Source organism: Beta vulgaris, chromosome 8 (genome assembly GCF_026745355.1).
Source record: "Beta vulgaris subsp. vulgaris cultivar EL10 chromosome 8, EL10.2, whole genome shotgun sequence".
Classification (NCBI taxonomy): domain Eukaryota; kingdom Viridiplantae; phylum Streptophyta; class Magnoliopsida; order Caryophyllales; family Amaranthaceae; genus Beta; species Beta vulgaris.
This window is the reverse complement of record NC_079209.1, coordinates 9,537,403-9,609,491: the sequence shown is the minus strand read 5'-3', so window position 1 is coordinate 9,609,491 and position 72,089 is coordinate 9,537,403. Positions and strand designations below refer to the sequence as shown.

The 72,089-nt window shown below is 37.2% G+C and overlaps 4 protein-coding genes across 5 annotated transcripts; 2 read left to right on the top strand and 2 right to left on the bottom strand.

The window, feature by feature from the left end:
- Nucleotides 1-6,348: 6,348 nt before the first annotated feature.
- On the bottom strand, nucleotides 6,349-6,777 carry LOC130589824 (uncharacterized). The gene has a single exon (XM_057391418.1). The coding sequence runs from the start codon at nucleotides 6,775-6,777 to the stop codon at nucleotides 6,349-6,351; it is 429 nt and encodes a 142-aa protein (XP_057247401.1).
- A 26,164-nt stretch (nucleotides 6,778-32,941) lies between these two features.
- Nucleotides 32,942-35,041, top strand: LOC104885162 (glycine-rich cell wall structural protein 1.8). Its single transcript, XM_048635651.1, has one exon. It carries the CDS (start codon nucleotides 32,942-32,944, stop codon nucleotides 35,039-35,041), a length of 2,100 nt encoding a protein of 699 aa, XP_048491608.1.
- A 343-nt stretch (nucleotides 35,042-35,384) lies between these two features.
- LOC104885161 (hypothetical protein) lies at nucleotides 35,385-41,401 on the bottom strand. 2 transcript variants are annotated; one of them, XM_010669866.4, is made up of 7 exons: nucleotides 41,125-41,399; nucleotides 38,647-38,908; nucleotides 38,435-38,554; nucleotides 38,163-38,321; nucleotides 36,749-36,921; nucleotides 36,329-36,434; nucleotides 35,385-36,092 (listed from the first exon to the last, which is right to left on the bottom strand). In XM_010669866.4, the coding sequence occupies exons 2-7, from the start codon at nucleotides 38,884-38,886 to the stop codon at nucleotides 36,063-36,065; spliced, it is 828 nt and encodes a 275-aa protein (XP_010668168.1). In that variant the 5' UTR covers nucleotides 38,887-38,908; nucleotides 41,125-41,399; the 3' UTR covers nucleotides 35,385-36,062. The 2 variants fall into 2 exon arrangements, with proteins under 2 accessions (XP_010668168.1, XP_057247180.1); XM_057391197.1 differs by lacking the exon at nucleotides 35,385-36,092 and having other exon boundaries at nucleotides 36,329-36,457; nucleotides 41,125-41,401.
- A 9,337-nt stretch (nucleotides 41,402-50,738) lies between these two features.
- On the top strand, nucleotides 50,739-51,606 carry LOC104901032 (uncharacterized). Its single transcript, XM_010688576.1, has 3 exons — nucleotides 50,739-51,084; nucleotides 51,167-51,317; nucleotides 51,411-51,606. The coding sequence occupies exons 1-3, from the start codon at nucleotides 50,739-50,741 to the stop codon at nucleotides 51,604-51,606; spliced, it is 693 nt and encodes a 230-aa protein (XP_010686878.1).
- Nucleotides 51,607-72,089: the final 20,483 nt, after the last annotated feature.

Below are 72,089 nucleotides of genomic sequence, written 5' to 3'. Positions count from 1 at the left end.
TCTTCAAACCTCCATTTCTCCACTTCTGATGCATTTTTGACACTAGTCCAAGTAAAACAAGTGAGAATTTTTTTTTTTTTTTTGCTAAATAAGTAAGTGTTTCATTGATTCATTCAACATAACATCCTAAACAAGCTCAAAGCCAAACAAACCAACTAGGTTGGACTCTTTGGCATAAGAGCATGTAAACATTTCTGCTACTACAATAATTTCCCACTATTACAACAGCTTACAACCTATTAACCACCTAAGATCAGTTCTAGACACCTTCTGTGGGATTACAGTTGAAACTCTAATCTTAATCTCATTTTTAATACAATTCACACTACTAGCAATAGTATTAAGTCCAGTAACAACCATTTCTACACTTCCAAACATAGGAAATAACAATTGCAATACCTGCTCAAAGAACCTGTTTCTGAAACATGGATTTTGCACTTCTTCTTATCCATCTACAAATCAGTTGCAAATCCAAATTGCTTATGTGTATTCCCAGGCAGCTCCTAATCTACTTCTAACATTTTGTACTAAACATACAGTTGAAGAAAAGATGAGAATGATTTTCAGCTCCATTCCCACATATTAAACATAGATTAGAGTTACTGACTCCTATTTGCTATAATTTCTCAGAATTTTGCTACTTCCTTTGTATTGCAAGCCACAGGATAAATATATGCTTAGGTGTACTCAACCTATTCCATACAAGCTTGTCCCATGTAACCCTTTCCTGAGAACCAACTATCCTGTCATAGACAACTTTAATTGACTAATGAGTCATGTTACTTATTTCCTCTCTAGTAACGTACAACTTCAATTTCTCTTTAACTTCACAAACTTTCCTCCAGTACCAGCTAACATCTGCACAAGGTTTATAACTCTGCCACTCTAATCCTTTGATGTATAATGAGTGAATCCATTTAATCCAAACATTATCTTATTTTTGGAAGAAATGGCCCACACATAATTCCCCATACTAGCTATATTCCACTTGATGACATCTCTAAATCCTAAGCCTCCAACTTTCTTCTCTTGACAAGCATGTTCCCATGAGATATACCCAGGTTTGGAAATAAAGTGTTCCTACTCCGTAACATTGCTCTACAGATGCTAGTCACTACCTTCAGGACCTTCTTTGGTAAGATATAAACTTTTGCCCAGTATATATACAGACTAATAAGTACAGAGTTTATTAGTTGCACTCTTACCATGTAAGAGATTTTGGGAACTCCAAATCCTAATTCTGCTTGTCATCTTATCTATCAATATCTGACATCATGCAGCTGATATTTTAATTTATTGGAGCAAATTGGTAGCCCAAGGTATCTGAATGGTAAAAAATTTCACTGGTGGAATAAAACGTAAAGGATGTAGTCAAAACAGCCCTAAGGGTTGTGTTTTTGGCCAGCAGCCCTTCAGCAACAACGAAGGGCTGCGATTTTAGACCGTAGCCCTTCCCAACGAAGGGTTGCGGTTTGAATACAAAATTGCAACCCTTCGTTCTGAAAAGGGTTGCGGTTTGGGCATAGACCGCAACCCTTCAAATATGAAAAGATTGCAGTCTATGCCAAAAACCGCGACCCTTTTCACAACGAAATCTTTAAAAAAAAAACTGCCATCAGCCCGGCACCTCCCACACCCTTGCTGGCAGCAGCACCCCCTGCAAGCCCCAAGCACCCCAGCTCAACCCATGCCACCCCTACCCCACCCCCCAGCCAACCCCCTACCAGCCCCCGCACCACTTGCTGGCAGCTACACCCCCTGCCAGCCTTGCACCCACCGTGGCAGCCCCCTCCAGCCTAGCACCCACCGTGGCAACCAGCCCAACCCAACACCTCCCTTCCAAAAAATGAAATGTAATATATATATCACAAGGGATTCAATATAATAAACTTTAAATATAAAAGTGTAAATAGAATTGATATAGACTGTTTGCAGGCCTTAAGGTGTGTAGACTTCATGTCATCTACACAAATTGGCACGATTGTTTTCCTCTAGTCTCATACCCAGATAAGTTTCCATAAGCTGGATAATCGTTCATAGTATACAAAAGCATGGCACGCAGAGTGAACATCTCATTAGCATGCGCATCAAATACTAACACTACTTTATTCCACATCTTCTGTAAATCTTCAACAAGCAGTTGAAGGTATACATCTATGTCATTTTCAGGTTGTTTCAGCCCCGATATAAGAAACAACATGATGTACTTGCGTCTCATGCACAACCAAGGAGGCAAGTCATAAACCACTAAAACTACTGACCGTGTACCATGCTGAGAACTAAGATTGCCAAAAGGGTTCATGCCATTCGTACATAATCCAAGCCTCAGATTCTTATCCTCATTACCAAATGCCTTATGCCCCCTGTTGATATTTTTCCAATCAGGCGAATAAGCCAGATGCTTCAGTAGACCGTCTTTCTTCCTACGATCTGCATGCCACCTCAAATTCTTCGTATCTCCTTTAATTCAGAACATGCGCTTAAATCTAGGTATTATGGGTAGATAACACAACACCTTAGCTGATGGTCCTTTACTACCCACAACTCCTTCATGCTTGTACCTCGACAATCCACAACATGGACACTCACGTAAATGCTCATACTCATTACGATAAAGCACACAATCATTAGGACAAGCATGTATTCGCTCGTACTCTAAACCCTAAAGATACATGAGTTTCTTAGCATAATAGTACGACTTTGATAATTCATTTCCATCATGAAGCATATCAACTAAAACTTCCAACAACGATGCGAAACTAGATTCTGTCTAACAAGCTTTTAACTTAATGTGGAAGAGTGTTATCACGGCGGAAAGTTTGGTGTACTTTGTACAACCTGGATACAACGTCTTTTCAGCAGCCTCAGATATAGACTAAAAATACGAGGTCATTTACACGACTGATATTTAACCTCGTGTATCATCTCGTATACCCGATTCCTATAATCATTCACATAATCATTATACCAATTCTCATCCCCGACCTCATCAACGAGCTCTAAATCCTTCTTTTCTTCACATACATATCATTACTCTAGAGCTTGCTATATACTTCCCCTCCTCACCATGCCAAACATGGTATTGAGGCCTAAACCCACGGCGAAAGCCATGCTCCCTAAGCAAATGTATAATACTAACCTTGCTCACATTTCCACAATTGACACAAGGACAATAAAAGTCGACTGCTCCAGAGGATGCTTGATATTGTAATGCAAATTTACAGAATTTCGTGACCCCATTCACAAACTCAATCTATTCACAACTACCATACATCCAAGTATGATCCATCTCATTCGAGAAGACTTCTAATAAACAAACACAACCAATAATTATAATGTATCAATCATTATTTAATTACATACATATGCAAGAAAGTCACATATTCAAATCGCACAAAGACACGTGCAAGCTAAGATAGTAACATGTTCAAATGTATGCATGCATGCAGCAAAAGGTCCTTATCACTCCAACCTAACCCATCCTTGGACGTCTAATCTTGTTAGTGAATATATGCCAACTTTTCAATTCTAAGGAAAATCCGGCAGCATTTCCCTAAGTTCTTCAAGTAGACAATGTAGATAATTGTCTATTTACATATGTAGAGAAACGATAAGCCAAGACTTTCCGCAGAATTGAAAAGAAGACATACATTCACTACCTAAGTGAGATCAAAAGTCCAAGAAAAGTCCCAAATGGGGGACTATTCGAGACTTACTCCTAATGAGTAAGTCTTGAACGGGTATCTAGGCATATGATGATGTGTCAAACAACTTGTAGATTTCGTAGCTAAGTTACATTGTTTTCATACAATCTCATATCAAGAAATATACACACATCATCATATCTTACTCAAATTGGAACACATATCAATTTTTCCTCATCAAGATCCAACAAATTAAAAAAAAAATTAGGCTAATTACCTCTCAACACCAAAGATGAGCAATTAATTATGAGAAGACAGATAGTTTATTTGCCTTCTTAGCTTCTTTTTCCTATAATTAACAAATCACACATGGTACATTAATCACATAATTCAATTAAGAAAAGCATCAATCAATAGAATTACAAATGATAAATACAGGATCACACAACCTTAGCCTCCCTCATCCCCTGTAAGCCCTTCCCAGCCATACCCACCCCCTGCCTAGCCTCCCAGCTCCCCCCCACCCACCCACACCCTCCCCCAACCTCTGCCCAGCCACACACCCTCCCCAGCCCTCCCCCACCTTTCGCCTACTCTTCCCCCACCCTTTGCCTAGCCATCCCCCAGCCCTTGCCCACCCACACACGCACACCCTCCTCAGCCCTCCCCCACCCCTGCCCAGCCTCCCCATACCTCCTCCAACCCTCCCCACCCCGTGCCAGCCCTCCTCCACCCCTACCCACCCTCCCTCAGCCCTTCCCCACCCTCTATAATCATTATTTCAGCACATTTTACAGTAAAAAATAGAAGTTGATTTCAATATGCAATGAAATTAAACATTTTAACTAGAAGAAGTGAAAAAAATTATGCTTCGGAAAGTTACAAAAAATTGAAAAAGAGGAGAGAGGATGAGAGAATGACATGGTAGTGGTGGTGCGTCAATGTCGTGGTGATGGTGGCATGCAACCTAATACTGAAATCAACCCACTTAAATCAGCACACAAAGAGAAGAGAAGAGAAGAGAAGAGAAGATAAGAGAAGAAAAGAGAAAAGAAGAGAAGAGAGGAGAAGACAACGTACACGCGATTTTCTGGCATTAGGGCTCCGGTGATGTTGAGCGCGGTGCTCCGACGTTAGTTAGGACTGTGCGAGTGAGTGACAGGGAGGGAAATTCTAGGGAGTGAGTGACAGGGATATTGTGCGCGCAATTTTAGTAAAGTGAAAGGTTGCGGTTAACCCTTCACCGCAACCCTTCCAAAATGAAAGGTTGTAGTTTTTGGGATAATCGCAACCCTTCATTCTTAAGGGCTACATTTTCTGAAAAACGCAGCCCTTACAGCGTAGCCCTTCCATTGTTTTCCACTAGTGCTTCTTACAAACCCTAAAGCTTGTATTAGTCTTTGCATATCCTGCTCTTTCATTCCACAAGTATACATGGCAAATTTATGTGTATTGCTTTAAGTCCAGATGTATTGGAGAAAAGCATGAATGCCTAACAACAAATAAGTAGATGCATATTCTCCTTTACAACAGAGAATTAAATCATTTGTAAAACACATATGAGTCAGTTTCAGCTCCTTGCGCCTTTGATGGAAATTGAATTGATCTAGAGAACTCAGTTTATGCATCACTCTAGAAAGGTATTCCATGCATATAACAAAGAGAAGGGGAGACATGGAATCACCCTGTCTTAACCCTGTCTTATCTTGGAAGAAACCTTTCATAGCTCCATTGATAACCAATGAAAACTTGGAAGAAATCACATATTCCATCACCAACTGCCTGAACTTGAGAGGAAATCCCGGATGTTCCAACATTTCACCCAAAAATTCCCAGTTGACATAAGCATAAGCTTTTTGAAGGTCTATCTTCAAAATATAACTAGCAGAGCCTGATTTCCTCCCATAGTGTCTAACCATGTCTTGAATCACCATTATATTGTGAACAATATATCTCCCATGTACAAAGCCTTCCTGATTCTCTAAAATCAAATCAGGTAAAACTTGTCTCAACATATTACATAATACCTTAGTAAGGCATTTGTATATTATGTTGCATCATGAAATTGGCTTGTATTCTGACACATTTTGAGGGCATTTCACTTTTGGAATAAGTGTGATTGTTGTAGTGTTAACTTCCTTTAATAATCTCCAACTCTGCAAGATATCTTTGATAGCATCAATGACATCCATACCAACTCCCATGCATCTTTGTAAGAGTGCCAAATCCATATGGTCCTAGGGATTCATTCCCAGGAATGGGAAATAAGGCATGCTTGATTTCTTAAAATGTGTATGGAGCTTCCAATATGACTCTGTGTATCATTCACTACTAGACTACATTGTATTATGTAAGGCAGAACATGTGATCTACTAATTGTACTACCTAGTTATTTGTTGTAATAATCCAAAAATGCCCCTGAGACTTTCTCTGAATTATTCATCCACCTTCCCTCTTCATCATATATGTTGTAAATATGATTATGTAGCCTCCTTGCTTTAATACTATGATGAAAAAGAGCAGTATTTTCATCACCATGTTTCACGCAATCTATTTTAGCTTTTTGTCGCAGGAAAGCAACAAAAGCTTTATGTTTCTTTGTATAATTCTGAACTGTAACCTTCTCTTCATTAATATGTTGTTCACTATGAGGGTGTTGATGCATTCATTTCTGAGCTTCTATCATTACATGATAAACCTTCAGTTATGCTGAATGGATTTCTGAAAAACCTTGCTTGTTCAACTCTTTCAAAGCCACTTTCACCAGTTTGAATTTCGTCATAATGACATATATTTTTGTACCATGTATGTCCTGATTCCAAGCCAGAGATACCATACTTGTGAACTGTGGTGCAACCTTCCACATTCTATAGTATCTAAAAGGTTTCTCTCCTGAATCTTCCTTTGGATACACATTTATCAATGCAGGAGAATGATCATACTCTCCCTTATTTTGAAAACACACCTCAGCTGATGAAAAAATTGTTTGCCAACTACTATTGGCCATGACTCTGTCTAACTTTGAAATTACTCTTTGCCTACCAAACTGTTTGTTGTTCCATGTATAAAAGTTCCCATAACTCTTTATATCACTCAAAGCACAATATCCCATACGATTCCTAATATCCTCCATTTCAGATTCTCTCACTCAAGAGCCAATTCTTTCATCACTATTTATTACACAATTCAAATATGCACATATCAACTAAGGTTCATGAGGTTTTGATTGCCCTCAAATCATTCCATAATTCAACCCTCCCATTTCTATCATAATTATATGCATATAGAAAAGTGCAATAAAAGGAAGTACAACACTACTAAGTTGAACTAAGCAGTGAATTAACTGACTGGATGCACTTACAATGGATAGATTGAAGCTTGATGCTTTCCAAGAAATTATTATTTAGCCACCATCATGAAAACTGGAGTTACTTGTAAAAGCCTGTATAAGTTGCAGTATTATGTGAAGCTCTAACTCTAATGGGCTTGAGAGTCTTTCAAATCCTTCCTAATCAACTTCAATCTCCATCTGTTCCTTCTATTTATTCTCCTCTATATGAGCAACCTTATCCTGTCTTACATCATCATCATTCTAAGCTCTTGGAACAACCTGAATTGGTTGCTTTTGCTTTGGCACCCATTTCTCCTTAACAGGCTTTATTCTACAATCTTTAGTTGTATGACCCATGCCCTTGCAATTTTTGCAATGGTTTGGTTTCCATTCATAAGTCACTGGCATGTCAGTCAATACACCTGATAGGTTGTCGTACACATGTCAAAAATAATTCTTGCAAAACCTTCTAACAATATAGTAGGGTAAGTATGATCGCATCCACAGAGAGATGGTCGTTTTAATCTAGTTTCTAAGGTATAGATAAACTAAACAAGATTAGGAATATGAATATTAAAGTTTTAAACTAATCAAACTACGAAAATCAAACTAAAAAGGATATAGGGCAATGGTTCACCATGTTCATATATATAATCTATCAAAATATCATCAATTGTTCAACTAATCAGGTATCTAGAGCACAGGTTAATCCTACGATCGGGTCTTAACGCTCTCAAATTTACATATGCAGTATAGTCGCTAGCATAATCATATTTGCTAATCGTACGCAAGCCTCTAAAAGTAACATATGCAGTGTGGTCAATACAAACAATTATTAGCAATATTTAATCAGACAAGTGATCAGATCGCAATAGAAACAATAAAAACACTAATCAATTAGAGATATCAATAACTAATCAAACCATCAACAAATATCAACCAAATCATAGCATATAAATATGGATTCTCAAATTCTAGAAATAAAAACTACTCAATCATGAAATAAATAACAAAATCTAAATCTACAAAGAAAAACATAATCAAAGAAATCATTGAAAAAAAAAAGATGAAAATAATAAACTCATGAATTAATTATGAAAAAAAAACAACTAGAGTTTACTTAAAAACTAGAGAGGAAAATGAAGAAAGAAAACTAAACTACAAGTCTACAATTCAACTAAGACTTAAGAAAATAACGTGATAGAGAGGAGGAGAGGAAAGAGTGAAAACCTAATATAATTTATACTAGGTAACCTATTAATAGAAAAGTAAGTTAGAAAGATAAGGAAAGTCGAAATATCATTAAATGGGCAGAATTATTGATCCGTGCGTACATAAACAGATTCCAGCAGAAATAGTCCCAACTTCGAAAAGGCATAACTCTTTGACTAGAAGTCTCTTCAGGCGTGCCACCTATCGTTGGAAATATCTTCAAGTATTGTTTTCAAATATTCTGGAATTACTTGATTATAATAATCACATTAAAAGTTATGATCAGAAGAGTAGACATAACTCTTTTTCACATTTCTTCTAATGATTTTCCGCTTCGTTTTCGTTCAAATTAAACTCGTACTATAAAGTATCCATGACGATTCTTATACATTGTAGCTTCCTTCCAAGTGTTCCTAATCCTCAAGTTTAGCTAATCATACTCCAAATACATTCTCATTACCTGAAATTAATCAAAAATAACAAAATATATCGAATAGGAGTAGAATAACATAACTTAAGAATATATATGATGTAATAATGAACCTAAATATGAAACTGAATGCTCTAAACTACTGCAACCAAAATGTAACTAAAAACTATATCTAAATACTTCCTCTGTTTCTAAATAAGTGCAACATTTCTTGTTTTCACGTTTGCCAATGCATCATTTTAACCATTAATATCTTCAATTATCAATAAGTAAAAATTATAAAAAGTTGATATTAAAAAAATTCACATTCGGACGAATCTAACAAGATCCCACATGACTATGTTTTTCCTAAAATGTAAATCACCGAAGCTAATTAAAGTTTAAAGTGTGAATAGTAAACACTATGCAAATGTTGCACTTATTTAGAAACGGAGGAAGTATGACTTATCAACACCATATTCATTCACAAAGTTAATTGAATCAGGGAAAGATTGATTCACTTTAACTTCCACAAGAATTCATGCAAATTGCACTAGGGGGAAAAAAAGGAAGGGCTGCGGAGGAAGGGCTGCGCTTTTGATAAAAGCGCAGCCCTACATAACAGAAGGGCTGCGCTTTTGTTGAAAAGCGCAGCCCTTCTTACTTCAGAAGGGTTGCGCTTTTCCTAAAAGTGCAGCCCTACTAAGTGAAGGGCTGCGCTTTTATAAAAATGTCAAAAAGTGAAGGGCTGCGTTATTTTTTTTGTTTTGGGTTTATTTTCGTTTCGTTTCTCTTCTCTTCTGTATAATTTCAGAAAATGTGAGATTATGAGTAAAAAATGTCAAAAAAAAAAAATTTTTTTTTTTTGGTAGGAAGGGTTGCGCTTTTTAGGTAAAAGCGCAGCCCTTCTAGCTATGAAGGACTGCACTTTTACCTAAAAAGCGCAGCCCTACTAAAAATGTGAAGGGCTGCTATTGAAAGGGCTGCTGTCAAAAAGCGCAGCCCTACAGGCCTTTTTCAGCGCAGCCCTTCTTCGTTTTTCCACTAGTGTTGCAATTTCTCCTTCTTCCCTGTTGCTTCATCTCTTCTAATTGGATCTCCAAGTTTAGCAACAATCATATGTAAGGTTTTCTCTCCCCAATATTAGAGTCCTAACTTCAATTGAACCCAAATTGGAAGAGTTTGCAATGATTCTTTATCAAGCTAGATTAGGATGCCATGTTTTCATGATAACAGGTTTGTTATCAAAGAATTAGTGTCCTTGTAAAACTGGATCCCTAGAATCCATAGCATTAAATCGAACAAGATACACACCTGTACTAATCAAAACTACTTTATCCACATTAAATTTCCTTCAAACTCTCCTCACAAATCCTTCCATAACTTGTATGGGTGGATTAGCACCTACCACATAGTAAATCAATGAAGAATTTTGGTAATTCACCTCTTCTTCGATATCCTCCATTTCAATTCTTATTGGTTCTACAAGATTAGATTAATGAACATTCATCGATTTAACTACATCATCAATGACATTATCAATCCTAGCAACTGCATTTTGTTCAATTTCAACATCATGCTCGTCATCCAATGCAACATTCTCCAATTGTTGTAAAATAGGAGTTCGGTGCATACCTCCATTAACATATGGGTTGATACCTCGAGGTTCCTTATGCAATGATTGTAACCATTCATTGAAAGTTTGCCTAACCTCATTGTGTTGTTGCAATTGTTGAATCGATTATTTTGACGTCATCACATATCCATTCCCTAAACCAAAATCAATCGCTTCACTTCCTAAAACCTCATCATTGATCGAATTTCGAGTGCCACTGAATCCGAATTTGATCCATGAAGCTTTTCCTTCTCTTTGCCATGATTAGAGCTATGTGATTTACCACCATATTTCCTTGCCATGGCAACGAAGCATGAAAAATCACTAGTAGAAAAAGGACGATTTGCGTCACCTCAATTGCATCGCACAGAAACGGAAACGACGCACTGTTGGGATTTGCGTCGCATGTGGGAAGCTGTGCGACGCAAATCACAAAAATCTCTCCAGCAGGTGCGCGGTATATGCATCGCACCCTCCTCACATGCGACGCAAATTAACAATGTGCGTCGCATGTGAGGAGAGTGCGACGCATATACCGGCCTCCTGCTGGGATATTTTTTGACCAATGTGCGTCGCACCTACGGAGCATGCGACGCGCATCAATTCTAAATATTTTCAGCATACAACTAACGCCTCTCCTTTAAAATCTCTCAAACCCTAAAATTTCTAAAACGCGTCCCTCACTTTCGTCCGTCTCTTTCTCTCTCATTTTCATCCCTCTCAACCAGCGTCTCCCTCAAACCCTAAAATTTCTCTCTCTGTTTCATCACCCCCCTCTCTCTCTCACCCTCACCCTCTCTCTCTCCTTCTCCCACTCTTAACCGTCGCTCCGTGCGCCTCAGCCGAACAACGAAGAACCGTAACGTGCGTCTCCGGCGAACAACGAAGAACCGCAACGTGCGTCTCCGGCGAACAACGAAGAACCGCAACATGCGTCTCAGGCAAACAACGAACAACCGCAACGAACAAAATTTTGTTCGTCTCCGGCGACTTCGTCGCAATGAACACTCTTTCTCTCTGACTTTGACTGGTTCGCTTTTTTTTTTCTTTTAATTTTTTAGATCTAATTTTATGTTTTAATTATCAGATGTGAAAATTCTTATTTTCGTTTGAAGAACGAGATTTGAAGTCTTCTTTTAATTTTTTTTTTCTTTTCATTTTTTACATTACGTTATTTGCGTCGCACATGGCGTATGGTGCGACACAGATGCCTGATTTGCGTCGCACTCCGTGCTATGTGTGACGCGAATTCCCTCTATATCCCGCCTGTAGTGTGTAGGTTGTTGGGCTTGAAAGACCAATTTACGTCGCACCGTATACAACGTGCGACGCAAATAGCTAAAGCATCTGCGTCGTTTCCGCATACGACGCAGATCAGTTATACGTCATTTTCGTCGAGACCTGTGCCGTCGGACTCAAGTTTGACGCAAATAGGGGTCCCAAGTCCGGCGCAAATCGACCTTTTTCTACTAGTGAATCCTCATGCAACGAGAGAAAACTTGGGGAGAAAGTTAGCGCTCCTCCTAAGTGAGAAACACTTATTTAGAAGCCAACAAGTTGAAGCCCATATTAATCAACACCAACATAATTGGTTCTTCTTGCACAAATGCCTTTGAATCCACATCACAAACCGAGTAAAATGAAAGCTGCTTTATTGAAAAATCTACACATAATATGTTCCTTAAAAGTCATTTTATTACTTTAAAAAAAAGGTGGTTGAGTAAATTACCATATAGAGGTCTCTAATTACTTGTCGACTGTCGTCATTGCATGATCATTAGCTTTTTATGTCTCTAAATAGACTTCCTATTTCTCTTTTCTACGTTTGTCAATGCACATATTGTATCATTAATATCTTTAATTACATAATAGTAAAAATTATAAAAATTTGATTTTCGTAATCTAAATAATGAGACGAATCAAACAAGGCCCCCACATGATTGGTGTCTCTTATCTTTCTAATAATAGCGAACTTAAATTGAAAACACATCATTCATGAAATATATACAGGACTCAAATGTGCACTTCCAACCACTACGAAAAAAAATGAAGGTAGATACAAATGGATTAAATAAATTTAGAGAGGTGGCTATTTGTAACTTGTAAGTCTATTGTTCATGTGACTCTTCAAATTTTAAAGCTGACGCCTTGACGCCTGCTAGTTGCGGAATTTTGGGGCATAGGAGCGAGGCTGGATGCTGCATGCTGCATGACAATAGTTTTATTTGAAATTATTACATATTGGAGTAGTTATATTGTGCATGTCCTTTTATTGCTTCATAATTGCAAAGTACACTATGCATACGATATGGAACATGTTTTCTAACGATTCGGTTTAGATTTTTCATGCATGTGTTTGAAAAAAACTTCAGTGTTTAGTTAAATATCATAGGATAATTTGACTAACGGGTCATAAATTGGTGGATTAGTCATGAATGAGATATATAATATTACTTTCAACTTGCATCATAAATCATATTAGTCACGCTAGATTTGGCAATCTTCAAAATAAACATATGTTTGATTATAGGTTCCAGTTTCAATAAAAACAAGAATTATATCATGTATCCAAATATTTTAAGCACAACATATGAGCATCATCCACTATGTATTCGCAATACGTGGTCCTATATATTTTATAAATACACAATAAATTCCGATAAATTTAGACAAATTTAAATAAATTTGAATAAGTCAAGTTTAGGTGGAGTTAACTTTTCTTTAGACTGCTTTTAGATATATTTTTGCAAATTTGGGCTCCTCAAGGAACATGATGCACCCTATGGCTTTATGTATTGGTATTATGCTGTCCGATGCCATTGCAAAAATTAATAATATAAATAAATAATAAATAATGATCATATTGTTTGTTGATTGTGTGGAGTGGCTAATATTACAGAATATCAACTTATTAAGGGCATGTGGCTTTGTCAAAATAACCAATCATTAATGACTACTAACATTATATCTTGGTTGTATTTTAATGTATTCAAGCGTTGATCAACTATATCGTCAAGTTAGTAATATGTTGTCCTATTACAAATGGTAGAGGATACACATATTGTATATTTATATGTTGAGGATAACTTATTATAACATATGATTGTTATTACTGTATCTTTACGACTTATTGTATTAAGATATTTGTTTTTTTTTTTTTTTGGTACTGTATGGTAATTTCAAGTATATTGGGCAAGGTTACTCTATGCGATTTTGTTATGAAATCTTTTTTTTCATAACTCTCACGTATTGTATGACGAAAAAAAAAAAAGAATAAATTGCCTTGAATCACATCAAACTCAAGATTTTTGGTACTTGCACAAATCTTTTGGTACATACTAAACTGAGAAAATTGGTCATTGAATTGGTGTGTTACAAACAGTTTTCTTGCTCTTTTGAGAAGCTTTGGTTATCCTGTAGCTAAGCTAGCTTCAAAGTCAATGAACATTAGTTGGATTATTGGAGGTATGGGTAGCGCAAAGGTGGTGGACCTGCATGTGTGGAAGCATCTATAATACTAGCTCAGATATAGATTAGCTTAGATTGGTCAATACCCTAAAATATGATCTTGATAATCACATCACATGACTATAAAGTGTTCTGATTAGACTTTAGAATGTGGATTGAGGCCTAAAAAGGTGACAAATGGGGCTTGTTTTTGTTCAAGTTCTTCCAAAGTGTTGTACCAACTCCCACCAGGCCAATTGCAGAGGAAATTAATTATAGAAGAAAATATAGGAGAAAATGTTTGCATTACAAGAAAACTGTTACATTACACTCTCCACTCATATAAAGATCTCTTGTTTTCATATTGACGATGACCTTTAACCAGAAAATTAATTCCTCCATTTTATATTAATCGTTATACTTTTCAATCAGGCATTTTTTGGAGAAGAAAGTGGTAGAGAATAAAAAGAAAAGGGACTCATGTGAGAGGAGAGAGGTAGAGAGAGTTTATTGCCGCCCAAAAAAAAAGTGTAGCAAGTAATGTGAAACTTCCCACAGTAAAAAAGTGTAGCGGATATTATGAAACGGCGGAAGTAATAACTAATGAATTATCCTCTAACACAACTACTGATTGATAGAATATTATTAATATTATGTAATATTCTTTGCTGTAAATAATATCTTGTAAATATGTTAGTTAGGCAAGTCCTTAATTGTTTCCTGATTTGTAGTATTAGATTGTATATGATTGTTACGTTTGAGATTAATGAGATTAAGGAAAACTTTCATGGTATCAGATTCCTTCTTCCTAGGGCCGATTCTCTCTCTTCTTCCTTTCTATCTTCCGCTGCTCAACTCGGCCTCCATACTCGCCGGCGCCACCCCCTTCTCCGTCGGCGTGTTTCTTCCGCAGCCATGACTGCCGAAAAATCTTCTTTTCACCCCGCCCTCGTGGTTTCGAATATTCGTAATCACATCTCCATCACTCTTACTATGGAGAATGTTCAATACTCTACATGGGCGGAATTATTTAAAATTCATGCTCGCTCTCACAAAGTTCTTCACCATATCATTCCACCGGAAAAAGGGAAAGAGAAGGTTCCCTCTACGGATGCTGAAAAAGAATTATGGTCTACTCTTGATGCTACGGTTCTTCAATGGATCTATGCGACCATATCCGATGATCTCTTACACACGCACTATCATTGAACCCGATTCTACGGCCATGGCGGCTTGGGATCGTTTGCGTGATATTTTTCAGGACAATAAGAATTCTCGTGTCGTTACTCTTGAACAAGAATTCTCTAATACACATATGGAGGATTTTCCTAATGCCTTTGCGTATTGTCAACATCTTAAGACTTTGTCGGATCAACTCAAGAACGTGGGAGCCCCGGTAAGTAACAACCGTCTTGTTCTTCAAATGGTTTCCGGTCTTACGGATTCCTATAATCAAATTGCAACTCTTATTCGCCAAAGTGACCCACTCCCCCCCTTTTATCAAGCCCAATCTATGCTCACTCTTGAAGAGGCGGGCCTTGCCAAGAAGGCCGGCACGGGTACCGCCTTGGTTTCTCGTGAAATGGATGGAGTGCCTCCGGATTCCTCTTCATCTCGGGTCCCAACTCATGGTGGCCGAAATTCCCAGAAAAACCGGGGTCACAATCATGCTCAAAAACGGAATTCGAGTGGTCAAGGTGGCCGGACCGGCGGTCGTGGTGGCTGGAACTCCGGCAGTGGTGGTGGCCGGTCCGGCAGTGGTGGCCATGGTCAGGCTGGTCCGTCGGCCGGATGGCAGCAGCAGGGGGCTCCTGCTGGACAAGCGTGGCAGTGGGGTTGGGGCCAAGGTCCTTGGGCCTTATCTCCTTCCCCCTACCCCACTCTACCTTGGGCTAGACCTGCCCATCCTTTTCCTTATGGGACGCCAGGGGTTTTGGGCCCAAAGCCGGGCCAACAGCAACAACTGCAAGCTTATGTTGCTGCCACAGCTTCCTCTCCTCCTACTTCTAGCCCAACGGACATGGAATCTGCTATGTACACTCTTGGGCTCACTCCACCTGACCCAAACTGGTATATGGACACTGGAGCCACTTCCCATATGACCTCCACACAAGGTACTCTCTCTCCCTATTTTAATTTGAGCAATTCTCGTGGTATAATTGTTGGTAATGGTAATTCTATTCCTGTTCATGGTTATGGAGACACTCATTTACCTTCCCCACACTCCACCTTACACCTCAAAAATATTCTTCATGCTCCCCAACTTGTTAAAAAATTAGTATCTGTTCGTAAATTTACCACCGATAACTCTGTTTCTGTGGGATTTGATCCTTTTGGGTTTTCTGTGAAGGATTTACACACGGGGAGCCGCCTAATGAGATGTGAGAGTCAAGGAGCTCTTTATCCTCTATCCACTACCATTGCTTCACCTCCTCCAGATTTTGCCGCCTTGGCCTCTTCCACTTGGCATGAACGTTTGGGTCATTCGGGCCACCCTATTCTAGCTACTCTTAGAAATAATAAATTGATTGTGTGTAATCAACCTAGTAGCTCATCTACTTGTTTTTCTTGTCCACTTGGAAAACTTGTTAAGTTGCCATTTGTTGCATCTACTTCTTGTACTGTTATGCCTTTTGATATGATCCATGCTGATATTTGGACATCACCTGTTTTGAGTTCTTTGGGACATCGTTACTATGTTGTCTTATTGGATGATTTTACCAATTTTGTGTGGACATTTCCATTAGCTAAGAAATCTCAAGTGTATGCCACTTTTCTTTCTTTTCAAGCTTTTATCCGTACTCAATTTGAACGGACATTAAAACTCTCCAATGTGACAATGGGCGGAATTTGATAATGCACCTTTGCAAGAATTTTGTAAGAACAATAGCTTGCTTTTTCGTTTCTCTTGTCCTTATTCTTCTTCCCAAAATGGAAAAGTCGAACGAAAAATTCGTACTATTAATAATATTGTTCGCACTCTTCTTGCCCATGCATCCATCCCCCCTTCCTTTTGGCATCATGCATTACAAACTGCAACATATTTAACATTCTTCCTATGAAGGGCCTTCATTATCACACTCCTCACAAAATTCTCTACCAACGGACCCATCTTATGATCACCTAAGAGTTTTGGTGCTTGTGTTATCCCCTTATTCCTTCTACCACCATCCACAAACTTCAAGCTCGCTCCACTCCTTGTGTTTTCTTGGGTTATCCACCTAATCATCGTGGTTACAAATGTTATGACCTCTCCTCCCACAAAATTATTGTATGTCGCCATGTCGTGTTTGATGAGTCCACTTTCCCATTTGCCTCCTTACATCAACCACCCTCTCATGCATATGATTTTTTTGATGATGGGTTTCATCCTACCATCCTACACCAACTACAAACAGCCCAACCACAAATATCCCAACCCCTAAACCCTACTGTGGACCCACGTGTCTCTCCTACACAGGCCCAAACTCCCCCAGCCTCTCCCCTTTTACACGCTGCTGGGTCTTCTGACCCGCGTGTCTCCCCCCCTTTACCAGCTCATGGGTCGTCTAACCCGCGTGTCACTACTTCTCCTCCGTGTGCTGGGCCAGCCTCATCTCTTGGCCCAGCTCCTCTCTCTCCCTCTCCTTTTGTCACTCCAAGTGTTGCTGGCCCTGTTTCCCTCCCCTCCACTTTACAGTCCACGGCCCGCGTCCCCTCTCCCTCCTCTCAGCCTCATCTGTGCTCCCCTCCAATCCACCCCCCTGCCTCGCCCGGTTACTCGTAGTCAACATGGGATTCTTAAGCCTAAACGCCATTTTACCGATGAATATAATGCTCTAATTAAAAATGGGACTTGGGAGTTGGTACCTCGTCCTCCTGATGTGAATGTTATTCGTTCTATGTGGATTTTTACTCATAAAGAACATTCTGATGGTACTTTTGAGAGGCATAAGGCCCGTCTTGTAGGTGATGGACAGACTCAGCAGGTTGGAGTTGATTGTGGAGACACCTTTAGCCCGATTGTTAAACCGGCTACTATCCGGACTGTTCTAAGCTTGACATTATCCAAGCATTGGTCTATTCATCAACTTGATGTCAAAAATGCTTTTCTTCATGGTGATCTGAAGAAAACTGTTTATATGCATCAACCTCTGGGTTTTCGGGATCCTGCTCGCCCTGCTCATGTTTGTCTGTTGAAGAAGTCCTTATATGGTCCTAAGCAGGCTCCCCGCGCATGGTATATGCGTTTTGCAGATTTCGTCTCTACCATTGGCTTTACTCATAGTAAGTCAGATCACTCTCTGTTTATTTTTCGCCATGGTTCTGATATGGCCTTTCGGCTATTATATGTTGATGATATCATTCTCACTGCTTCATCTGACGCCTTGCGCAAGTCTATTATTGCCCGACTCAGCTCGGAATTTGCTATGAAGGATCTTGGGTCCTTGAGTTATTTTTTGGGGATTGCTGTTACTCGTCATGCAGGTGGTTTTAATTTTTATCTCAGCGTAAATATGCTCTTGAGATTATCGAGCGTGCAGGCATGTCCTCTTGTAAGCCATCTTCTACACCTGTTGACACTAAACCCAAGCTGACTGCTACTACTAGTCCCCCTTATGAGGACCCCTCTCATTATAGGAGCCTGGCTGGGGCTCTTCAGTATCTGACCTTCACTAGGCCTGATATCTCTTATGCAGTGCAGTTGGTCTGTTTGTTCATGCATGATCCGCGGGATGAGCATATGCAGGCTCTTAAGCGCATTGTGCGCTATATACAGGGTACTATTGATCATGGTTTGCACTTGTATCCTTCTTCCATCTCTACTCTTGTCTCTTACACTGATGCTGATTGGGGTGGCTGTCCTGATACTCGACGCTCAACCTCTGGCTATTGTGTCTTCTTAGGAGACAACTTGATTTCTTGGTCTGCGAAACGTCAGCCCACCTTGTCTCGTTCTAGTGCTGAGGCAGAGTATCGTGGTGTGGCTAATGTTGTCTCTGAGTCGTGTTGGTTACGTAATTTACTCTTAGAGCTACACTGTCCTATTTCCACTGCTACATTGGTTTACTGTGATAACGTTAGTGCTATTTATCTGTCTGGCAATCCTGTTAATCATCAGCGTACGAAACATATTGAGCTCGATATTCATTTTGTTCGTGAAAAGGTAGCCCGGGGTCAGGTACGGGTCTTACATGTTCCATCTCGCCACCAACTCGCTGATATCTTCACAAAGGGTCTTCCCTTGGTTCTTTTTGAAGATTTTCGTGCCAGTCTCAGTGTCCGTGAACCTCCCGCTTCGACTGCGGGGGTCTGATAGAATATTATTATTATTATGTAATATTCTTTGCTGTAAATAATATCTTGTAATTATGTTAGTTAGGCAAGTCCTTAATTGTTTCCTGATTTGTAGCATTAGATTGTATATGATTGTTAGAGTTAACTACCCAATAAGGACCTAAACTATGAGAATTTTTTCTACCAAGGACCTCAACAATTTTTTTGATCTACTAAGGACCTCAAATTAACCATGGTTACATTTTCCATCCAATAGGTTACATTTTCCATCCAATTTTATTAACTTTGTTTATTTTTTGTTTAAAAAATTAAAAAGACCCACCAACTCAATTATTCTTTATCGCTCTCCATCTTCCTCCTAATTTGACGTTAACTCTTTTTTCATAAAACTATGAATATTTTTGTCAAATTAGTACTTTAAGATACATTCAACTTTTGTCTTCATTCCGGAAGGTTACAATTGTTCACGTCTATCGGGAAGCCAACCGGGTTGCGGATTACCTCTCAAAGATTGGGCACCATCTCCAAAATCCATCTCAATTAGTTGATGTTCAGTCCAATATTTTTTTTTTTTTTTTTTTTTGATACGGAAAAGAAAACTAGGACAGAACCCCTAATCTGGAGGCCAGCCTAAAACATCCTTGCGGATGACAAGAGAAAAATCCAAAGAGTAAGGAGGAAACTTGTAGAGGAGGTTGGTCGCTCTGTGACCTTCATGAGCCATAAAATCTGCTGCCCGATTAGCCTCCCGGAAACAATGCGCAATAGAAAACCCTCGAAATTTGGACAACTCGAGCCCTGCATCAGAAAGAATAGCATTAATTGACCAAGGGGGCTTCCAAATCTTAAGAAGAGAATTGATCACAGAAAGATTATCTCCTTCAATAAGAATATTTTCCAGATTAAGAAAACGAGCTGCTGTGATGGCTTCCCGAAGACCCGCAGCCTCAGCCTGGACAATAGAGTAATCTGCAGGCACTGAATTGCAACCCGCTAAGATAGCATCACCAAGGTAGTTTCTAATCACAAAACCAAAGGCTGCCCTCCCATCTTGGTATTTAGACCCATCAAAATTTATTTTAAAAAAACCTTGAGGAGGAGGGACCCAACTCTTGGACCGACTGCCCGAAACCAAAACTTGGTTCGAAAGATTGATCTTGGAAGGCACCATATTATCTTGGGAAATTTTGCAAAGATTCCACTCATTGGCAAATTTCACAATAAGACAACTAAGTTGTCTTACCGAAAAAGCCTCCTGGGAGAAGATAATTTTATTACGAGCAAACCACACAAACCACCAACCCATGGCTAGTTGGCACGTTTTATCCATTCCTAACTTATCTATACAAACTTGAAGATTTTGGCGGAACGAAACAAAAGTCGCTGCCACTGGAATTTGAGGCCAGTCGCAGTCTTCCTCTAATTGAAGGAAAAGATCAACAACAAAACGACACTGAAAAAATAAATGAGAGGTAGTCTCAGGGCAGCAACCACAAAATTCACATTGTTGGGGAGTGAAAATTTTCATTTGCTCTAGTCTATCCTTTGTTGGTAACCCATTATTACATGCTTTCCAAAGAAAATTTTTAATTTTAGGCGGTAAGGATGACTTCCAAATCCACTTAAACTCCACCTGATCTTGAGAACCAATTTTATGATCAATAAGATGCTTAGCACCAGACTTAACAGAATAGATACCATCACCCGCCGGACCCCAGAAAACCTCATCATCAACATCATTAGTGGGGATGAAGATTTGGGAAATCAAGATACAAATATTCCTAGGAAGGAGAATATTTAAGTGTTGAAGATCCCAAGTTTTAGCTTCCGTTATAAAATCTTTGACCCTTAAATTATTATTGGTGTAATTTTGAATTATTTTGCTTAAAGGGTACGGATAAACCCAATTATCGTGCCAAAAATTAATTTTAACCCCATTACCAACTTGCCATCTAAGTCCTGATCGAAATAGTGGTCTTAGAGACATAAGCTTTTTCCATTGCCAAGAAGAGTTCGGAGAAACTTTATAATTCAAGAAATCTCTATTTTTGCAGTATTTTCTTTTCGCCAAGATAACCCATAAATTATTATCATTTTTAAGCAATCTCCAAAGAAGTTTCATTTGATGAGCAATATTGTTAACATCAGCTTTTCTAAATCCTAGACCTCCAAAAGGTTTAGGAGTGCAAATACGATCCCACCCTATCAAATTGGGTGACTTAGATTGATTTTCTTTATTCCAGAAAAAATTACGATAGCTACTATCAAGCTTATTAAAATTTTTCGAGCAAGAAACTTTGCATCTGGTAATTAGCTTTAGTGGCCAGATTTGCCTGAATTAGGACCGCTCTACCAGCCTGAGAAAGGGAATTCGCCTTCCATTTTGGTAATTGAGCTTGAACTTTATTCACAATTGGCATAAAAGTTTCTTTAGTAACCCGACGATCAATAATGGGACAGCCTAAATAGCTATCCAAAGAGGATGAGTAATCCATATTTAATATTTCTTGGAAAACCTCTATCTCCGAATCAGAAACATTGGCAGTACATTGAAATGCTGATTTGTTAAAATTAACTAATTGACCCGACATGGAGCAATATTTATCTAAAATGGATTTAATCAGCACGCAACTATCCTTGTTTGCCTTAGCAAATATCATGGTATCATCTGCGAAAGTTAAGAAAGGAACTTTTACACCAGACTTTCCTATCGAAACCCCCACTAATTTGTCATTAGTCATGCTATTGTGGTGGAATTGTCTAGCTAATAACTCTGCACACAAGATAAACAAATAAGGGGATAAAGGGTCACCCTGACGAATTCCCCTAGATGGAAAAAATCTATCACCAGGAATACCATTAGCCAAAACCGAAAAGGAGACAGAAGACAGACAAGCACGAATCCAATTAATCCAAACCATACTAAAACCTAAGTGCTGGAGCATTGCATAAATAAAATTCCACTCCAGCCTATCATAAGCTTTCTCCATATCCAATTTAATAGCCAGCCAGCCTTCCTTACCTGACTTCTTTCTGAAGGAGTGAAAAACTTCATGAGCAATTAAGATATTATCCTGAATTAACCTTTCTGGAACAAAGGCCCCTTGAAGAGGGTGAATAATTTTTCCCAAAACCACCTTTAATCGGTTCGCTAAAATTTTTGCTATTATTTTGTAAATAGTAGTACAAAGGCTAATTGGGCGAAATTGAGAAGCTTTTTCGGGATTTTCAATTTTAGGAATTAAAGCTAAAAACGTATGATTGATTTCAGATAAGATTCTACCAGAGTGAAAAAATGCTCGGACAGCTCTGATTACCGAGTTTCCCACAAGAGTCCAATATTTTTGGAAGAAAAAAGGAGGAAAGCCATCAGGACCTGGAGCTTTGTCAGGAGCTAATTCAAATGTTGCATCTTTAATCTCTTGATATGACACCTCCGCTACTAACCACCTATTGTCATCGTCTGAAATAACTGGGGATATTAAGGAGAAATCTAAGTCATTATTAAATGAGCACATATCATCCGATGAAAATCTACTTCTGAATTCCGTAGTCAAGATTTGAGCTATATTGTCTAAATTAGTAATTGCTTGCCCATTATTATCTTTCAGCATTTTAATTTGATTTCTATTTCTCCTGATTGAGGCAAAGGCATGATAATATTTTGTATTATAATCACCTAACGAAAGATGATTAGCACGATACTTCTGTTGCCAGTACGTATTTTGGTAGGAGTAAAGACTACTCTTTTTCTTGAGAAGTCTTCCCTGTTTACGTTGAAGGGACACATTAGAACCATCCCTTAATAATTCTTTTTGCACTTCATCTAAAGTTGAATCCACTTTTCGTAGTTGAGAGAAAACATTACCAAATCTAGTCTTATTCCAGTTTTTGGCATTTTTCTTTAGTAATTTACATTTCTGCATTAAACAATACATGTAAGATCCAGTAAACTGCGTGCACCACGTTTTCTTAATTAGTGTATCAAAATCTTTTCTTTGACACCACATTTTTTCAAATCGAAATGGAGGAGCTTTAAAAGAGGTAGAATTCATAAAAGAAAGAGAAATGGGACAATGATCGGATGACGAAAATATATGATTTGTGACAAGTGCATTAGGAAATAAAGAAAGCCAATCCACACTTGCATAGCCATGATCTAACTTTTCAAAAATATTATCAACTCCATGGGACTTTTTCCTCCAAGTGAATGGGGATCCTGTAAAAGGAATTTCCACACAAGGAACTTTAGAAATGAAATTCAATATACGAGAAAATCTGAGGGGAGAGGGACTAACCCCTCCTGCCTTATCACTTTGTTTGCTAATCTCGTTATAATCACCCATTATTATAAATGGAAGAGATAATGAATTGGAATAGATCATGAGTTCTTCCCAAAATTCATCTTTAAACTTACTGTTAGCAGGTGCATAAATAAATATGAGGATAAATTCAGTAGAGTTGTTAATGAAAGAAATATGACAAGAAATAAACCTACTACTTTTATATATCACATTAAGCTTATAAGGATTAGACAAGCAATCCTTCCACATCATCCATAATCCACCTGACATACCTATCGTTGGAATATAATCCAAAAAACTAAACCCACATTGTTGGGCATAAAGATTCAAGGGAGGAGTTTTACATTTGGTTTCACACAGCATAAAGATGCTAATAAAATTAGCTTTACAAAAATCCCTAATCTCATTAATAGCATTTTGTCTACGGCAGCCCCTTATATTCCAACAAGCAATATTCATAAGATAATTTCAAAAACCAACATTAGAGATGTGGATCTTACTGTGGAGATCAAGTTCTAGTCCTCTTCAGGGAAGAGGAGGCTGTTTCTCCATCTGTTTCCTCAACCTTCCTCTTTGAAGAACCTGACTGTGAGGTATGCTCCATAGGGGAACAATGCTCCACTCCCATCTGCTCAATTTGCTTCACAATGGAGTTGTCTGAATGGAGAGACTGAAATGAGTTTTCAGTGAGAGACTTGAGTTCATCATCTTCGTTAGGAGGCAGGTCAAGCAAAAAAGTGTCACTACCAGCACCATCCTGACTCCCAGCAGGAGAATCTCTCATAATAAAATCATCATCGCACAACAAATCATCATAATATGGCTCAGCAAACAGATGAGAAGGATGGAAGACTTTTATGGGAGGGAGAGCAGGAACAAGAGCGAGAGAATGATCCCCCATGTCTCCATCACCTTGCACAGGTGCAGGAACAACCTTTTCAAGTTGCTTGTCAACCAGAGAGGAAGGGAGCACTGATGAGAGCCTCCCAGAATCCTCATCATCAGAGGAAATCTCCACGGTAGGGCAAGCTATAAAAAGCTTCCCCTTGCCTTTATCCAAACCATCAATAGCAGCATAATTTTTCTCACAAAAATCAGAATCAGTAGGCACACCAACAATAGAGCCAATTTTCTCAATTTGAGGAGGGACAACAGAAGGTTCTCGAATAGAGATACCCTTACCAGTACTTTTCTTAGCCAAATGATCAACATTTTCCATACCAAGGACAGAGTCATCAACACCTTCTTTGAAACTAGCAGTTATCATTGCAGAGGATTGAAACTGAGGCTTAAAACGTTTTTTAGGAGGAACAATTTTCTTAGTACTTTTGCCAGATACAGTAAAAACATGCTTAGCCTGAGCTTGAACTACATTAGCTTGCTCAGCAGTAGATTCAAGGTTTTCTTGGCCAGCTTTAGCAAGATTATCAAATAAACACTTTTGCTTAGGATTTTTCAAAAGTCTCACCTTTACCTCCTTATTAGGAGAGGTCAAGAGGGGACAACAGTCAATAACATGGTCATCAGACCCACAAAAGGAACATCCTGAAGAGAAATCTTCGTACCAGATTACGTAACCATGAACATGATCACCTTGCCTACACACTTCAGCAAACTCTAATAAAGGGGACTTAATGTCAACACGCACACAAGCTCTTGCAAACCTGATCTTATGCCTAAGCAGGGATCTAGGATCAAGTTTTATTAAGGCCCCAATACCATTAGCAGCTAACAAACTGGACACAGAGTCAAAATTTAGCAATTCAGTGGGCAACCTAGGGATACGAATCCATAAATCAACCCATTTGATTTCTTCTAAGTAAGGGTCAAATAAGGGGCGCCATGGGTAGATAACAAACAGGTCCCCTTGAACGTGCCATGGCCTTTCACTCCACACAAGTGAAAGGTCCCCAGGATTAGAGAATTTTAATAAATACCAAGAATTTCCCATTTCCAGATATTCAACATCTCCTTTGATAAATTTCCAATCCGCTTTAGTACGAGAAACAATAGTACGAATATCAAGAGGAGAGCTAAGCATTTTACCTATTAGGCAAGATTTAGTAAGTTCCTTAATGTCCTGCTTCACTTGAGGCAGTTCATCCAGAACCAAATTTGAAGAAACAAACGGAGGAACCTCCGGGTCATTCAAAATACTTGGCAATGAGGAAGGTTCAGCCACATCCCCAGAACTGATATTACCATCTACCTCTTTTTCAGCTAAAAAAGTGTTAGATAGCAAAGAAGGAGAAGAGAGAATTGCTTCTTTGAAAGAAACAGGTTTCTCCATATTTTTTTTCAACTTACACACACAAAATTTCAGAGACAAAAAATAGAAAGAAAATTTCTTAGAAGAAGGGATAGTGGTATACTTACCAGAGAGATGATAATACCTTTTATAGTGGAGAAAATACTTACCAACCCCAGAAGATAGGGAGGAAGAGTTCTCCTTTTGACTAAATGAACAATCGCCCATCACAATAAATGCAAACCCAGGAACCATAATTTGCTCCCAGACAACGCCGAAAGCACCAACCTCCCTGCCCTGCTCACACTTATGAAACCCAATGAAACTATTGATACACGCCACTCCAAACTCGATTAAAGCCCTCGCAATAAATGCCCCCAAATCGCAAACCCTAGGACTGAATTTTCTTTTGTACTTGAATGAAAGAAAGCCAAAATTTTGAGATCTAAGCTTACAGTACTGACTCAATGAAAGTATGGAGTGTTGCACTCTACATTGATTAGACTTAACAGCGATGATTTGAATCAAAAGATTGTGAGAATTTGGTAGAACAGAAAAGCTAATTCGCACCACCCTACGATCTCCTTTATGCGAAAAGATAGGGTTGGAGGAGCACCCAATTTGCAGTAAAATCAGAATAAGGAAAAGCCTACTCAATAAATTTGATAAAGTACTTTGATAGTTGACAGGAGATTTAGGGGAGAATTGAATAATTTTTTGATGTCGCAAGATAGGGTTTTGCGTGGGGGATTTGGGGATTTTTGCTTCTTTCTTTTCTCTTTCTCTCTCTACTTCTTTCTCTCTCATGTTGTTTTTACATCATTATAATGTTCAGTCCAATATGTTTTTCAATTATTTAGTTACTTTAGATAGTTTAGGGTATACTCTTGAAAGAAGAGTTCCCTAAACTTTACTTGTATCTTTTCAAAAAAAAAAAAAAGCTAAAATTTTGAAAAATATCGTTATACCAGTATCACCATTTTTTTAAAATGCCCACATTGCGAGAGGATACATTTTAAAATTTGCACTATCAATGGAAAAAATTAGGCTAAAGAGGAAAAGAATTTTAACTTTTAGGATAAATTTTGATTTGTAAAGATGGTGGATGAGAGCTACGACCTACACAAACATGATATATTTAAGAGAGAGACAAAGATTGGACGGTTGTGTAGGGTCTGATTAGTAATTACCAAATGAGTATTTTAAAATATAACTTCTCGCAGTAATTACCAAAGGGTAAAGAATTGAGAGAGATATAATTATCGATTCTTTAGAGTTATTCTGAGAGAATTACTCTAAGAATATATAAGATGTAAATAGAGGTGAATATATAACATTAGCTAAAGGGCTTATATGGTCAATGAAGATTTATTAAATACTTATAAGTAGTCCAAATTTTAAGAAATACTCATATGATTAAAGAAAATCTTTGAAAATACACACATGTGATAATTTTTTAAAATATGTTCATGTGATTAAATAATGTATATTAAAGTACCAATTTGATAAAAATACTCATAGTTTTATGGAAAAAAAAAGTTAAAGTCAAATTAAGAGAAATATGGAAAGAGATAAAGAATAATTGAGTTGGTGGGGCCATTTCAATTTTTTAAAACAAAAAAAAAACAAAGTTAATAATATTGGATGGAAAATGTAACCATAGTAGATATGAGGTCCTTAGTAGATCAAAAAAATTGTTGAGGTCCTTGTTGGAAAAAACTCTCATACTTTAAGTCCTTACTAGGTAGTTAACTCATGATTGTTACGTTTGAGATTAATGAGATTAAGGAAAACTTTCACTGATCATATTAATGAAAAAGACTTATATTACACCTACAAGAGAATAGAATGAAGAAACAGATATATGGAGTTTAACAAGAATCATTTTCAGGCTGCTTGAATGGATTTCCTCCCCCTCGGTTTCTCACCATAACTTCAATCAAGGCATACCAATCTAGGAAAATCGACTACACGATCCATATTTGAAAAAAAAAAAAAAAATAGATATCATTATACATGCATGTGGTTTTAATAGAATGAAGGATAGACATAAATGTTGTTTTCCGGCCAGTACCCAAAAATCAAAACAAGCTTCAACTTAAGGCAACATCTAAACTAATACTACCTAGCTAATTGGTTAAAAAAAGGTATATTATTTGGTGTAACAATCCACAAACCACAAACCACCATTTCTTTTGTATAACTTAAAGAACTCAAATGAAATAAATAAATGACTTAATGACATGAGATTCATGTAATTATTTGTATAGTCTATGTCATTCTTGTTAAAATCTATATCATTATGCATATTACACAATAAGTTATGGTGTAACATGTTACTCCCTCTGTATTTTTATCGCTCTCAGTTAGGATCTTGACACTGTTGATACTTAGAAGAATCTTCTCAATTTTTTTTTTCAATTTATAAGAAAAAATATAGTCATGTGGAGTCTTGTTTGATTCATCTCAATTCGTACATTATTAATTTAATCGTTATAATTTTTACTAATATATAATGAAAAATATTTAAGTTCAAAGATGTACATTTGGAGATGTGCATAGGTTAGTGAGAAAGATAAAAAAAAATAGAGGGGGTACACCTCAAATGCACTTTTTCCTTTATAGGGTTATCTTTGATGGAGTTCATCATATTTAAACAAGGCAAAATTGACCTCAACACCCTGAACTATTGGTCGGGTGCACCCGACACCACCAATTACGACTAGTATCCTAAACACCACTAACTATGGGGTAGGGTACATTCCGTACCATATATGAGACCGGAAGCATAATATGTTATGAAGACGGTATGTTCTAATGGTACAGATTGCACCTCATCCCATAGTTGATGGTACAGAATGCATCCCCACCACGTAATTGGTGGTATTTATACTACTAGTCATAATAATTGATGGTGTTGGATTTATCCAAGTTATATCTATGCCAATTTTACCTTTGAACAATAGTATAAGATAGGTCAGGGTTGATAAATTCAAAAAGAGAGGAGAAATATTAACAAAATATACGAGGTGAAGATATTTTATGAAAAGCAAAAGGGATGAGAAAATTTTACATATTTAATTTTCTCAAACAAGGTATCACATCACATGGGCTTACTTGAGATATGTGTTTGCGAATAATTTTCCATCCCTCTCATAGTTCCATCAACACAATTGTGGAGATTTGCTGTCTTTCACAACTCCAGAAACAAGCAAGACAAAACTAGATGGCCCACTATTTGGATTTGCCAAGTTACTAAAACGTCTAAAAGTGAGTTTTTTTTTTTTCAAATTAACAATGCACATCGAGACAAATCTAACGAAATCACACATAATTATATTTTTATTTACAAAAAAAATAAAATAATCGGTCAAAGTTTGTGAGTTTTTTTTTCCAAATTAACAATGTAGCAAATAAAAAAAGCAGAGAGAGTATAAGTTTTTGACATCTAAGATGTGTTATTGATTTTAGTGATGTCAAAATGTCTCTCCACTCTATCTTGATTACCCGATAATAATGGTTTGAATCAAATGGTCTATGAAATTGGCTTATTTTATAGTTACGTAATATAATTAAATGGTATTGCAGTTGAAAATCGAGTGGGATCTTAATTGTAAGATCTCACTTTTGAACCATGAGGTTGGATTCAATCTCAGCTATCAATTTGAGGATATGTTTTGTTTACTTGAATTCTTTTAAACTGGATATATTAGATCTACTTGAAATTTATCTTATAAGGTGTCAAAAATTTAATCATCTCTATTATATAAAGCAACTCTTGAGAAGTTTGTTGTCCAATTGAAATATCTTAAATGCCATTTATTTTTTAAAATATATTTTTACAATTTGTTATTAATATACTATGATTATTATATACCTATTTATAACTTGAACTACACATTGTGTGCATTTGAATCTAGCTTGAACTAAATTAAACTAAACTAAATTTATTAGAAGTGAAACTTATTTTTTAAGGTAAAAAGGACATATCTCAATGGTGATATTTTCTTTTGGGTTGAATGTCTTCATCTCTTCCCAATTTGTAGAGGTCATACCATATCAATAAGTTAATTTGCAAGTAATAGAAATTAAAAGTGTTACTTTTAATTGTTAGAGAATTGACAACAAATAAGAGTGTGTTTGTAATTTCACAAGGTGAGGAGGTAAATGGTATCTTATTAGAGTTAAGTAGGTATTAGATTACAATTTTAGTACAAATTTGACTCATGGTACCAAAATCTATGAGCAAGAAAAGTAAGTTGGTGTACCACATAGAGTGAAGTTACAATTGGGTACCAATTTGACTCTATTTGGTACCCAATTTTAACGCTATCAACTTATAAAATTGGTGTCAAATTCTAACTTGGTACCAACTTGACTTTAAATTAGTACCAACTTGAATGAGTTCTAACTTGGTACTCTCTTTGTTTTTTTTATCTTTCTCACTTTCCTGTCCACATCTCCCAATGCACATCTTTGAACTTATATATCTTTTATTATATATTAGTAAAAACTATAACGATTGAATATTAATAACGTACTAATTGAGGCGAATCAAACAAGATCTCACATGACAATATTTTTTTCTTATAAATTAAAAAAAAATTGAGAAAATTCTCTCTAAGTATGAATAGTGTCAAGATTATAAATGAGAACGATAAAAAAAATAGAGGAAGTATCAACTTGAGTTTAAAATTAGTACCAACTTAACTTTCAATTGGTACTAACTTGACTATATTTAATTTGTATACCAACTTAAGTATCCAATAGTGAAATTATCAACGCGCCCTGACTGAAATCTTAAACATTTATACAGCCTCGTCAGTGTTGATACAAAGATGTTAGTCGCAAACACGATTACACGAACATGCACCCAAGTGCATGTAGAGGATGGTGCACTCTTTGTTAAACGACGTAATTTTAACATTTTGGAGTCCATTATTTAAAAAAATAATTTTTATTTATTTTCTTGTATTTTGCAACTGTTTTACCTTTTTAAAGACATTTATTGGCGAAATTCTTTTTTTTTTTTTCAAATTTGAACTTATAAAGTATGTTCTTTTAGTTTAGAATATATTTTCATTTCTATATGTTCTTTTTACGACCTTAGTTTTTTTATAATTGAAAATCATATATTCATTAATTTTAAACGGTATGTTCTTTTTTATAAATTACTCCCTCCGTCCCATAATATAGTGCCTACTTCATTTTTGGTAGGTCAAATTTTAAAATCTTTGACCGAATATTCTCATTTGTATATATATAAAAAATATTTATGTGGGATCTTGTTAGATTCGTCTCGATGTGAAGTTTCATAATATCAAATTTTTATATTTTTTATTAATACGAAATTGAAGATATTAAAGGTCAAAGTTACATCTTGAAGACCGTGTAAAAAAGAAACAAGCACTATATTATGGGACGGAGGGAGTATATGCTATTTAAGGTGCACAGTGAATACTATGGACCTAGTATATAATCCACGCTTTGGATTTGGATGTTAGCTCGGCTTGCGCCTATCTCAATTCTCAAGACCTAATCCAAGGTCCCTTCGCCAAAAACAAAAAACCCCCCTTCCATGCTTTGAGAACGCAATTCTATTCTCAGTGTAAAATGTAGAATACAAATTAAGAAGGAAAAAAGAAAAAACTTCCAAAGCTTTTAGGTATTATTGGGAGCAGATTTTGACATTTGTGCAAATCATTGGTGTGGCTGGTACTAGAATGGTCCGATTCTTCTTTCTTTGAAAATAATTTCTTGAAGATATGGTCACCCACTCCACCATCTCTTGTTTATCAATAAAATCTAGATAATAAACTCACATGATTAAAGTAATATAAACTTAAACTTTGGACAAACAGAATAATATGATATTTTTACACAAAGAAATTCATGGTCTTCTAGTGAGAAAGAACTGAAGGTTGACTTATTTATGTCGAGCCAAATATACAGGCAAATATTGCATTAGACTTATTTTTGACCAATTAAGAACGTACATCATGTGCAGCACAAACAAGTGTTCACTGTCTTCTATACAAAAACTATATAGTACATATTATACAATTAATTAACCATTGTCAAATACTAAGTTAAGTGTTAAAGCCATCAATTCAGGTCTTAGTGACATATTATATATATTTTTTATTTCAAGAGATGACTTAGCTTATTAATTTGTCCAGGATAACACAATATCTTTTCTAGAGGTATGTTTCACTTCCTCCCTCCTGAAAACTTCCCTAGTTTCTTTTTGTAATTAAAGTTCAATTCATTAAGGCCCTATTTGACACTAGCATTTGAGGTAGCGCTAACATTGTCATTGATGAGTTTTTTAGATTTCAATGTCAATATTTATAATATCAAATTGTTAAATTTATATTAATGTATAAATAAAGATATAAATGGTAAAAAAAAAAAAAAGGGATCTTAACAACCAGTAGAAAAACAATTAGGGGTGGAGCTATTCTTTGAGGTGTGGGGTCATTTGACTCCACTTAAATCTTGATATGTAGTATTTTTCGGTCAAAATTTAAGTTTTATTTCTGTAAAAATTGGATAATTTACACTTATTAAAATAAAAAAAAATATTTTACATCCACTAATATGTTATTCTGGATCCGCCACTGAAAATAATCAAACAAAACATATAAAATAATACAATGTTTTACGATAAATCAGTATGAAATGATGTTGCATAGATTTGCTCCATATAAACTTAAAACTTAAAAGTAGGAGTTCACTCATGGTACACCCGGGTGTACCATGAGCATGGTACATGTAGGGGTATTTTTGTAATAAATTAGAACTTCAGGTGCTCATTTGACACCAAATTTGCTCATATGGGCATTTTGCTCATTTATCATTTGCTCATTTTGCTCATTTTCTTAAATGAGTAGAAATGTTTACTCATTTGTTCATTTTGCTCATTTGCTGATTCGCTCATTTTGCTCATTTGGAGAAAATAGTCTTGGGTGTACCATGAGCATGGACATGATACACCCAGGTATACTATAAATATTCTCAATAAATTTCTTTTACAATACCTCTAGATAGATTTTAAACAGCATGCAACAACCGCAAATTTAATACTAAGTGACTCCTTAATGGGGAAAGCAGGAAATTAAAATTTAAGATAAGAACAAGAAACTATTATCCTCGACATTATGGTAATACTTTATAGTACCTAAAGTCACTAGACTAGGCAACTCATAGGATTGACCAATGTCGTATAAAGAATATCAAACAGAATGTCTTAAATCAACTCAATGATTGAATTGATGGTATTTATTTATTGCAACTTTCAAGACTTGAGATGTGTATATATAGCACGGAAACCTTGAGCTGAAAAATCATATGTAGTAGCCAAAGTGGGAAACTAATCACTACTACAATAAGAATTGATCCTATCATCACTTACATAGAAAGTCCCACTTGTAGACTACACTCACAATAGAGCTATGGCTGTGTCTGCCAAAGTTCTATTTTCTGTTGCACTCATTCTCATGATAACACTTACCTCTTTAAGCAATATAATTCATGGTCACGAAGAGGACGATGATGTGCCATTTGGTCATTGCGCTTTTCGATGGAGGGGTTGTGGAAGCTTCTTTGGCAAGTCATTTGGTGGTGGGGTTAGGCCTAGTGGTGGCTACAAAGGTAGTGGTGGTGATGGAGGAAAGGTTAGTAATGTAGGTGAGGGTGTTGGACATGGCGAAGGACATGGAGTTGGAGGGGCTATTGGCAATGGGCCTACTAGAGGAGGAGGAGGTGATAATAGTGGTACCATAAGTGGTAGTTCAAGTTCTGGAAATGCTGAAGGTCATGGCGTCGGTGGAGGTAGAGGAGGAGGTTCAACAGAAGGGTTAGGTGGAAATGCTGAAGGTCATGGACAAGGTGTTGGTGGTGGCATTGGGGTCATAGGTAGTGGTGTTGCAGGAGGAGGAGGTAGTGGTGGTGGAGGAGGAAGTTCAATGGAAGAATTGGGTGGGCATGCTGAAGGACATGGAGAAGGCTTTGGTGTTGGAATAACAAACGGTGGTGTTGGAGGAGGAGGAGGTGGTGGAGGACAAGGAGGAGGTTCAACAGAAGGTTTAGGTGGACATGCTGAAGGCCATGGACAAGGTATTGGTGCCGGCATTGGAGTCTCAAGCACTGGTGTAGCAGGAGGAGGTGGTGGCGGAGGAGGGGAAGGTACAACGGAAGGATTGGGCACACATACTGAAGGACATGGAGAAGGCTTTGGTGCTGGAATAACAAGTGGTGGTGTTGGAGGAGGAGGAGGAGGAGGTGGAGGACAAGGAGGAGGTTCAACAGAAGGTTTAGGTGGACATGCTGAAGGCCATGGACAAGGTGTTGGTGCCGGCATTGGAGTCTCAAGCACTGGTGTAGCAGGAGGAGGTGGTGGTGGAGGTGGGGAAGGTACAACGGAAGGATTGGGTGCACATACTGAAGGACATGGAGAAGGCTTTGGTGCTGGAATCACAAGCGGTGGTGTTGGAGGAGGAGGAGGTGGTGGAGGACGAGGAGGAGGTTCAACAGAAGGTGTAGGTGGACATGCTGAAGGGCATGGACAAGGTGCTGGTGCTGGCATTGGAGTGTCAAGCACTGGTGTAGCAGGAGGAGGTGGTACCGGAGGAGGGGGAGGTTCAACAGAAGGATTGGGTGGACATACCGAAGGGCATGGGGAAGGCTTTGGTGTTGGAATGATAAGCGGTGGTGCAGGGGGAGGAGGAGGTGGAGGACAGGGAGGAGGTTCAACAGAAGGTTTAGGTGGACATGCTGAAGGTCATGGACAAGGTTTTGGTGCCGGCTTTGGTCTCACTAGTGGTGGTGTTGGTGGAGGAGGTGGTGGTGGAGAAGGAAGTGGTTCAACACATGATTTGGGTGGTTACTCTGAAGGGCACGGACAAGGTGGTGGTGGTGGAGTAGGAGGCGCAAGTAAAGGTACCGTTGGAGGAGAAGGTGGTGGTAGTGGTGGTGGTTCTACACAAGGTTTAGATCATAGTGAAGGACATGGAGAAGGTACTGGTGGTGGAGTTAGTGCTTCAGGTGGAGGAGGAGGTGGTGGTGGCGGTGGAGGTGGTGGTGGAGAAAGTAGAGGTGTTGGAGAAGCTTTTGGCCACGGTAGTGGATATGGTGTAGGTGGTGGAGTAGGCGGTTTTGGTGGTGGTGGTAGTGGGGGTGGGGGTGGGGGTGGGAGTAGCGGCGGTGTTGGATTTGGAAGAGGGTTTGGTCATGGTTTTGGTTTTGGTGCAGGTTTTGGAATGGGTGGTGGTGGAGGTGGTGGAGGTGGTGGAAGTGGTGGTGGAAGTGGAAGTGGGGGTGCTGCTGAGGGATATGGTCAAGGACAAGGGAGTGGTTTTGGAATGGGTTACACTAGAGGAGGTGATAGAAGTGGAGATGATACTAATGTGGGTTATGATGGCCGGAAAGGTTATGGTGACAGCCAAGGAATGGGCATGGGATTTGGCATGGGTATGGGTTTTGGATTTGGAATGGGTGTAGGTGCTAATAAACATAGCGACCCCAATGGTAATGTTGAAAGTCGCAAGCCTTAAATTTCTAGAAGAGTAAAGACATAATGATGATAATTTTTTTTTATCCATTTCTTAATAGTCCTACTTCTTGCACTAAATTATTTTTTTGACATCGTTGTTGGACTTTTTTATTTCCAAAATGTAGTTAAGAATTAAAACTTAGAGACAAGTAAATGAAGAAGAATTTCCCTTGTGTAGTCCATTGTTCTTAATGTATTCATCAAATTCCAATGGTGAATTATGACAACTCATATATTTTAGAAAAGTTGGGCATATGCAACAAGTAAAACCAATCCATATTTTACTCCCAAAATTATGATTCTTTTGATCTGTGTGATAGGAAACAAACTTTTGATTCTACGAATAAAAATAAATAAAACCTCTTTGTTAATTACTGGTTTGGTAGAATGAAACATAACCAACTATTCGGTACAAATTACAAACTATCGACAGATACACAACTGCATTTTCCCCGTACAATGCCGTATTATACTGTGGACTGACCACCTGCATATATCAGATGCTGCTGAATAATCACACTTTGCAAATACAATCTGATATTGGTCACAACCGAATTTGGAACCAGTTCTCACCATCTTTATTTGGGTACTCAGTCAAGTTTCTATCAGTCTATACAGATAAATTGGAAAAACATTTCATGTGTTACTCTCCTTTTTTTATATCAGTGTTTGACTTGAGTGATCAAAGAGAGCTAAAAGTAGGGTAAAGAAAAAGGATCAAAAACTGCTGCTTTCTTTTATTTTATCTATTTTCGTTTATATATATGTATCAAATTCAGGACTGCGTACCCAAATCCGAAACCTGTTCAACAGCTACACATCGAAAACCAGGTCCAGAAGGTCTAAATTCAGAATCAGCTAAAATCGGTTCCTAATGCTTCTGCTGATCCCTAGTTCGGACCATATCATATAGAAGATATATAGATAGTCATAAATAAAATTCAAAACTGTATTTTGCCAACTACATTAACTACAACCTTTAGACCAAGATAATCGCTCTTCGAATCATACACAACTATCAACTATACCCGAGGCCACTGTGGACTAACCACCTGCATAAACCAGAAGCTAATTCAATCAAACTTCAGAGAAGAGGAAGTAGCTTCAGAATATGCACAGATAAGATCAGCAAATACGAGTAACTTGATGAAAGTAGATTGTTTCTGAAGTTTCAACCAAAAAAATATATAACTTCATGCAATAATTTCTGCAAGTCAAGGGTGCATTTTAACAAACATCCTAGTATCATAAGCGGGAAGACATTAAAAAAAGTGAGTTGAAGGCTCACCTCAAGGGTATTGAACACCAAACGCATTCTACTCGCAACAACTGAAGGTTCCTCAGCATGCCCTGCAACTGCCATCTGCTCTAATTGAAGAGTCTTCACAGGGAGCCTTTCAGTCATGAAAAATGAAGCCTCAATAAAATAAAAGGCGAATAATCAAGAAAAAAAAAAAGCTTGTATTGGTTGAAAAGTAAACGCACTTAGTAGATTTGGAACTCTTTTCAAATGAGCAAATTATAGCACATATTACTTCTAGAACTATGCATTTCCCTAAAGAAATAGATTAAGTATCTGGCAATGGAATGTTAACCCGAAATGACTGCGCAGTTACTTCTTTTAAATTCCCAAGTGCACACTATAGTATAACAACTCGATATGATTACGTCTGTTTCTTTGAGACAGAAGATTAAAAGGATGACTTACCATGCCATTCCTCTCATATAGTATGCATTTGCAATGATTGCACAAAAGCCTTTCCACTGGTGTAATACATCTTCAGAAACTGGAGGTGAAGCGGACCATCTAACTACGGTTGGTTGTGGTGTACACAAGATAGTGATGAATATAATGCTCAACCAAAGAATACACTCATCAACCTGCACTTTGAGAAGAGCCACAGAGAGCACTAATGAGTAATGAGCAAGTGCCAGCTCAAAGATATGAAATGAACAAAAATGTCAAGTGAAACATTTTTTCTTTTTTCTGGCAAAGAGTTGTCCGGCAATTTACATGAGTATCACAATCTGTTCGGTAGCAGGTAATAAATGATGGCAATGATAAATAATTTTATATGAAATTTTGTCAAAGAGTCTCATGCCAATCCCATGATGATGGAACTTCATCCCCAGTCATGTAATTTTCTTCACAAATTTCTTTACCACTCAATGCCACCTCTAAAAGTAGTAAGTGTTTAATGGATGGTATTGAAAATATGAGGGGAAAAAAAAGAAGTTGTGAATGGATAGGTATTACGATGCACATTAGGATCCTGTAAATTTATTATCTATCACCATCTACTATTTACCTACCAATGAGCCGTCAGTATTTGAACATTTCAGAGTCACACACAGGATGAAAAGAAGAAAGTTCATAACGAGAACAGAGAATACTAACTTGTGAAACAAAAACATAAAAGAAGTCCTAATGACAAAAGATTAGCACTAGAGCCAGTAAAACTCACCCCAGTCAAGAAACAACCCCACATATAACCGCAGGAAACAGGTTACGAGCACAATATTATCATCTACAATAGTAGAACCTAAGGTTGACCAAGTATGGACAACCCAAAGATTAGGTCAAACCCAAGCCTTTTCTGTAATGAATTGAACCACTGAATCAAGCTACATTCAGTGGTTTGGTACATTATATTGGTAAAGCAAATAATACACTTTGCATTGCCTAAAAAGTAAAACTAGTTAAGCAAAGTGTTAGAAATAGGAATAATTTACTCTAACCAAAGTCAGTGTATTTCATAATTCTAGTATTAGCTTCAACTTTGTACAAGTTAAAGAGGAATGCTGAATAATTGCCTGTTGTACGAAGAATAACGAACGCTATCTAATCTGCTGAGCTCTAAGCAACTTGAAATCAGAAACTCGGGGTCATGACCAAGGATTTTTTAGCTAAACCCCAAAATGACACCATCTGCAAATGATTAAGACCCCAAGCTACCTAAACCTAGATCAACCTTACCCACCGGTTTGACAGTCAGAAGCCTAGGAAAAATGGTTCTAAATGAAGACTAGAAAGGTACTCCTACACATAATAGAATTCAGCAAGCATTCATGATTAGAAGTACGGATAGGCAGTTCAAGGTGGCAAGGTACACACAACTCACTTCCTCGGATAAAATTTTGGACTTCAGGCTGGTACTTGTACTATAAATCTCCATTGCTTTTATTTCAACTCCAGATTCCTTTATACTGGTTAGCTCTTTCCTCAAGCCTTCATCAGTGCAACCTAATGCATATGCATTTACTCCGGCATTAATGAACTCCTACAGAAATTCAAAGAGAACATCAATCCTTCACAAAATATAGTGTGAATATCCTACAACAATCGAGAGGATAAAAAGGAAAAAAAAATGGTTGACCAAAAGCCATTTGTTACCTTTAGATTATCAGTTCCACCACGATCAACCACATTGCGGTATCGTCTAAATAAGCTGACAGCAATGTTTGTGGATGAACGGTATTCATCATCAGATGAAGCTGGATCTAGAGACTGGCACTGTAATAGGTGCACACAAACACATGTCAGCCACTAATAAAATGAGGCAGTTTACAAAAAACTTGAATACAAAAATTGGTGCATGCCATTACCAGCCACCTCTTAGTAACACTGTCTGGTGAGCGAGGAAGGCCTTTCAATTGCCGATGGTCTTGCTTGGAAAGGAAGCACTTCTTCAGGCCTTCAGATTTAGAACTGCTTGGTTGACTAGGAAAACTTAAAGGACCTGGAGTGACATTTGTAATCTTGGGAAGATTAAACTCCTGAATTGTATGCTTGTCCAAGTAACTCAAGCGCTTTCTGATAGCTCCCCCAGCATGCACCATTAGCATGGTTGAACCATGATATATGGGCCTTCAATTTACAAATTGCAATCCAGGAATAAAAAATATATCATTAACCAGAAATTGTGACCATTTCAAAAGTTCTTCATTAGATAATCTGCAAAGTTTATTTTCCTTAACGTTAGCACTACATGAAGGTGCTATCATGGTGGATAGTTTAGTGATACGCAAAATAATTCCTGGAAGAAGCTAAAATTGCTCAACTATTCCTGAGACTTAGAAAGTAGCCCAACGCCTGTTCATGATATGAGCAATCAAGTTATAATTTAGTGGATTCTGCATTATTGCAGGGTTCTCTCTTTGTCAAGCAAATTATATCCTAGGGAAATGGCACTATAGCAGCATCCAACTCCAGCCATGAAATGGCATCATCTAGTACGTTAAACTTTTCCAAGAAAAGTTATTGTTTCTCAACCGCTCATTAGATCACCCCGGCCTGCTAAAGAAGAAGTGCTTCTGTATAAAAATACTATTTATAGTCCAGCCTCAGCTCTTTAATTTCTTATTAGTCAATCTATGACAGATATTGGACCAAAGTTTTATATTGAGCCAATTCCTTCATCGGTGATGGAATGCTGTTCAACCTCTGCTGAGCTTGCAGAAGTATGGGTAGTTAGATACATTTAACAGAAAACAAATATTCGGTATAGTTTAGCAGAATCATTTTCAGAATTCACTCGTCACTACCTAGAAAAAGGCTACAGTTACTGCTTTTATTGATCACTCACAGGAAGCAAGGAACTGTAAGATGTCAAAGTCGGATAATCGTGTGGACCATTATATCACTGTAAATAGAGATGTCCCCGTGAGTATTTTCAAGGGAAACAAAAGCAACTGCTTCTGGAGTTGATGTCAGTTCCAATATAATGTACATTAGCAGTAAAGCTAGAGAGTAAAGAGATCTTTTGCATCTGCTTTCCTACTCGTTAATGAACAACATTAACCCAAAACGAGTTTAGGATAGTAGGATACAATAACAATAGAGCTAAACATGTAAAATTCTAAAAAAAAAAAAAACATCCTCAGGTTTCCTACTGACCAGTTCACATGATAAACAACAGTTATTCTCAGTAATGAATGCCATGCCTCATAAGTGGAAGCTGCTCAATCATACGGTATCATTCACCTTAAGAATGGTAAAGAAGAACTTTAGGTGCAGTAGTTTGGGCCTAAAGGTATAGCAATCACTTCAAAACTGGGCATCCATAGATCACTTGACTCTCAAACAAAACGTTCATCCCTAGGAGTCAAGCCTGATACAGAATATGTAAAGTTGGTAGGCAACTTATAAGCCAGCAAATTAGCATTTAGCTTTTCATTATGCTCAAATCCCAGAATTCCACATTAATTAAATTTCATTAGTCAGAAGACTCCATAAGTAGGAAATGTCACTGTTCAAAATCAATATTATGTTAAATAATCAATTTGGCTGGCCAGATAATGTGATTATGTGAGTGACCAATATGAGGGGCCTCCATAACTCACTGCTATCCCTTGATAGCCAAACCACCCAAACACCTTGTTCCCTCGAAAATTAGACAATGAATGCCACAATTAAAAATAATTGCATCTTAATGAGATTCAATGAGAACTCTTCGGTTAAATTTGTTAAGACGGTTCTAACGACCATATATGTTAAGACGGTTCTAATGCCATATAACTTGGTTAAACATTACTCATATAACCTCATCATCCAATATTAATTTGCCTTGTTCTCGCCTCTCGGCATCTCCATAAACCATATAATGGCAATGAAATACATATTACAATTCTTTGTACTTGTGCTTTTAAAAACAATCATGTCAAACTCACAACCCAAAACGCAGGACAACTGCAATATATTGTGATTGAGTTGAAACATATTGTCTAGATTAAAGATTATGCCACTTTCAACAGCAAACATTGGTTCCAAATATCAACTTAACACTAATATTAATAATAATTTATGAAATTATCCTGAAAGTCTTCCTTCCATGCGAGTTTATTTATCCCTTCCAATACAAATATTATCAGATAACTAATTCAGTCCACCCAAAACAAAAAACAAAAACCCCAAAAAAAAAAAATGCAAAAACTTGGAAGATTACAACTTTGTAATGAGGTACAAAAACTGTCAATTGATAAACTTGAGTCAAGCTCAAGCATCACGGTATCACATGCATTCAAATTACATTTATGACATAAAATTAGAAACTGGGTAATGAAGAAAGATTGCAGAAGAATCACCTGTTCTGGGAAAAAGAAAAGGGATGGTATGATTTCCCGTGAAATTACCAATGCAACCTGAGTGAAGAACAAAACCCTCGAAAGATAAACACAGAGACTCCAATAAAATGAATCCCTTGACATACAAGTATATTGAGATAGAGGAGGAGGGAAGAAGAATCTACTGGTGTTGTGCAAACCACCAACTTATTGTATGGTTCCAAAAGATTTCAAGTGGAATTTGTGAAAACTGATTGAGCAGAAAATGAAAGGGAAGATTTTTTTATTTTTTTTTCAAATGTTTTGGTGTTATAGTCATAGAATTCTGCTATGATCATCGCATTTGCCACAGTGAAATGAGAAAGGCTTGGTAACCAACGGTTTGAGTCCAAAAAAAACTCAAATATCCAAAATAAAACACAATGATACCATTATAACCTGACATTGGTATCGAATTGTTATCATGATTGGTATCAAGGTATCAATATTTTGGGAGAATGGTACCTTTATAACCTAGCATTGGTACCAAACAAATGTCAGCCACACGCGCGTGAAATCTTCCAACGCATAAAATGACCAAATTACCTCCGTTTGAGTCCCCTAAGAGACTCAAACGGTTGGTTGCCAAGACAAGCTCATAGTGAAATAGATTGTTACTAGATTTTATATACATGCAAAAATGTAGAAAATTAAATTAGTTATTCATTATATCTAATAAATTAAGGATATTTGAATTGTTGATGGTTTTTTTTTTTGTAATGTCTTCTTTATTTTTTAAATTAATTAGGTAGTTTTCTTTTTTTTATTTTTTTTTAAATTAAAGTAAGTAGGTAGAATAGACATATAATGAGGGTAAAATGGGGTTTCTAATATTTTGATGTCCTACCCCTCTTCCCATATAGGGCATGTTTGGCAAAACTAGCGGTTCTAGTAGCTGTTAGCGGTTGTAGTAGCGGTAGCTGTTGGGGGTAGCTGCTAGCTGTCTACTAGTAGCTGTCAGCGATCAGCGGTTAAATTAGTTGTTTAATTAGAAGTGTTTGGCAAAAGTAGCTGTTGGAATTGTAAAAGATAAAAAAAAATAGTTAATAATTCTACCTTATGCAAATATATAGGGTTTATTTACTAGACCGCTACCTCTAAATCTCAAACATTAATTGTTGTAACGTTCCACAACCGCTACTCATAATCTACTCCAACTGCTACCCGCTACTACAACCACTACCTTACCAAACACTCATAATTTTCTTAAGTAGCGTTTCAATCTTGTCCAACCGCTAACCGCTACCTCAAACGCTAGTGCCAAACAGGGCCATAGAATAGAGATTAAAATCCCGATTCGGATCTTACAATTCTACTATACTAGTTTTTTGACCCGTGCAATCTGCACGGGAAGTTGTTCATTTTATAAATTGACGATTTTAAGAAGTTCTTCAAGAATCGTGATGGTGAGCCTCCAACTTGTGATGTAAAATTTAATACTCATGTATTTAAATTATCTTAAAACTGATTTATGATCTGTGTGTTCAATTGTTGAAGTAGTTAACGTCATGGTGGATCACGTGACTCATCTTAAAACAAAAGAGTTAATTGAAAAAATCTTTAATATGTTTACTAAGTACTTCCTTTAGAGGTCGTGATAAATCACAATTTGCACCACGACTGATACTCAGCAATACACCAACTTCCACTCCCACTTATGGCAATCTCGTTCACCCACTCTCTTGCCTTCTTGCACCACGGCTGCACCATATTTAGCCACCCATTGACCACTGCCCACTTAGCTATAATAATTTTAATTTTCTCAATATGCTTGAGCTTTAATACTATTTAAGGTATATCTAATTACATATAATGGTTGTTTTTCGTATTTGATGATATCTTTTGTAAAGTCATAGATATCATTTAGATCATAGGATTAGAGTTTGACCCCGTTTTTTTTCAATAGTTAATACTCACTCCCACCAAAGACCTAAAGGTTGTTAAGAAAGAACAAAGTTCTGTTTTTATCATGTATTGTATTACTTTTAACTATACTTTTACTCACAAAAGTAATTCATATTTACATTCCCATTTTAAAATTACGCATAGTTACATTTCCATTTAACTATACTTTTTTTTTTTGTAGAAGATTAAGAAAAAAAAATTTCTTGATTATAGAATTGTAATACTTTTTCCCATAATAAGCAAAATAACTTTTATGCCAATACCCTACAGAAAAAGTAATAAAATCTTTTATATACTTTAGATTTTTTTATGTTATATAATTTCCAAATTGTCATTCTTGGTCTTATATATGTTTTTCAACTTATTTTGCTTATGTTTATTACACCTTGTTAATCCTTATTAGACCATATTTTAACTTTTAGAATTTATTTTGTGAATATGTCAAACTTTATCTTTGCTTGTTTTTTGCATTATACAACTTATCTGAACTTATTAAGCCATATTATTCATTGTCTAAGCTTATATTTTCTAGTAAGAAATAAAAATAAGTTGATCAGAACAGTGTCGTTGTTGATTGTTTTTTAAAACTTGGGTTTATAAATATTTAATTCCACGACACCTATATACTCCCTCCGTTTCCTAAAGATTTTCCCACTTACTGTTCCTACAGATACCAAGGAAAATCAAGTCGTGTGGGGCATGGTGTGAGTAAAGTAGGAGAGAGAAAGGGGTTAAGATAATAAACAAATAAAAAGGGGTTAAAGTAGGAGAGAGAAAGGGAGTAAAATTGAATTAATAATGTAATGGTGGACCATATGATAGTGACATGAGAGGGTAAATAGGGAAATTTGTTTTTCCAAATAAGGAATAAAGCAAAAGAGGGAAGATCTTTTGGAAACACCCTTAAACAGAAAGAGGGAAGATCTTTAGGAAACGGATGGAGTATATAACTATTGCTAATACACTTACAAAAACAATGGGTTGAATATTCAAGTTGTATGATTTAAAATTAACAATATATATTGTATTGGACCATGTCAATAAATACCTATTTCAATGTTGTCAGTTACTTGACGTGTTTGGAGTTTGCCTAGCTTTGTGAATTTGATAGTTGCATCCATAGTCAACGTGTATCTTATTAAGTAATGAGATGATTTATGTATTGTATTGTAGTCACCATTAAAGAATTGATATCAGTATTATATAGGACCCATAATTGATTGTGTTTTTTTTTTTAGAATGATATTCAAAAAACCAATTTGTTAATTAAGAGATATAAAAACCGATTTGTTAATAGATTTGCGTTTGCTTTCGAAATTTATATAGTTTTTTGGAATGAATTTTATGAAATATAAAATTGCAATATTTCGTAACATTATATTGATTCTTTTTCTTTTTTTAATCACAAAAGATAGCATCTTCTTACCTTTTCAAAATAGTATCAGATGGGATTATTGCTTCATTATAATATTATATGTAAAAAGAGTATCGTATTGCTCCACATCGTCGTAACATTATATTTCGTAACATTATATTGATTCAAACTTAGGGCCTATTCTCCCCAACTTATTTTCAATTCAGTTCAGCTCAGTTCAGTTCAGTTCAATTCAGTTTAGTTTAGGTAAGCTCAGTTCAGTTCAGCTCCATTCTTTTATAACCATTTTGTTAAATATTATTATTATGTTGGTCTAATTTATTTTACTAATTACTCTTATTATTATTACTAGGTTTTGGCCCGTGCAAAATGCACGGAATTTTTTTTTATTTATAAATTAATTACTTTATGGTGTTTCTCCCAAAATCATGGGGTGAATATTAGATCGTGATTTAAACTTTTTATAATCATATCGTTTATGAGGAATATTTTAAAACCGACTTATAACCCGTGCGTTCAATGACTGATGTAATTAATATTATCGTGCGACGTTGACTGAAGAAGTCTTTGCTCTACCCATTGCTTCACATTGAGGACCAAATAAAATCACAATTCGCTCCATTATTGGGATTCAATCATGCAACCACTTTTTTTCCCACTTTCTGTCGTCCCTACTTTCCATAGTCCCTCTCACCCCCACTCTTTTGTTTTCTTGATATCCCGTGATCTTTATCACAAATAAAATTTCAAACCCTAATGCTAGTAACTCTTGATATGGCTAACTGAACCCGTGCACATTACAAACCAAAAATGGAGATTTAAAACATAGCTAGTATTGTTATATTTAATTGAACCTTTCTCCTGAATTTGGGTAATATCATATTTAAATAAAATGGAGATTTATTTCAAAAAATTGCTACATTCGATCAATTGAATCTTATGTTATTAAAGAAAAAAATTCCCGTTCAATTCCAGGTTTATTCGAAAAAGTTATCCAAAAAGTTTGACCACAGATTTATCGAACATACTTGATATTTTCGAAAATGGAGAAAAAATGAATATGATCGTGTTTTTACCCATTAACGTTGGATGTGTGAGATTCAGATGTTATCTACTTAAGTTTTTTACATGAAGATGATGATTCACTTTCTAGATGTTCAAATTGAGATGGAAAAAGACAGAATTTTTATGGCAGTGAAAACTGAGAGTTCTAAGCAAGAGTTTGTTACAGTTTGAAACTTTATTAGCAAACTTAATTTTGTTAAGATTATATTAGGCTTCTAGATAAAAGTAAAATTCTATGCACCTTTCTTAGAATTTAAAACTTGTAATTTTCATATTATTTTACCCATTTTTTATTTTATTTTGGAAAGTAAAATATAGAATAAATTGTATTGTCAATTATTTGTTACATGCACAATTCACCCTTTTTTTCATTTTTATTGTGAGTTTGTGATTAGCTCACTGACCCATGTCAATAATACTTGTTCCAAATGAACGGTAATATATAGAAATATAAATCAATTTATATGTGGAAATATATTATATGACATTTTATCTTTTCTTTGAGATGAACACCTAGAAATTATGAGCTCTCAAATTTCATATGTATGGTAATATTATTTTTTTAGTTGTGATTCGGTTGTTGTGAATAAACTGAACAAATATACTTCCTCGTTTCAAATTACTCGTTACACTTTACTTTCACACTTGTCGATGCACTACTTTGACTACTAATATCTTTAATTATGTATTAGAATAAAGTATAAAATTTTGATTTTCTGAAAATATACGTTGAGACAAATCCAACAACATGTTAATTACATTATAACATTTGATTTTATCTAATAGTAAATAATGCATGGTCAAACCTCATTCATTAATAGTGACATTTTCAAAGTGCAGCGAGTAAATCTTATAATTTGAACTTTTAAAAAAAACCTATAATACAACTTATTGTATGATTAATACGTCCCTTGGTAAACTTTAAGTTCAATATTATAATCTGTTAAGACTTTTGTTTTAATTTGGGTTTAAGAAGAGAGTACAACATGTTCATTTAAGTAGTTGTAATAGCTTAAGTAGGACCTAAAATATCAGCTTCTTGGTATAAATTTATTTCTTAATTAGTGCCAAAATATATGATTAGTATAACTCAAATACCGAATTTAGGGGATATGAATTTTTAATTAGTTTCTAAAATACCGTATTTAGGGGATATGGTTTTTTTAATTAGTACCTAAAATATCGGATTTAGGAGATATATTTTTTTTGGCAGTTTTATGATGCATAAGTAATTACTAATTAATAGCAATCGATCCCCTCAAAAAAAAATTAATAGCAATCGACTCCTAAAATTTAGTTGATTTACATTCTATAACAGAGAACTTTCTTAAATAGCTTTCCAATTATATGCCTAAAAAAAGTAATGCATAACCGAAATATTTAAAGACAAATACACGTGGCAAAAAATTGTAAAAGATATTACAAAGGATTGACATATCAGCAATTCAATTTGCTCTTGACACATAAGCAAATCCTTATTGCTTTATAGTATTATATAGATTATTTATTCTTATATCATTATTATTAAGTATTATTATTATTATTTCTATATATTATTTTTTTATTATAGCTTTACTCATTATTATTACTATTATTATTAGAAGAAACATGGTTTAGGTCAAAAGCACAAATAAACCCACGTTTTTTAGCCCATAAACCAATCAAATCATGTCAAAACAATTTATGATGCAATTTTGCACGGTCCAATCCAATCTTTATTTTTATCACTAAATATTATTATATTATTAAATCTAATTATTAAAATAGTAATATTAATTTACTTCTTATTTAATTATCATCAAGTATTAATATATTAATACAAATAATTATTAATTATCATTAATTATTATTATTATTATTATTATTATTATTATTATTATTAAATTATGATTATTAATATTATTTATTCATAACTATCATTTAAAAATATCCAAAATATTTTTATTATTATTCATTATTATTACTTATCATTATAATAATTATTTAATATTCATATTATTATGGTTTAAATATTATTTATATATTTAGTACATTCAATTTATTTCAGTTCAGTTCACCTTAGTGTAGATAGTTTAGTTCAGCTGTTTTATGCCAAAGAGAACAGACCCTTAATCGGTTTATAATATATTGATTCAATTTTTTGTGTGAAGTATTAAATGTCTATGGGAAATTCATTTATTGCATTGTGGGATTCATATTCTTTCCTAAAATGAAGATTCTAATGGATTTACTTAGAAATCAGTTGCTTGAAATTAGGTAATTATACCAAAATCTCAGTAAGTATTTGGATTCATCTTTTCTAAAAATCTCGGTTCCTTCTCTCACTACACAGTATTGTTTTGACATGTGGCAATTGTTCGGTTGCTTCTATGCATTGTCGTTCATTCTCATGCCTTATTTCACTGCTGATCGCCATGTAGGACAATATGATAAAATGACATATTCTATCTCGATCTTATGTAGAATCATAATTTAATCTTTTCATCCTACCCAACTGCCAAAATTCACATTGCAGGATCATAACCTTTTATGATCCTGTGATTTTTACGATCCAATTTTATCATAAAATCTCACAAGATAGTTCAAAACATTATCTTTCTCCTTTTAGATTTTGGTACTGTGTTACTTCAATATTGTATTTAACCACTATCACAATTTAGGAATGAAAAATATTATTATTAATGTGTATAAAGTTATAACATAAGTCTTTTGACCATATTATAGCATAATTATTACTAATCTCTATTATATAAGTGAAAGGCGAGGCATGGTTTCCCCTTATTAAATGACTATATTACCCTTACTTCTTTAATTACATCAATTTTGTTTAAAATTTTAAGATAATAATGGGTAATCAATCAATAAAAATATTTGCCAAGTTTAAAAACTACGATTAAAATAATTTAAAATTTTAGGTGAATAAAAGGAAAGACTGAAAAAGTTTACAAAAAACAAAGATAACAAATTCATTTAATAATATCATTATCTTCCACCAAAGGAAACATTGCCAAAATAAAAAAAAAAAAAAATCAACAATATACTTCTATAACATTATAGTCATGTAAAAAAAAATGATCAATTTAATGGGTTCATATAATTTCAATTTGTGTAAGTCAATTACATAAAGGATAATCAAGAACTTAACTTAACTTATTTTTGCTAAAAATTACGTTTAATAAGTTGAACAAAACATAGATTTATTGAAAAACTCTCAATTTAAACTATTATAATGAGTTGTCATTGTATGTATTGTGTGCATGTTAAACTAGCTACTCAACATTACGAAATATCACAATGAAAAAATTATCGTCGCACGCATCGCATGCTTAAAAAGCTAGTTTACACTATATTGTAGGATTGTATGATCCTACGATTTGATCCTACCAACCTTTACGATCCAAAGTAGGATCCTGATCCTGATAACAGTGGTGAAATACTTTCTCGTTAATTGTTTGTCCTTTCTCAGCCATAAATGATATAACCAAATTAAAACTAACATCTCTTTTTACTTTATTACTTTACTTTGGGGGAATCAACAAGCAAGTATGGAAGTATGAGGAAAAAACTAAAAAGGTGAAGAGGTAAACTTAGAAGTGGTTAAAACATTAAAAAGTGGATGACATCAGTGAAAAAAGAGGAGAAAGTAGATGGGACATGCTATCAACAATACATTAACTAACAATGTGAGATTTAAAAGAAAGGGATGGATTAGTATTTTGACCCGGGCTATGCCTCGGGTCAATCACAATAAAAAAAAGTTATTATTCATAAATATTATAATTCGTTTGTTACTTTTCATTTTTTTGGTCTAGTGATAAATTGAATAATTGACGTCATGATGTGATAAGTAAAAAAACCTTTAAAGGTTTGAGTTTGAAATTAAATAATAGGTTAAAAACAATAGTTGGCCTTGTAAGAGACCGCCTATTTTTAATATAATAATTAGCCAACGGTCTAAGCCCAATATTAAGAAGAGAATGAATCAACTTTCTATATTTTATGATCAATTTAATTCTCGGTAAGCATATTCTTTAATTCATTCAGTGATTAGTTTAATGGATTTATTAAGTAGGTTTATCCATTCAATAAGATGTTTTGCTTTTTCTAGGTGAGAATTGAATTTTTATTCATTGATGAGACTGTTACCGTATATATTGTTGGTGATCTCCCAGACTGGAAAAACGTAAGAGGGAACATCTCAACTTTTAAGAATGTTGTCTCCTTTTTATAGTAAAGGTCTTTTCATATCTGTAAAGGCAAATGGGCTTCTTTTGATTAAATCATTTGATGGGCCCAATCAAGTGTTCCAAAGCATTAAAACGTTGTGCTCATGTTCTTTGAAAAAGATAAATTTTAGAACCTCTTATATAGTCAGCTTTGTTCCTGACTTCTAATAGAGCAATTAAATCCTCTGATTATAAATTCACGCAGCATATTTTTTACGGATTTGCTATCTGTGTACAGTATGTGTTGTTTAGAGTTTTATGTAGTCATCTACGGTCTTTAGAACATCGAAAATATCTGAACAAAGAGCTAGTTCGTTAGCTAATTATTAGCACAACAACTCTTCCCACGTCTCTATTCTTTAGGGTGTAAAGATACATGAAATAGTTGTATCCAATTATTCAACCTGAAGTTGTATCATGAATGCCTTACTTTTCTTTTGTGGGAGTTATTCCTTTAAGCTTAATTAAATTAGACCAAAACTTTGAAAAGAAACATGTTTAACTAAATTAAAGTGAGTTGAACTGAATAGAAATTATTCCTAAAAGAACAGGGCCTAAGACAAAGACAGGTGTTCGTTCTTTATCCTTGTCCCTTACGTAAGTCTGACTTCAGCTGTTTCTCTCCATCCTTCCTTATCCTTTTAGTTCTTGCTTTGGGTATTCGACTTGTTGAGCTATGCTCCTCCCAGTCTATAGCTTGGTGCATAACTGATTTCCATGATCCAATGAAGCCTAATCACCCACAAAAATAGGCAAGTAGTTCACTTGAGAACTCCGTTGAGAAAGATGCGTACCTTCACTAGAGAGGGACGCCAGTTCGAGAAACAGCTTGACTAATCTTGGTAGGATGAGTCATTGTTGAATCTTGAAGAGCTGTATAACTCGAAAATCAAGGCCACTCTCACCGTGAGTACAACACCAATACCGGTGCTAGTAACTATTTAGTTGGTGGACACCTACTGATCAATCCAAAACTCTCTCCCTTTGTTCCGGAGATCATGAATCACTCTATGCCGGGGATCGAGATGTCGTCCTGCAAGTATGATGGCACCTCTGACCCAGATGATCATGTCACAACATATGGGGGTAAGATGCTCTTATACACTCAGGTGGACTCCATATGGTGCAAGGTGTTCCCGTCTACTCTGACCGGGATCACCCAGACATGGTTCAAGAGTTTGAGACCGGGTATCATCTCTAGCTTCTCTCAATCCTCATCCACATTTAACACTCATTTTGTAAGTAACAGGCGTCGTGAGCGCAATACTAGTGAGATTCTTTCCATCAAGCAAGGAGAAACAGAAAGTCTTCAAGATTTCATTGGCCTTCGATGTGGAAGCGTTCTCTATTCTGCGTCTCCAACAGGACGTGGTTGTCTTAGCTTTAATGATTGGGCTGAGAGAGGGGTCCACGTTCAGGAGTTATTTGGGCCATAAGACCTTCACGTCTCTAGGTCCTGTTTTGGGAAAAGCAAATGATTTCATTATGGGTGAAGAGTTTGATAAGGCCGCGAGCAGTCAGCACCGCAAGCCTGATAGAATGGAGGAAGAGAAACAGAAGAAAGAGAAGGGGCGCGAGAATGATCGTGATCGGGAAGAAAGAAAGTAAGAAACTAACGTGGTCAAGAAAGGGAATGATCGCGAAAGGGGTGAACGCAAAGAAAAATTTGACGCGTACACTCATCTCACAACCTGTAGAGCACAGATATACACAATGAACAAGGACAACAATAAGTGGCAATGTCCAAAGCAGATGTTCCATAAAAACGACGATAAGAGCAAGTGGTGTGATTTTCATGGTGATCATGGACACTTGACTGAGGATTGTAGGCATTTGAAAGACAATTTGGGGGATCTGATAAGAAAAGGCTACTTCACTCAGTATAAGGCTTAGACAAAAGATGGAGATTTGATAAATTAGAATGTTCAGTCGCGGATTGGTGAAATTCATGTCATCAGTGGCGGCCCTATTCATGGTGGTAGTGTGAATGGAGCTAAGGCAAGCTTGAAAGAGTTTAGGCACCAAGTAAACTTCAATGAGAGTGTGTAATGGAAGGAGCCATCAGCATTGTCTGCCATGTCTTTTACAGTAGAGGATGCAAAGCATGTTATCTACCCCATTACGACCCACTGATGGTTACCTTGAAAGTATCGAATTGCTTGATTCATAAAATCCTTGTTGATAGAGGAAGTTCCGCGAACATACTCTTCTTCTCAACTTTTGAGAAACTATTGATAGACGGAGAGCATTTGAGGCTTGTCCGTTATCCGGTGATAGGATACACAGGAGACTAAGTAATTCCCGAAGGCCTCATGACATTGCCGGTCCGAGTTGGAGAAGATGGGGGAGCTAGGGACGTTATGGCGGAATTTTCGGTAGTAGATGTACCGAGAGCTTATAATGCTATAATTGGACGCCCATTCATTCTTGACATGCAAGGAATTGTGTCTACCTACCACTTGACAATGTTGTACGTAACCAATTCAGGTACGACATCAGAGTTGGGAGGAAATCAAGATATTGCTAAGTCGTGCTACCTTACCACCTCAAAGTAGCCGACAAGAAGAATCCCAGTGGAAGAGCTGACTCCGCCAGCATGAAAGCAGAAGAGAGCTAAGAGGAAAGCCTTGGCCAAGAAACCGAATCCGAGAAGATAGATGAAGAAATGATGGAAATATCCATGGAAGAGTTGGAGTCTATGCCTGATGATACACTAAGACCCAAACTTGATGGGGAGAGAAAGCAAGAGATGCTAGCTGAAGATCCAACAAGGACGATCGTTGTCGAAATTGACATGGGTCCAATGGTCAGAGTCAACCTAGTGACTCTCTGTCGAGAAAACGTTGGTGTCTTCGTGTTCTTGGCGAATGAGATGTCGGGAATAGACCCGACCGTGATAGTACATCATCTGAACGTCGACAGTGCAGTCCGTCCTGTAAATCAAAAGAAGTAGAACTTTTCTATTGAGAAAAACAAGGCCATCAAAGAAGAAGTAGACAAACTATTGACAACTACTCCCTCTATCCCAAAATACTCTTGACACTTATCAAGTCACATAGTTTTAGATGATAAGTTGATGTTTCGTTATCAATTTGTTATTTTATTGAAAAGTAGATGCGGTAGGAGTTAGTAGTTAGTAAAAGTAGTATTATTTTATTTTGAGGAGAGAGAATGTGGGTCATGGTTGGAGTTGGTAGGTAATAAGAGTGGTATTATTTTATTTGGATGAGAGAGAGTGTGGGCCAATAGTTAAAAGGTAGAATGATTAAAATGATAGTGGTTCACATCCCAAAATAGAAGTGTAAAGAGTATTCTAGGACAGAGAAAAAAGAAAATTGTAAAGAGTATTTTGTGGCGCATGGAATAATTTATTGAACCGTGTGATTATCTAGAGTTGTTAGCCAATGTAGTCTTGGTGAAAAAAGCTAACGGCTAGTGGAAAATGTGTGTGGATTTTCATAAATCTGCATAGAGCTTGCTAAAAAGACTGCTATCCTCTCCCAAGAATAGATCAGCTGGTGGATTACTCTAGCGGTCATGCACTGTTGAGTTTCATGGATGCGTTCTCATGATATCATCAGATCAGCCTGTTAGAGGCCGACAGGGAAAAAGCAGCATTCATCACCGACTGTGATGTTTACAATTATAAGGCAATGCCATTTAGGCTCCACAATGCAGGGGCAACATACACTAGGGGAAAAAAAAAAGGAAGGGTTGCGCTTTTTCTAAAAGCGCAGCCCTACTAGTGAAGGGCTACGCTTTTCTACAAAAGCGTAGCCCTACATAACAGAAGGGTTGCGCTTGTTAAAAAGGCGCATCCCTACATAACAGAAGGGTTGCGCTTGTTAAAAAGGCGCAACCCTTCTGACTAAGTAGGGCTGCGCTTTTTTAGTCAAACGCAACCTTTTTAAATGAAGGGCTGCGTTTTTTGGGACAAGCGCAACCCTTCATGGGCTTTTTTTATATTTTATTTGAAAAGAAGCGCTGCCTCTCTCTCCTCCCTTCACTCAAATTCTCTGAGTCTCTCTCGTCTCTCACACTCTCATTCTCTCTCTCCTCCCTCACAAAAATCAATCCTAAATGCTGCCAGCCCATCTCTCTCTCTTCCCTCCCTCACATCACACTCCAGGAATTTCCCTCTCCTCTTCCTTTTCGTTCGTTTGTCGTCATCACACTCCCGGAATCTGTTTGTCAAAATTAGACCGGTCGGCGGTTCATTTGCGTTTTGTCATCTCTCCTCTCTACTCTTCGTCGGCCGTTCAGATCTGTTTTTTTTTTTCGTTTTTGTTTGGGGTGACGTTCAGATCGAGAACTTCTTCTATTTCTTAGATCTGTTTTTTTATTTTTCGTTTTTGTTTGGGGTGACGTTCAGATAGAGAACTTCTTCTATTTCTTAGATCTGTTTTTTTTTTCGTTTTTGTTTGGGGTGAAGGTAGATCTGGTTTTTTTTTCCAATCATAGGTTTAAGGAGTATTCTTTTTTATGACTATTTTTCATCATCAACTTATGCTGCATGTTTGTGATAATTTCAGGATTAACATTTCTTAGGCGGAGTTTAACCGAAATTAAGATAGAAGACATCAATGGGGACTTGCAAGTCGAGCAGGTTTACGAATCATGTTTGCGGACGACATGAAAGGAATTGTTGCACATTGACAATCTTAGATCTGGTTTAACCTCGAGATCTAAGATACTCCAAAATTTAACCTCGAGATCTGATAATGTATATATTGCCTCTCATAATACTAATCGGTATCAGTTTTGAGATGAACCAGATTTATTGTTGTTGTAATTTAATTTTTATTTTTTCTTAGATCTGGTTTCGTTCATATCATTTTTTAATTTTTTCTTTTTGTAATTTATTTGTTTAATTATAATATTTACTGTTTATAATATATTCATCTGTTTTTGCGATAATATATATCTGGCTGAATATCTATTTTTGTGATTTTGTTATAATTTTATCAATTTAGAATTGATTTTGTGTCAAGTTGACATAAAACAAATGCAAAAAAGAAATTTTTTTTATTTTTTTTTGGGTCAAAAGGGCTGCGCTTTTAACAATTAGCGCAGCCCTTCATGCTTAAAAAGTGCTGCGCTTTTTAGGTAAAAGCGCAGCCCTTTTAAGCTTAAAGGGTTGCGCTTTTTAGGTAAAAGCGCAGCCTTACTTAAAAAGTGAAGGGCTGCTGTCAAAAAGCGCAGCCCTAAGGGCCTTTTTTAGTGCAGCCCTTCCTTTATTTTCCACTAGTGATATCAAAAGCTAGCCAACAAAGTATTCGTGGATCAAAGGGGGCAGAATATAGAGGTGTATCTGGACGACTCCATTGTCAAACGCAAAACTGACCGCGAACACTTCAAGGACCTCGAAGAAACTTTCAGTACTTTGAGAAAATACAAGATGAAGCTCAACCCAAAGAAATGTGTCTTTGGAGTAAGAGCCGGGAAGTTTTTAGGCTTTATGGTAAGCAAAAGAGAAATCGATGCGAATCCCGATAAGGTTCGTGCAATCATGAATTTGCTGAAGAATGTTAAGGATATTCAAAGGCTGAAAGGAATAATGGCGGCTCTCACTCTATTCATCTCAAAGTCAGCAGAAAGAGCCTTGACTTTCTTTGCGCTGCTAAGGGGAAACAAGAAGTTTGAGTGGGGTGAGAAGTAAAGCAAAGCCTTCTTAGCAGTCAAGGAGCATTTGAAAAGCCTACCCACCATCCCAAGAGCCGATAAAGGAGACACATTGCAGTTATACATCTTGGCTTCTCCCAAAACGGTCGCGGCCGTCTTGTTGGTGGAAAAAGAAAAACAGCAACAACCCATATATTTCATTATCCGTAGCCTTAACGGTACAGAGAGTCGCTACTAGATGGTGGAGAAGATGGCTTTGGCAGTGATAATTGCTGCGAGAAAACTCCTACCTTATTTTGACTGCCATCCTATTTAAGTCTTGACAAATCAGCCGCTAGAGAAAGTTTTGCAAAAAATGGATAGCTCAGGCAGTTTACTGAAGTGCGCCATTGAGTTATTAGAGTATGATATACAATACAAGCGCAGGACTGCCATCAAAGCACAAACCGTGGCTGGTTTTATTGCAGAAGCCTCATATGAGGAGGAAGAGATAAGAGAAAAAGAAACATGTTACTGGAAGTTGACGGTTCCTCTACTGTTAGCGGATCCGGGGTCGGGATTGTAATGACTATCCAATAGGGAATACATATGAGTACACCATCAAATTTGCCTTCCCAACATCAGACAATGAGGCCGAGTATGAAGCAGCTATTGCCGGTTCAGAATATGCTTGCAGCAGGAGCAAAAAATGTTTCTTTGAAAACAAAACAAACAGCTCAAGGGAGAATTTGAAATCAGAGAGTCCAACATGCAGAAATACATTTAGAAAGCGAAGGAAATGCTTCCTCGGTTGAATCATTTTGAGGTACATGCAATTCCTAGGGCTGAGAATATGAAAGTGTACGCATTATCCAAGCTAGCCAGCTCCGACATTCAATGTTGAGAGAACCGTTTCAGTGGATTTCTTGAAGGAAAAAAGCATCATATAAAAGATTGTCACCATCAATACTATTAACCGGCAAAGGGAGTGGTTCAGTTAACTGGTGGCATACAAACTGACAGGGACGCTTCCTGGAGACCCCATGGCCGCTAAAAATCTTAAACGACAAGCGAATTGGTATATTATATACCATGAGGAGCTATACAAGAAATCTTTGAGCTTGCCACTACTGAAATGTGTAACTGCTTAGGAGTCCACGAAGATTCTAGAAGAGATTCATGAGGGTGTTTGTGACAATCATATTGGCGGCAAGGCTTTAGCATTATAAGCGCTGAGAGAAGGGTTTTACTGGCCAAGTATGTTGGCGGGCTCTCAGAGTTATGTGAAGAAATGTGATAAATGCCAAAGGTTCACTCCCGTAATCAACCAACCTACTATCGATGTGCAGCCTATACTATGCACGATATTGTTTGCTCAGTGGGGAATGGATATCCTGGGACCATTCACTACAGCAATAGGAGGCAGGAGATTTCTGATAGTAGGGATTGATTATTTCACAAAAAGGATAGAGGCAGAGCCGACATGAACAATTAAAGCCAACCAGGTTCAAAAGTTCATTTGGCAAAACATCATGACAAGATTTGGGATTCCAATGGCCATTGTCTTTGACCATGACGTCCAATTTGACTGTCGTCCTATACAAGCTTTCTTGACGGATTTTAGGGTAAAGTTTGCTTACTCAATAGTCTGACATCCTCATAGCAATGGACAAGCGGAAGCCGCTAACAAAAAGATCTTAAAAGCCTTGAAGAAAAAGATATATAGACGAGTTTAAAGGAGGTTAAATTGGGCTAATATGGTACCAGCTGTACTCTAAGCAAATAGGACAACCACAAAAGAGCAGCAAGAGAGAGTCCGTTTAAGCTTGCTTTCGGCGCAGAAGCAGTATTATCGGTAGAGGTGGGTTTTCCCTCTTATTGGATCAAGCACCAAGACCTCGAGAAAAATGATCAATCAATCAAGGAGAACCTAGATTCCCTACCAGACATAAGACTCATGGCAAAATTGAAAGCGACTGCTTACAAGAATAGAATCAGCAAGGCTCATAGTAGAAAGGTCTTGGAAAGGTCGTTTAGATATTGGCGATCTGTTCCTACGCAAAACAGAGGCACTGGTAAGGTGCACATAGAAGAAAAGTTGACTGCTAATTGGGAGGGTCCCTACATCATAGCCAAGAAGCTTGCTCCCAGCTCTTTCATTTTGAATGGACGATAAAGAGCTAAAAAATTGTTGGAATGCTAGCGTCCTAAAGAAGTATATTATGTTTGATTTGTCGGATGTAATAGGCTAAGATCCACTTTTATTATAAAAGTAATACAAACTTCTACTAGCGTTACATCAATTATTTTGTTATTTCCATAGATGCAATAAAATGTATTAACAAAGCCATATGACAAGCTAAGTGCATTAATGGTCATATAACAGACCAAGCAGAGATGAAACCCATATGACAGGCTAAGTGTATTAACGCTCTTATAACAGGCCATGCACATATAAAATCCATATGACAAGCTAAGTGCATCAAAGGTCATATAACAGACCAAGCACTAAAAGCCATATGATAGGCTAAGTGCATTAACGGTCATATGACAGACATAGTACAAATCAAAGTCAAATAATAGGCTAAGTGCATTAATGGTCATATGATAGACCTAGCTCAAAACAAGAGCCAAATAAAAGGCTACTTATGTTCACGGTCAAATAACAGACCCAAATAAAAATTAAATATTATTGTTAAAAAACTAAAGATGACATGATTTCTCGTTTCCTCTCTCACCGCCCGATAAGGCTCCCTGTTTAATTTGCGCTGACACCATGGCAACAGGGATAGCTAAGAAGAGTGCTTAGAAAGGAAAGGGTAAGGCTACTGGTCAGTCTTATTCGCCGGTGAAGAGAACAAAATCAGTTGACAAAGTAACTGGAGTTGCGATACAAATCCCAAGCACTATACCAGAGAAGGAGATTATGGAGGAAACAGAGGTAGAAGTGGCTATAATGGTGGTTCCAGCTCCGACGATGGAGGAACAAGTTCACCAAGCTATGGAGAAGAATATCCTTTCGGATTGGCAGGAGGTAATGAATAGCAGTGCAAAACAACCTTTGACGGCTCGACGAATGTCATGGGCTGATGATGTAGAGCGTCGTGATGGCAATCAGGTAAGAGCTGAAACACCTACTGTTATGATTGAGTCTGTGGACATTCAAGAGGAGATTGAGTACTGGTCCTCTGCTGTTGTATGTTATGTGCTGGGTGCAAATCCCCCCTTCAATGTGATGGATGGTTTTTTTAGACATATTTGTGGATACCTAGGGATTGATAAAACAGCAATGGTAGGGAAGGGTATGTTTATTGTGAGATTTGCCTCTGTTGAATCTTGTCTGAAGGTTACAACTGAAGGATTTCAGTTTTTGGACCACAAACCGTTGATAGCTTGAATTCGGGAACCTGATATGCTGCTTGAAAAAACTAGTATACAGAATGTCCATATCTGGATTAAGATGCCTGGACTAGCTCTTAAATATTGGGGTGAGAAGAGTCTATTTAAGATTGTTGGATTGGTTGGCCATGCTGTTAAAATAGATCAGGCTATAAAAACAAAAGATAGACTCCACTATGCGAGGGTAATGGTAGAAATTCAATTATAGCAAAAACCCCCCTTATGTAGTTAGCTTCTGCAATGAGCATGGGTGTGTGGTGGAACAGAGGATTAAATATGAGTGGAGGCCAACCATTTGCAAGAAATGTGATGGAATATGCCATGAGGAAGATGAGTGCAGGAATGGTGTACCAAAGAAGAGATGGGTGCAAAAGAAGAAAGATGTGGTTGATAATGAAGGCTTCCAACAGGTGGGTAATGGTGTTGCTCCTGTTGCTAAGATGCTTGAGGTGCCAGTGCATAATTCCTTTAATGCATTGCTAGAAGATCAGATGCAAAAACTAGCAAAGATGTTGATGTTGGGACCATGGATGTGGATGGGGGTGCTGTAAACAATGTGGTTACTGGGCAATAACCAGAGGAGTAATTCGTGGATAAGGGGAAGGGGCTGAAGACCCCTAAACCAAATGGATAGCATTCTATCATGAAATGTAAGGGGATTGAACAGCAAAGCCAAGCAGATTGAAGTGAGGAGTTTTATTAATTCCCACAATGATAAGTTGTTCAGTCTCCTTGAGACTAGGTTGAAAACATCTAATCTGGGTAAAGTCTATCTCAACTTGTGCCCAGGTTGGTGTTTTACCCATAACAATGCATACCATGAAAATGGTAGGATAATTATAGGATGGTGTCCAAGAGCTTTTCATGTGAATATTTTGACTATGACCAGTCAGTTTATTCATTGTGAGGTTAAGTCTACTCAAGGTTGCAGGGGGTTTCTTTGCACATTTGTTTATGGTTTTAATGACCAGAATAGCAGGGGTCCTTTGTGGGCTGGTATAAAGGATATTGCAAGGAGGGGTGATGTCGTGATGATGCTTGGGTGTTAATGGGTGACTTCAATGCCTTGTCTAATATTGAGGATAGGATTGGTAGTACTGTGAGAGCTTCAGAAATTAGGCCAATGTAGGAGTGTATTCATGATTGGGGGCAAAGTGATGTTAATGCCTCTGGTAGACATTTCACGTGGAATAATAAGCAAGATGGATCAACCAGAGTTTTTTCTAGGATAGATATAGTTATAACTAACTCTGCTTTGATTGATGTTTATGATCAGGCAGTAGTGGCCTTCTTACCTGAAGGTAACTTTGATCATACACGTGTTCAGTTAAGTGTGTATGCTCAGTATCTGATGAAGAAACCTTTCAAGATCTGTAACATGTGCTGCAACTACCCTGCTATATTGGAAGCTGTTAAGATTGAATGGAGGAAACCTGTGATGGGATGTCCTATGTTTAAATTTGTGGAGAAACTCAAAAGTGTTAATGGTGCTATAAGGACTATGAAGAGACAGGGATTTGGTGATCACTAGTAGAATAAATGCTATTTGCTGGGTGATATTGCTGCGGTTTTACCCATACGCAGCAATATATCACGTAAAAAGAAAAGAAAAAATATAAAAAAACATATTGCTGCGGTTTCAATAGAAAACCGCAGCAATATGGTTTCAACGATTTTATTTTGAAAAAGTTTGACTACTTGACCGAGACATATTGCTGCGGTTTTTAGCAAAAACCGCAGCAATATATTAAAATAATATTAAAAAAAATAATATTTTAAATATTGCTGCGGTTTTTAAAAGGAACCGCAGCAATATGATAAAAAAAAACATATAAAAGACACGAGTTAGGGTTTTTTTTTGTTTCCTGCCTTTCTCTCCCACACGCCGTTCTCCCTCTTCTCCTCTCATCTCTCTCAACCTCTCCCTCATCTCTCTTCAACAGTCCGTCATCTCTCTCAACCTCTGTCAACCTCTCTCTCATCTCTCTTCAACAGTCGACCTCTCATCTTCTACTCTCGCCGTTATCCTTCGTCGGCCCACCGGCCTCAACGCCTCCCGTCAAGCTTCGAAGCCAACAAAATGAAGCGACGCCGACGAAGCCTACGAAGCTGTCAGGCCCACCAGCCTCGACCGCAAGTCGCGAATCGGTTCGTCGTTGTGGCTCCTCTACTCCGCCGTGCAATTTAACTTTTGTCGCAATCGAGTGGATTTGTCGCCTATAACTCCGTCGAGTGGATTTGTCGCCATTGACGGAAGTTTTCCGGCGACTGTGGATGTGTGTGAATTTGTCGCCTATAATTATGTGTTATCAATTTCTTAGTTTTTTTTAAGGATTTTTGATTTTCAGTTTGTTATTTTTTAATACATTTTTTTATGGTATTTTTTGTAATTTGTTATTTAGGTATTGTTTTTATTTTTGCTTTCCATTTTACTGTATTTTTTGATTTATATATTGAAGAAATTTTTACTTTCACACACATCATTTATATGTCATTTTATTTTACACACATCATTTATATGTCATTTTATTTTAAGTTCATCTGCGAATTTGGTGGATAGTGGGTGTGTTAGTGAGCTGATTTTAATATTTCAAATTTTAGTACAAAATGCAAAAAAAAAAAAATTTTTTTTACCTTTACCAGGTCATATTGCTGCGGTTTTTAGGTCAAAACCGCAGCAATATACTTAAGTAAATTAATAAAAAAAGGAATATTGCTGTGGTTTCTAGGCCAAAATCGCAGCAATATTCTCTTATAAACTTATAACACATAATTACATTGCTGCGGTTTGGCATAGAAACCGCAGCAATATCTGACATATATTGCTGCGGTTTTAAACCACAGCAATATAATTATTACCTATTGCTGCGCCCTTAATTGCTGCGCGCCCTATTCCGCAGCACTAGGGCACTTTTTAACCGCAACAAGTAGCCTTTATTCTACTAGTGGATGCTGAGGTTGAACTAATAAAAGCCACAGATGAACTTGCAAAGGCTAAAGATGATTTACATGAGAATCTTAGCCATGTGGAAATCATAGCTCAGGAGAAAATTGCTCAAGAGAAGGTTTAGAGAGCCAAGAAGAATGTTCATTCCCTACTACAGCTACAAGCAAAATTGACCTGGCTAAAATGTGGTTATGAGAATACTAAGATATTCTATCAAGCCATCAGAGTAAGAAGAAGGCAGAATAGAGTTCATGTTATTCACAATGGAGCTGGTGAATGGGTGAGTTCTCATGACCGAGAAGGTCAATGAAGCTTTCTTAGATTACTATAAGAACCTCTTTGCTGGGAAAGAGCAGAGCAGAAGGTGTTAAGCACTCTGATTAGAAGAGGGAAGAGCATCAGTGATGAGCACAAGAGGATCCTTCAATGTCAGTTCACTAAAGATGATGTGAGAAGAGTTGTGTTCAGCATTCCTGATGATAAGGCTCCAGGGGCAGATGGGTTTGATAGTTGTTTTTACAAAAGATATTGGGAGGTTGTTGGTGATTATGTTACTGAGGCTATACTTGACTTTTTCAAAACGGGGAAATTGCTAAAGGTAATCAATGTCACTACTCTAACTTTAGTTCGTAAAGTTAATTGTCCTGGCAGTGTGACTGAATTTAGGCCTATAGCTTGTTGCTCAGTGCTTTATAAATGTATCACTAAGTTAATTAGTGAGAAACTTAATAAAATCTTGCCTGATATAGTGTCTCATAGTCAAGGGGCGTTCATTGCTGGAAGAAGTATGCCAGGATTCAATCAAATTATACAATAGGAAAGCTTCCAGAGCTTGTTGTATGATGAAATTAAATCTAAAGAAGGCTTATGATACTCTTAACTGGCAATTTCTTCAGCAAATGTTGGAATGGGTGGGATTTCCTAATTATTTTGTGCAGCAAATCATGACATGTGTGACAACTCCTAAGTTCTCAATTATGGTGAATGGTTCTCTTTCTGGATTTTTTGGTGCTCAGAGGGGGTTGAGACAAGGAGATCCTATGTCTCCACTACTCTTTGCTCTCTGTATGGATTATCTAGCTAGAGTGATAAATTATATTGGTGATTAGGATGGGTTTAAGTTTCATGCTAGATGCAAAGACCTGAAGCTGGCTCATTTATGCTTTGCTGATGATTTGCTGTTATTTTGTAATGGAGACTTCAGATCTATCTATACTCTTTTGCAAGGTTTTCAAATTAAATGTTTTCTAATGCGTCTGGGTTGGAAGTTAATCGAAGTAAATCAGAAGTGTATTATGCTAGTATGAGTGAGGAGGAAATTCAGAGAGTAACTGATGTTAGTGGGTTTCATGTTGGTAGCCTACCCTTTAAATATTTAGGGGTCCCATAGCCACTACAAAGCTGAAGGCTAGTGATTGCCAAGCTATGATTGATAAGATGATCAGTAGGATAAGAGTATGGAGTACTAGGCATCTCTCCTTTGCTGCAAGATGTCAGCTTGTAAATAGTGTGCTGATGAGCATTCATACCTACTCGGGGCAACTGTTTATCATCCCAAGAAGTGTGCTAATGAAGTGAACAGAATATGCAGGTGCTATCCGTGGAATGGGACACACAATGATACTAAGCTAGGGGCTGTTTGCTGGGATACATTATGTAAATCAAAAGCTGCTGGTGGCCTTGGTTTTAGGAGCACTTTGCATTGGAACTTAGCTGCTGTAAGTAAGTTGGCCTGGTGCATTGCTCAAAAGAAAGACAACATATGGGTGAAGTGGGTGAATGAGATGTACATCAAGGAGCATCAATGGAGCAGCTATGTAGCGCCTTCTACTGCTAGTCGGACATGGAAGTATATCATGCGAAGCCAAATCTGAAATGACTGAGAAGCTTGATGGTGATCAGTGGCTGTAAGATCCAAAGTTAAGTATAAAGAAGTACTACACTGTAATAAATAGAGAAGAGATGAGAGCTCAGTGGAGCACATCTATCTGGAATAGGTTGTTTCAGCCCAAGCACATAATGATTCTTTGGTTATCCCTCCAAAACAGATTCAAAACGAAGGACATGTTAAAAAGCTTGGTATTTTTGTTGATGATGTGTGTGTTATATGTGGTCAACAGGCAGAATCACTAGATCACTTGATGTTTCAATGTCACTACAGTAGACAGTGTATTGAGAAGATTATGAACTGGCTTGGTGTTACATGGAGGGATAGAATTATCCATCAGATGTGTAGATGGATTAGATGCAGATATAGAGTTACTAGTTTTCAGAAGAAAGTGGTGCTTGCTGCTTTTACTGCTATTGTTTATCCAGTTTGGAGAATTCACAATACAACTTACTGGGATGGTGTTATTATGACTACTAACAAAACTATGCAGGATGTAAAGTATAGTGTGAAAAGTAGAATTTTTAGTTTTTAAGTATAAAAGTTAAAGATAGAGATATAAATTGGATTGAAAATGTGTAAGGTAGTTGGGCATATCCAGTGATTAGGAATGGTTGCTGCTATAACGTCCAGGTGTTCTTTGGTTGATTGGGCTTAATATTACTTACGTACTTCCCAAAAAAAAATAACAGACCCAAGTAGGTTGAACAATTAGAGCATTAATGTACGAAAAAACCCATAATCGCAAATAACTTTATTTCCATATATAAAAGCTACTGGCTTGACGACCCAGCAGTAGAAAATAAAGATGGCAGCCAACAAAAAAGCTTTCAAAGTTGGAATAAAGTACTTGCAATTAAGAATTTAATAAACCATTGTTTACAGATGCCAACATGGGCCGAATTCAATGTTAAACAAAAAAGAGCTGATAGATGGCCACCAAAAGCTTCAAGAGGGGGGGGGGGGGGGGGCGTCTTGGTCCCCTTGCTCTGGAATAGACCGGGGATCCGCATCAGCGATAGCATTTTCGTCGGCAAAAAGTGGATCTCTTTCAAAGGGCTTAAGATGCTGGCCTTCAACATGAGCAGCATCAATGATATTCCAGTCAAATTGAGGATCAGACTTGTACACACATCTCATGGCGATAGCCCACCCACCGCCATACCTCTTCTAAAGGACCGACACGAACTCATCAAAGCTTTTAAAGTCAGCAACTGCTTTAGTGGCACCCCGAGCCTCAGCCTCGACCCTAGCCTCCATCACCGCAATATCTTGTCAGTCCTGGTGGCATCCAAAGCTTTGGTCAATGACTCGACATTGGCCTCAGTCTCCTTTAGCAGAGCTTTTTGCGACCTCAGAGTTACCAACTTATCTTGTAGAGGCTTCTAGGCTGCAGTCTTGGCCGCCAAGTCCTCCTCGGTCTTCATTTATAAGTCCAGGAAGACCTCAAGGGACTGCTTGTAGCTGTCCGCCAGCTTCTGGTGGTCAACATACTGCTCTATCAGCTCCAGAGCAGCATTATTGGGCAGCAAAAGAGAAAGAAGACATTTAAAAAATGCAAAAACAAATGAAGTAAAAAGCGTAAGGGGCTAAAGGAGGAAGCGTACCACAAGCTGATCATGAGCCAGCCTAGCTGTAGAAGTCATAAAAGATCCTACCGGCCCATCCAGCGGCAATTGCATGCCCTTCAGGATCCAGTAATCAAGGATGCCACCATTCTCAGGGATGTCAGCATATAATGACTCGTCTTCTCTGACGTCCTATTCAGGTTGGTAAACCTTGCCAAGGATGTTAGGAGGACTACCGAAGGACGATGTCATAACTTCACTCAAAACTACCTCCTTCCTCTTGATCCATTCATGAAAACGGAAGAAGATGTCAGGAGAAAGGCTTGACAAAAAACTTGGAGTCGTGACCATCTCTCTCTATTTTTGGCGGATGGAGGAGCACGAACTTGAAAGCCAGCTACCATTTCCCGGCAGGTTAACAGGGCCAACATCCGCGAACTGCTCTTTATGGCCCTGAACAGGGGGCATTGACGTGCAGGTCATCGACTTAGACGAATTCCCTAGAAGGGGATGAAGTAGAAGCATGCTCGATGGTCGGCCTCTTGTTGGCAGAAGTATCCGTCGCAACTTGCTCACGGCCTCTTCTCCTCGTACCTCCTCCCTTGACAACCGAAGAGCGTGACACATGAGCCCTAGATTCAGGGGCGGTCGCATGAACGCCAGTGGAGCTAGCGACTAGGGGTGTTCGCGGTTTGGGTTGGTGCGGTTTGGGATGTAACCCAACCCAAACCGCAAATATACGGTTTGACATTTTTCCAACCCAAACCGCACCGCACTTTTGCCAAACCAACCCAAACCGAACCGCGCAAAACGGTTTGGTGCGGTTTGGTTTGCGGTTTAACCAGTTTTTCCTCCGCGACATTAATTTTGTAATCGAAGACTTAAAAAAATTGTTAATAAGAGTCCAAATATATATGAAGTTGACTTCATATAATTAAACATAAATAATAATTTATCAAAAGTGTTAAAGTTCTTTACCTCAAACTTCTTTTTTCAGTTTTATACTTGTATGCCGCCTTGTCCACTGTATTTAAATTTATTTATTTTTTTAAAAAAAAATGAAATTGCGGTTTGCGGTGCGGTTTTGGTTTACAAAAATTAAAACCAAACCCAAACCGCAAACCCGCGGTTTGCTTGAAATCATAACCCAAACCGCAATTTCAAAACCGCAAACCAACCCAAACCGCAAAAAAACGGTTTGGGTTGCGGTTTGGTGCGGTCCAGACCGCACTCTGAACAGCCCTACTAGCGACCATAGAAGTAGAATTGCTACGCGGAACAACCCGGCCTTGAGGGTAGACCTCGTTCCCGCCCCCACGGACAACACGGCGGACATTCTAGGGACCACTACGATTCCATTCCCGATGGACATTGGTGTTGTCGTGTATAGTTTCATAATTCTCAAAGGGGGCAAGCTGCATATTTGATGTTGGCTCTAGGTTTTCGTTGATACAAAGAGTTTGAAGATCAAGTTGAGAAAAACCTACAATCAGTAACACAAATAATCAATAAACTAAGACAGAATACACCAACAGACAGGCGAGTCTGATAACAAACTTATCATTCTCATGACTGGGACAAAGCAACAAGGCCGACAAAGGTTGATTCTCGAAAATATACTTAGTTTGAGGGAGTCAATATTTCAGTTCCTTGACTATAGATGTCCTCCCTTCCTCAAATCTATCTTGGTAATCTTCCGTATCAAAATGATTGAAGGCCATCAATTCAGCCTGGATCAGCGAAACCTAGGGTAAATGCTCCATATGAGGATCCGGGCAAGTGAAATGACGGCGTATAGGAAAATCTTCAGGCACCTGCACTTATAAGAAGACATCTTGCCAACCCTTCATATCATTAACCTTCGGTGGAACAGTCTTTTCTTGTCGGCGGTTGCTAGCAACCACCATCCTGCCTGTCGAGAAGAGTCACTCCTCTTCAGCCAAAGAAGATGCATGAACATGTTCAAGGTTTTCGAGAAGTCCAAGAAGCGGATAGTCCAAATATAAGCAATCAAATTGCGAACCGCTAAAGGAGCCAGTTGGGCGAAGCAGACATTAAAAGCATTCAATCTTCACTAAAAAGGAATCTAGGGGGAAGCGGAGCTCAAACTCAAAGTGATGGGTATAAATGGTCAAATGGGCAGGAGGACATTCCATCACAATAGAACCCTCAGGAGGGACCACTAATCGATAACCGTATGGAAGTTGGTATAATTGGTCAGTGACCCTGGGATAATTCAAGTCAAGAGCATCCCGACGCCAAGGTAGATCAATCTCCACACTGAAAGGGCCAGCACAGTCTTTCCCTGGTAGCCATAACGCATCAGAACCAGGGCCGTCAACATCGTATTCCTATTTCATGGCGTTCGAGTTGCCAACCCTCCTCTCAGCGATGTGGGAGCTTTCCCCAACCACATTTCCAGACAAAGGCATGCTAGCACCGAGGTTTGCGTCCATATTATCATTCAAGTCCTCTGTGACGCGAGCAAGGGGGCTGGCAGGAGAGAGTCGACACTGGTAAACAGACTCTTGATTGGCCATGGCGGTCGCAATAGAGTCGTTGTCGTCACCTAAATCAATGATATGAGGGTGAGTGGGGGTTACAGACTCGTGTAAATGGTCATAAAAATCAACAATCACTTCAACCCCAGCATCCACCAAACTATCTAACCAAGCATGTTGCTTAAGAGGAAGTACATCAAGACCGGGACCAACATCAGGGGGAGGGTTCCTAGTGGTCCTCCTAGCTAGAATTTGATGTCTAAGTTTTCGAAGTGTTTTCTTATCACCACTTTGACTGGCCACAAAATACCTCATAGTCAAGTTATGCTTCTCGGGACTTGAAGGGTCATTAAGAAACTTAAACCTATGTTCTCTTTGCGTCTCTGAAGTAAGCGGAATGTCCGCCAATAAGCTAGTCCTTCTCTCACTTAAGCTAGTGTCAGGAGAAGATGGACTCTTGTTCACTAACAAAGGGGAGAAGGCTCACTCTCAGTCATAAAAACATCACTCAGGTTATTTCACAACAAGAATCCGCGCTTTTAGCGTCTGAATTTACCATTCGGCTCAATCAGACGCAAATTAGCTTCCGTTTTTGGAAAATTAGCGTCCGTCATTGGGACGGACGCAAATTAGCGTCCGTTTTTTGAAAATTAGCGTCTGTTTTTGGAGCGGACGCTAATTCGCTATTTCGAAAATTAGCATCCGTTTTTGGAACGGACACTAATTAGCGTCCGTTATCTAAAATTTAATGTCTGTCTAATGGACGCTAATTAACGGCCTAGCGAACGCTAAGTAAACTCATATATCAGAATCAAAGTCAACCCTTCTCTATCTCACCTTTCATTCTCTCACCTACCTTATCCTCTCTCACCTCCCTTGTCCTCTCTCTCATATCTCTCCTCCATCATCGTCATTCCCTTCATCAGTCATCACGCATCTCACTCTCTCTCATTCCCTTCATTTTCTCTCTCTTTATTCACTCAAACCACCCAAATTTTTCTCTCATCTCTCTCTCATATCTATTTACTCTCGTTTCTCTCTCATCTCTCCTTCTCTTTTTTTCTCTCTTTTGGATCTGAAAACAGAACCGCCGCCGCTTCGTCCCCAGTCGCTTCGATTAGAAGGTAAGTGGGTTATTTTATTTTTGTTTTTTTGTTTCCGTTTCTAGTTTTTGATTTTGGTTGCTTTCATTTTTCGGATTTTGATTTTCGTTTTTTCATTTATCGGTTTTTGATTTATCTTTTTTTTCGATTTTTTATTTTTGTTTTTTGGTTAATTTATTTGTTTCTTTTGGTTTGATTTTCGTTTTTTTAGTTTTGTCTATTTTAGATAAATTTTTGTCTAAATTTTTGGGTTTGTGGGTTATGGATCTGGGTTCATTTCTTGGTTGGTTATGGGTTATGGATATGGGTAAATAATTTTGTTGTTTGTTTGGGTGGGTTGGTCAGATCTGGGATGTGGGTTGTTTGGGTCTGTGGGGGTGCTGGCTTGTTTGGGTTTTTTGATTTTTAGTTTTTAGTTTTCTCATAATGGTTTTTGTTTTCTGATTTTTAAATTTTTTATTTTCGTTTTTATGCATTCGATTTTTCATTCTTTAGTATTCAATGTTTCGTTTTTTTGGGAATCAGTTTCTCTTTTTTTTCTTTTTTTTTTGGAATCAGTTTTTCTTTTTTATCTTTTTTTTCTTTTTTTCGTTTTTTTGGAAAACATTATGTATAAAATTTTTAAAATCGGTTTAGGGGTTATTTTTGGGAAAATATATTGATTTTGTTCTACATGTTTGCTGCAGATAGAAGATCTTCAGGGTTTGTTCCTGATTTAAAGTTAGATTTCTTCAAGATTGGAGTTGGATTTCAGCTCCAGATTATGGATTCTTGTACCTGCAATATTGAAGTTGGAGTGTAATTTTTTAAGTTTGTTGTTTCAGATTGTATTAGTATGGGATATTTTCCAATATATTGTATAAGTATTTTTATATTTAAATAAAAATATTTCATTTCTCATTTTTTTGTACTTGTTTAGATTATAATTGGTTTGTATTATTGGTATTTAATTACTTTTATAATAATTAAGAGTGAACTTTAAAAAGCAAAAATGGAAAAAAGCAAAAGTGAAAAGTGACTCAAAAAAAAACAGACAAAACAGACAGTGTCATACATCAACAATGAAAGCAGAAAAAATAAAAAGGAAAGATAAAGTGGAATTAGCGTTCGGTTGCATAGCTTTAGCGTCCGACTTTAAAGTCGGACTCTATTTAGCGTCCGTCTTTTAATCGGATGCTAATTAGCGTCCGACTTTAAAGTCGGACACTAAATCTCAAATTTCAGACGCTAAATTTTTAGCGTCCTCTTAGCGGACGCTAATTGAAGAATTAGCGACCAGGGGTTTTGCATCAGCCTTTTAGCGTCCGTTGATGGACGCTAACCTATTTACCGTCCGATCCCACGTTTTCAGCGTCCGATTTTGGCTGACGGAAAAAAGTGATATTCTTGTTGTTTTTGGCTATCAAACTGGTCCGACATTATGAAACGTAAAGAAACTTAAAGAAAAGTGGAGAAGTAACAGGAAGAAATTCCTGGAAAAACAAGACTTGTCGGAAAATTTAAAGCAGGAGTAACAATCACAAGAAATAAAAGAATGAGACACCTAAGAGCAAAATTGAGAGGAAAAAATGCTCAAACCTTGCGCGAAAAGTCTCCCAAAAGAACGAACCTTCGAACCCTGAAAAAGTTGGCAAGAAAAAGCAAAATTCTTAGCATGCTGAAACCGGAAAGTGAAGACGAAGGTTTCTAACTACTTTTCGCTGAAATTTGAACACTAAAGGGTCGTTTTTAAGAATGACAAGTTTCGAGTATGGAGGTTTGTGCGAGAAAAAACATGAGAAGAAGAAAGAAGAAGTTGGGAAATGTGATAAAAAATCCAAAAAAAAAGACAACTGCCCCTATATATGCGTCGAACGAATTGCCAAGATTTAAAAACTTCTCAACTCCCTTTCTAGATTTTTGCTAAGTGTCAAGGCACAACTGAATCCTCATAAGGTAGTGCTCGTGATTTTCGAAAAAAGGTACTCCCTCCGTCTCATAATACTCTTTACACTTTTCTTTTTTATATGTCCCAGAATACTCTTTACACTTACATATTGGGATATGACCCATTATTATTTTAATCGTTCTACCTTTAAACTATTGGCCCACACACTCTCCTAAAAATAAAATAATACCACTCTTATTACCTACCAACTCTAACCATGACCCACATTCTCTCTCCTTAAAATAAAATAATACTTCCTCCGTTTCAAAATAGTTGCACCATTTGCCATTTTGTCATTATTCATCAACCAACTTTGACAAGCTTTCTCTCACCATTATATAAGAAAAAACATAGTCAAGTGGGATCTTGTTCAATTCGTCTCAACATGAGGATTCCAAATATCAACTTTATATATTTTTTAACTTATATGCAATTAGAGATATTAACGTTCAAAAAAGCTTCTTGGCAAACGTGAAAAAGCAAACGATGCAACTATTTTGAAACGGAGGAAGTACCACTTTTACTAGCTAATAATAACTCCTATCACATCTACTTTTCAATAAAGTAATAATTGATAACCAAACAACTTAGCATCTAAAACTACGTGCTTTGATAAGTGTCAAGAGTATTCTGGGATGGAGGGAGTAATCATTAACTTTTCGAAATCCCTTAACTCCCTGAAGCGACACGTGACACCCAATGAAACAACTTCTTCAAATAAATTGAATACGATAACACTCTTAGTGTTCCACACAAACATCCTGGTCAAGACCCCAAAAGATGTTTGGGGGGGTAGTTGTATGGGCATCACCCAAGTACTTTAGTGGATGTCCTTGAGAGGTCCGCAAACATTATAAAGGACGCAAATATGTAAATGATATCCCAATTTCATGAAGTCAATACGCTCAGTCGATCCGACAACATTGTTGGCGGTCGTCTAACACGACAAAAAAGAGGAATCTTCCCTTGTGTCAGACGCGTCATAGCCATACACTTGTCAAAGGATTACGCGCTTTGTCAGAGGAATAGTACTTCTATAAGTAGCCCATTAGTACTATTTTGCAGGTACATTCTCTCACACTTAAAATTGTTTATCTCTCTCTACTTTTTCTCTCTAAATATCTTTCGTGGGCACGTACTGGGTTGAGCGTCGGAGGGGGTTTCCTCACATCCCCGAGGGTATTCTATGTTTTCTTTCCTTGCAGTTATTCACCAATGGATGCCGGCAGACTCTTCTCAGGACTGCCAACTTGTTCTACAACCGAAACATAAATGTATGAACGAAATTTGCTGGAGCCTTCATGACTTATGAAACTTCTACTCGTTATTCCTATTAGTTTGACAAAGTAAAAAAAACCTTTCAGAATGATGATTCAAGAATAGTTCACTATGAAGTGACCTTGAAGGTCATGTTTGCTCTCGACATCTCCCTGGAAAACCTT

Bases quoted from the DNA above. Each gene is read 5' to 3' on its own strand.
- LOC130589824 (XM_057391418.1), bottom strand. From the start codon at position 6,777: ATGGAGGATATTAGGAATCGTATGGGATATTGTGCTTTGAGTGATATA.
- LOC104901032 (XM_010688576.1), top strand. From the start codon at position 50,739: ATGTCGTCCTGCAAGTATGATGGCACCTCTGACCCAGATGATCATGTC. The intron at 51,085-51,166 runs GTTGTCTTAGCT...TCACGTCTCTAG, and splicing joins TGCGTCTCCAACAGGACGTG to GTCCTGTTTTGGGAAAAGCA. The intron at 51,318-51,410 runs GTAAGAAACTAA...CACAACCTGTAG, and splicing joins CGTGATCGGGAAGAAAGAAA to AGCACAGATATACACAATGA.
- LOC104885162 (XM_048635651.1), top strand. From the start codon at position 32,942: ATGGCTGTGTCTGCCAAAGTTCTATTTTCTGTTGCACTCATTCTCATG.
- LOC104885161 (XM_010669866.4), bottom strand. From the start codon at position 38,886: ATGCTAATGGTGCATGCTGGGGGAGCTATCAGAAAGCGCTTGAGTTAC. The intron at 36,922-38,162 runs GTGAGTTGTGTG...CTCAAAGTGCAG, and splicing joins CCAAAATTTTATCCGAGGAA to GTTGATGAGTGTATTCTTTG. The intron at 36,435-36,748 runs GTAAGTCATCCT...CATGACTGAAAG, and splicing joins TATATGAGAGGAATGGCATG to GCTCCCTGTGAAGACTCTTC.